We start from the raw sequence: 72,089 nt of genomic DNA, 5'->3' as shown, positions 1-72,089 counted from the left end.
CAGATCTGGACAGTGAATCCAAAAAGTCCCTGGAGGAGCCTCACTCAAATCTAGTTCATGTACTTGTTATGGTATCACCTCCCTGATGTTATAGTCTTCTTTGAGAACAAAGGACCAACTACATACATAAATTTGAATATATATGACAGAAATAAATTCAAGGTAAAAATGATGAGGAGAAGAGGGGCAGCAGCCACTGGTAGGAAATGGGGTCAGGGGCATGGAGGATACTAAGAAAAGTTTCATGTCAATGTCTGAGTTAAAAGTATTGAGGTAAACCCATGTAATGCTATGATGTAGAGGTGAGGTAGAAGTGCATGGGGACATCTAGGGCAAAGATGCAGAGATAAGAGATGAACTTTCAGGGGTGTGGATCAGTGAAAAGGCCATATTCCTTAGAGTGTGGAAAGGAGAAGCGTCTGGAAAGGTAGTTTGGGGCCAGGTTGTGAAGACTTTAAGAACTCAAGGGAGGGGCTTATACTTGATGCTAGAGGCAACAGAGAACCTTTAGAAACTATTGAGCAGAGGAGGAAGATAGACTAGCACTTGGGGGAAATCCTCTGGTAAATAGGTGGAGAATGGATCAGAGAGGGAGGGACTTGAAGCCTCCTAGTTTCGGATTAGGATGTTATTTTACATCATCACTAACCTCATAAATTTCCCATCTAGTTTCTCCTGTAATGATGATAAGGCAATTAAAGCCTTTGCAATAAGATTATAATAACCAAATAGCAGTAATAAAACAATATACTTATAATGCTGATAAAGCAAAGTTGTAAAAATGGCATGTTCCCCAAAACTAGCATAACTTTACCTTTAAAACAAAATATAAATAGTAGCAGAACAAATTGTAACATTAGAAAATGCACAGAAAAGAAGATATTTCAGAAGGAGGTACATATATACATACATCTCTCTGTCTCTCTCAAATCTCAGTCTCTGTCTTTGTCTCTGTGTCTCTGTCTTCCTGTGACACCCTCTGTTTCTGTCTCTTTCCTTTTCTCTCTATTTCTGCCTCTCATTACATAGCTCCAAATCAGCCATATACTAGATAATACAATTTCAGAGTTCATGAATATGGTGCATTTTGGGGTGATGTAAAGATCAAGGATATGTGCTCTCTGTGTGGCTGAGGTGTAGTGGAGAAGGAGGTCCTAGAAAATACGTTAGTTAAGGAAGTGGGAATTTACTATGTTTGAGGGAATATCAATGAAAGTTGGAAGTCTCTAGTATGGGGAAAGGATTTGGGAGAAAGAAAAGCCAGTGAACCAGGCACTGAATCATTGCGGAAAGAAGAAAAGGTGTCCTGGATGTGGACAGAATATCATTTATCTGAATCTTGATTGGGTAATAGATACAGATTGAGTGAATCTCAAAGGAGGAAATGTTACTGAGTAATGGTGATGGAGAACCTGGAAGTGGCATTGGGAAGCAAGTAATATACCAACTCCTTTCATCTCAGCCAGTGAATAAGAGGGAATGATCCCCCTTTAGAAAGGGAAATCAGGAAGGCTATGTCATCAGGAGAGAGCTAGATCTCAGGGGAGTCAGAAATTGGGAAAGGAAAGATTTTTGTTTTTCAGATATAGGGTAGTTATTTATTTCCTCCAGACAAAAAGAAATGCTCAAAATGAACCTCTCACAATATATCTAGACAAAGACTTAATACAGAAGACAGTAACATAATTATCATTATATTCTGTATAAGACTTTGAGACTTAAATATCTAAACATCTTTAGCAGCTAGCCTCTTCGTGTCTTCTTAACTCATTCTCTTGTGTGTATTTAAAAACTATTTGGTAAGTTTTTCTTTATCACTATTACTATCTGCCTCCCAATTCTCCATATCCTCCTCCCCATCAATTCTTTTAAAATTTTACTTCTAATTTATGGAATAAAAAAAGCATTTTCATATCAGTACAATAAAAAAGATGATTGTACACAAAACTGTAATTCTAACATGCACAACTGCTATTCCTTTCAAATATATAATAAAATTATCATGTAAATTTCTTTTTTTGTCTCTCCCACGACTCTGCCTAAGAGATGATTATCATTAGACACAAATATATATATATATATATATATATATATATATATATATATATATAAAATGATCATACATACATAATTCTTTCTCTGGATGCAGAGTGTCTTTCTTCATATTCCTTTATAGTTAATTTGAGTATTTATAATAGACAAAATAGCTTAATTGTCCAAAGTCATTCTTTTAAAAAATTTTTTATCTTATTTTCTCCAATTATATGCTAGTATAGTTTTCAGCATTCATCTTTTGTAAGCTTTTGAGTTCCTCATTTTTCTACTAGCCCTTCCTTCCCTCCCCCTTCCCATTGCATCAAGTGATTTTATATAAGTTGCACATATACAATCATGTTTAATATATTTCCATTTTAGTCATGTTGTGAAAAAGAATTAGAACTAAAGAGGGGAAAGAAAACTATGAAGGGGAAAGAAAAAAAACATAAATGAAATTTTAAGAAGTGAACACAGTATATTTTGTTCTGCATTCAAGCTCCATAGCTTTTCTCTGAATGTGGATGGCATCACAAGTCTTTTAGATTGTCCTTGGTCACTGAACCATTGAGAGGCACTGAGTGTAATATAGTTGATCACCTAAGAGCCAGCTAGGCTGGCACAGTGGATAGAGCCTTGACCTTGGAGTCAGGAAGGAGGAGCTTGAATTCAGTCTCAAATAGCTGTGTGACCTTGGGAAAGTTACCTAACCTGATTGCCTGGCATCCAGGGTCATCTCCAGTTATCCTGATTCATATCTAACCACTGGACCCAGATGGCTCTGGAGGAGAAAGTGAGGCTGGTGACTCTGCAAGCCCCCCCCCCCCGAAATCCAATCCATGTGCTTGTCTTGGCATCACCTTTCTGATGTCATGATCTTTAATAATGAAGGACAGAAGATGGCGACATGAAGGGATCGAGTCTTAGGAGCTCTCTGATAAAAACTCATAAACTAAGGACTCTAACTAAACTTTCTAGAGACAGAACCCACAAAGGGACCCAGTGAGGCAGTTCTCCTACTCAAGGTAACCTGGAAAAGAGCAGAAAGGCTCTGCTCCCCGGGTCAGAGGGGAGGCACGCCAGAGGGGTGGACCTCCAAAGCCAAAGAACTTCAGCCTCCTGGAGGCAGCCCCAGGGTGCTGGGAGCCCCAGCTCACAGCAGTGGGGGAGTCTCCTGAGCTGCACCCTGGGGAGCACCGGCAAAAAGTGGGGGAACAGCAGGGGACCTCTGCCAGAGCAGCACATGGAGCCCAGCCCTCAGGGCACACAGCAAGCAGCTTGGTCTTTCCACAGCCTAGACCCGGAAATAGAAGCAGGCAGAGCTGGTAAGCAGGAGCCCCCAGGGCATGAGCCCATTGAGCTGAGGGAGGGGAGTGAAGAGAGACTGCAGAGCTCTGTCCTCTGCCCCTGGAACAGGACTCTGGGGCTCTGACTATTTTCAGATCCTGATCCCAGTCTAGGCCCCCCCCCCCCCAATAGAACAGCAGTGCCCCCCCACCTCGGCCCTGTGGCAGAGGGGGGTGCTTATGTTCATTCACAGACCAGGAGGGAGGACAGAACCTCACACACTGAGACCCTTGTGGGAGTGTCCCAAAAGCTCAGGAAGCACCCCCCAAAACAGGCTTAGTCTGGGAAAATGAGCAAGCAGAGAAAAAAGTGGAACACCATTGAGAAATATTTTGCACCTGAGCCCAAGAAGGATCAAAATAGTCTGAAGATGAGGAAGCACAAGCTCCTGCATCTAAAGACTCCAAGAAAAACAGAAATTGGGCTCAGGCTATGATAGAGCTCAAAAAAGACTTTGAAAATGAAATGAGGGAGTTGGAAGAAAAACTGGGAAAAGAAAGGAGAGAGATGCAGGAAAAACATGAAAATGAAGTCAGCGGCTTAGTCAAGGAAATCCAAAAAAATGCTGAAGAAAATAGCATGCTAAAAAACAGCGTAGGTCAAATGGATAAAACAGTTCAAAAAGTTATTGAGGAGAAGAATGCTTTAAAAAGCAAAATTGGCCAGATGAAAAAAAAGAGACAAGAAAACTCTCTGAGGAGAACAAATCCTTCAGACAAAGAATAGAATTCAGGGAGATTGATGAATTTACCAGAAATCAGGAATCAATACTTCAAAACTAAAAAAATGAAAAATTAGAAGAAAATGTGAAACATCTCATTGAAAAAACAACTGAAATGGAAAACAGACTTAGGAAAGATAATTTGAAAATTATTGGAATACCTGAAAGTCATGATCAGGAAAAGAGCCTTGACATCATTTTCAAAGAATTACTACAGGAAAATTGCCCTGATATTCTAGAGGCAGAGAGCAAGATAAAAATGGAGAGAATCCACTGATCCCCCTGAGACAGAGATCCCAAAAAACCAACCCCCAGGAATGTTATAGCCAAGTTCCAGAACTCCCAAGTCAAAGAGAAAATATTACAAGCAGCCAGAAGGACACAGTTCAAATATCGTGGAGCTGCAGTCAGGATCACACAGGACTTAGCAGCAACTACATTGGAAGCTCATAGGGCTTGGAATAGAATATACTGGAAGGCAAAAGAGATTGGAATGCAGCCAAGAATGAACTACCCAGCAAGGCTGAATGTCATCTTCCAGGGAAAAAGATGGACTTTCAATGAACCAGGGGAATTTCAAAGGTTCCTTTTGGAATGGCCAGAGCTGAACAGAAGGTTTGATCTTCAGATACAGGACTCAGGTGAAGCATGGAGATTGGAGGAGAGGGGGGAAATATGAGGGACTTAATGAGGATGAACTGCATGTATAGAAAAATGATGCTGATAATATTCATATGAACCATCTCAGTTAATAGAGCAGGTGGAGGGAGCTTTTATAGTTGAAGCACAGGAGAAAGCTGAATTCGAAGATAAAATATGGTGTAAAAATGGAGTCAATAGGAAAAAAAAGGGAAATGTAATGGGAGAAAGAAAAAGGAGAGGGGGAATAGGCCAAGATATTTCACATAATAAGATTTTTTTTTATTACAATGAGCTATTGCAATGATATGGAAGGGTGGAGGCAAGGGGGAATGAGGGAACCTTTGCTCTCATCAAAGATGGCTAGGAGAGGAAACAGCAAATATACTCAATGGGGTATAGATAACTGGAGTAAGAAGGAGGGGGGAGCAGGGGGAAGGGGTGGGGATGTGAATAAAGGAGGAGAGGATGGATCATGGGGGGGGGGGGACAGTGGTCAGATATAACACATTTTCTTTTTTACTTCTTGTAAGGGGCTGGGATTGGATGGCCTGCCCAGGACCATAGGGCCAGGTGGATTCTAGGCCTAAGGGGTGGTATGGGGGCTCAGGGCTTCTTGGCCCCAGGATCAGGGATCTGTCTGCTGTGCCTCTCAGCGACCCTACAGCAGAGTCAGAGTGAAAGGAGAGAGAAAATATAGTACATGGTAGTGGAGAAATAAGAAAGGAGGGAGTTGCGATCAGCAATGGCAACGTTGGAAAAATATGGAAGTAACTTTTGTGATGGGCTTATCATAAAGAATGTGATCCACTCACGACAGAGTTGATGGTGTTGGAACAAAGACTGAGGCACATTTTTTGTTATTATTATTTGGGGGAGGGTGCAGGGCAAGTGGGGCTGGGTGGCCTGCCTGGGGCCACATAGCAGGGTGATCTTTGGGTGTCTGGGGCCGGATTTGGACCCAGGTGCTCCTGGCTCAAGGGCCAATGCTCTGTCTGCCACCCAGCCACCCCTACTATTATTACTATTTTATTTTATTTTGGGTCTTTTTTTTTTTCTTCTTTTTGGTTTTTGCAGGGCAGTGGGGATCGGGTGGCTTGCATGTCACATGGCTGGGTGATTATTGGGTTTACGAGACTGCATATGGACTCGGGTGCTCGTGGCTCCAGGGCTGGTGCTTCATCCATTGCGCCACCTGGCCATACCTACAATTATTACTATTATTTTTTTAATTTTAATTTTTTTTCTCTCCCCTTTACTTTTTCGCCCAAGCCAGTCTATCTATATTCATGGGGGGAGGGGTATTTTGTTTACTCGTAAACAAGTATATTTTATTAATGTAAAAAAAACATTTGTACAAAATGAGAATAAAAAATAAATTTAAAAAATATTAACAATGCATTAGTGAGGGGTGGCTAGGCGGCGCAGTGGATGAAGCACCGGCCCTGAAGTCAGGAATACCTGGGTTCAAATCCGGTCTCAGACACTTAATAATTACCTAGCTGTGTGGCCTTGGGCAAGCCACTTAACCCCATTTGCCTTGCAAAAACCTAAAAAAACCCAATGCATTAGTGAGAGGGGCAGCTACTTGGCACAGAGGATAGAACACTGACCTTGGAGTCAGAGGACCTGAGTTCAGATCCAGCTCAGATACTTAATAATTGCCTAGCTGTGTGACTTTGGACAAGTCACTTAACCCCATTGCCTTAAATAAATTTTTTTAAAAAAATCAATGCATTAGTGTTCCAGTGTCCCCATATTCCTTCTTACATTTATCATTTTCTTTTTCTGTCATATTATCCTACATGATGGGTATGAGGTAGTACCTCAGAGCTGTTTTAATTTGCATTTGTCTTAACAATCATGATTTAGAGTATTGGATATCTGTGATTTCTTTGTCTGAAAACTGCCTGCTCATATCCTTTGACCATTTGTCAACTAAGGAATGACTTATAATTGTATAAGTTTGACCAGTTCTCTATATATTTGAGAAATTAGACTTTTACCAGTGATACTTGCTATAAAATTATTTTCTTAGTTTTCTGCTTTCCTTCTAATTTTGGGTGTATTGGTTTTTTATACAAATGCTTTCTCATTTTATATAATCAAATTTACCTATTTTACATTTTTAATGTTCTCTATGTGTTATTTGATTCTAAATTCTTCCCCTCTCCATATATCTGACAAGTAAACTATTTCATGCTTTCCTAATTTGCTTCTGATAACATCCTTTATGTATAAGTCATGTACTCATTTTAACTTTATCTTGGTATACTGTGTGATATGTTGGTCTATACCTAGTTTCTGCCATATTGTTTCTAGTTTTCCTGGAATTTTTTGTCAAATAATAAATTTTCTGCCCCTGAAAAAAAAATGAAGGACAAACATTATCATCAGTTGATCACTTCACAATGTTGTTAATATGTACAATGTTCTCCTGCTTCTGCTCCCTTCACTCAGCATCAGTTCATGCAAGTTTCAAAGTCATTCTTTAAACCTTGCTGTTATTGCATTTAACATTCTCTTGGCTCTGCTCATTTCCCTCTTCATTATGTTGTGCTAGTCTTTTCATTTTTTAAAAAATCATCAAAATCATCATTTCTTATTATAATGTTTTTTGGGTTTTTTGGTCCATTGTTGTAGAGGATGACCATGAAATTGGAAGGAGTTGCCATGGCAAACACTGAGTTGCATTTGAGTGAGGGGGTGTCATGCTGTTATCAGTCTCACCATTTCAGTGGCCAGAGATGAGAGGCAATCAGCGTTTAGTGACCTGCCAAAGATCACACAGCCAATAAGTGTCAAATGTCTGAGATCATATTTAAACTCTAGAGCTGGTGCTCTTATCTTCGTAGCATCTCTTATAACACAGGAAAGGATAGAATTTAAGGCGAAAGCAAATTTGTTGCCACATGGAATAGGTAGCAATTTGAAGGAACCCAGTAAAATCAAAGGGATTATAAAACTTTGGGGTGAAACTGTGTGTGTGTGTGTGTGTGTGTGTGTGTGTGTGTGTGTGTGTGTTTAGGGAATTTGGAGATGCTAATGCTATATTAAGTTGCCAAAGATTTGCTTTAACGTAATAAAAATTCATTTAGAGGATTTAGGGAGAAAAATAAGAAGGAATAAAGGAGAATAGCATTCTCCGTTTTCCAGGACCACATTTCTGGGATCCCCCCCCCAAGAAAACCAGAGGTCAAACACCCAAAGACTTTGTTAATGGTAGAAAAGCTAATTGGAGGTGGGTGCCCACCCATTTCTGTAGTATGAGATTGCGAAGTGTCGGAAGAGCCGGAGAATCCGGGCCGCGTCAGCGAGCCGCCGCCAGCTCGGCCGCGAGCCCCCCCCGACTTCCCAACGCCCCGTCCCCCCCAGCCCCAGCCCCCCACTCCCAGCCCCGCTCGCCACCCCCCGCCACCGCCTTCCGCAGGCCGTTTCCACCGAGGAAAAGGAATCGTGTCGTATGTCCGCTGTCCAGAACCTCCACTCTTTCGACCCCTTTGCGGATGCAAGTAAGGGTGATGACCTGCTTCCTGCTGGGACTGAGGATTATATCCATATAAGAATTCAGCAGAGAAATGGCAGGAAGACCCTCACCACTGTCCAAGGGATCGCCGATGATTACGATAAAAAGAAACTGGTGAAGGCATTTAAGAAGAAATTTGCCTGCAATGGTACTGTCATCGAACACCCAGAATATGGAGAAGTGATTCAGCTGCAGGGTGACCAGCGCAAGAACATCTGCCAGTTCCTCGTCGAGATTGGACTGGCTAAGGAGGACCAGCTGAAGGTTCATGGGTTTTAAGTTTGTGTCTCAGGGAAGCCTTGTCATGACTAGAACAATTCCCTCCTGTCCCTCGTCACAAGATAGAAAACCTCCCGGCTTGTGTCATGTAACCGTTTAGGTCTGCTGTTTAACTTGGACTAGTGTAACTCCTTCATGTAATAAAGTGAAAAGAGCCACCCTGTCTAGAGTCTTGAAGTCCCTCATTTAAACGGACAGGGCGAACCTGGCAGGGCCTGACCTGAAACACAGACAAGCTCGTGTTGGAGCCCATGAAGAGGCCATTACCAAGGTGGGGAGTTAACGGCCCACTTACACCATCAAGATAAAGAGGTGGTCTTTGGGAGTAGAGGGAGGGATACCACCTTGCTGGGGAGGAGTTTCGTGGGGGGCCAATTTCTTTCTTACAGCACATCAAGGTCCGATGTTTTCTGACCAGACCTTTTTAGTAGTAGTGCCCTGCCTCTAGGGATATACAGGCAGAGAGGCCACCATTCCGTGAAGCCGACTTTACCTGAATTAAACTTTTTTTTAGGTAGGCAATAGGGTTAAGTGGCTTGCCCAAGGCCACACAGCTAGGTAATTATTAAGTGTCTGAGACCGGACTTGAACCCAGGTACTCCTGACTCCAGGGCGCCACCTAGCCGCCCCCTGAATTAAACTTTTGGCAAAGGAACAAATTTTCAGCTAATGTATCAAAACAGCCAATGTAGCAACTGTAAAGCTTGCAATTTACTAGTAACAGCTACATTGTCTTGTGAAGTAACATTAGTTTAGTTTTGTTGTTTTAAATGTTACGGGATGTATTTAAACTCTTATTTAAATAAAACGGTTTTCAGAAAAGAAAATTAAAGAACAAAAGAAAGAATTCAGAGAAATGGGAAGTGTAGGAAGAGAAAGAGGATGAAGTAGAACAATGAACATAATGATTACAGTAGCTCAAATACAAGCATTTAAAAAACCCAGTAAAATTGATGATACCAATAAAATTTTTTTCCCCTCCCATCTCCCATTTCAGCTGCTTTCCTCCATTGGATTATGAATTCCTCGAAGGCAGAACTTTATTCCCTAGGTTTAGCACAATGTCTGGTTAGTTGTCCTTTATTTTTGAAGAGTACCAATGACATCATGGGTGATGTTTTGCCTTGTTCATGGAATGACCCTTCTTGGTCCCAGGGAAGTGATGAATAAATGCTCTTCCCTCCTCTCTGTAGAAAGGTGGCAGGCTATGGAAATGAGGTGTGGAAGTGGCATGTGTTGTCAGATGAAGTCACTCTCTTGTTTGCTTTACTTAAATGTCTTTTTTTTTAGGTTTTTGCAAGGCAAATGGGGTTAAGTGGCATGCCCAAGGCCACACAGCTAGGTAATTAATAAGTGGCTGAGACCAGAATTGAACCCGGGTACTCCTGACTCCAGGGCCGGTGCTTTATCCACTGCGTCATCTAGCCGCCCCTTAAATGTCTTCCTTAAGAGGGAGGGTTCAATGGACAATGATGTGGGGTCAGGAAGGTGTTAAAGGTGACAAAAATGATTATTAATAATTAATGGTTTGGGGAGATACAGCATTCCCCCTCCCCTTTATAATGTCATTTTAAAATTCAATCTCTGAAGATTAAATTAACTTTCTCCTTAATTGTGGTCAAATTCATTCAGCCTTACAAGAAATTTAAAATAAGGGAGGGGAACGTGCCTATTGTGTTCTATACAGGCTTGGGTAGGGATACCCAATTCTTTGATTAGATTGTGACATAATCAAAGTTTGTTAGAATAATACATCCCTTCTTTGCAATATTTATTCTCTGATTAACTATTTAGAGTTTACTGTCACCCTCTGAAAAATCCACTTTTTCAAGGCCATATAAACTGTGAGCTGCCCACCATGATGGTCTTTGGCATTTGAGAGTTCCACTGACCTCTTTTATTAATAAAATGCTAGCATTGTTAAAAAAATGATGACTCAGAAAATTTTAAATGTTACACAGGGAAATCTGACTTTTCCAGACTTCAACACTTCATCTCTTAAATTACCTTTATTTCCCTCCCACCTCTCATTTCAGTTCTGTTTTCCCCTCCATTGACATCATGGGTGATGTTTTGACTTGTTCATGGATTAAATTTAAGTGAGGCAGAGTTGTATAAAGTCATCAACTTTCTTCCAGAGTCATTGAAATCCAGTGGCAAAAGTCAAGATGACAGGTGATGGCCCAGGATGCAATGGATGACCTTGGCACCTTCAAAGTGCTCCATTTGCTTCAGCCACCTTTATGGTGATCAGAGTAAAGTGTTCTCATTGACCCATTTGGTGGGGAGGGGCAAGTCTTGACATGCTTGAGGTAAACAAATTCCATGAAAAGTTTCAAGTCTTATGGCTTACCGGGCTTTACTGTAGTATATGCTTTTGGAGCCACAGGTGAGGGCTGGCTGACAGGTGGACACCAAAGATGGATGGACAGCCTTGAAAAGGGGCATACACCCTGTCTGGCTAGTATAGCATAATAAATGCTTGCTTCGGTGCTTTTAAAAGAAGTGATGGATTAAAAAAAATAAATTCTTTGACTCCTAATTTATTTCCTATGTACAAAGTGTACTCTTTTTATTAACCAAATTCTAGTCATGACACTCATCCCACCAAATCCTAATACCCAGGAAACTTCTTGACATCTTTCACTCATACTCAATACTGGGGTATAGACATGAGGACAAAAATTTAATTTCTACCTCCTTCTATTACTGAAAACAACCAGGTATCTCTATTTTTCTTTTTCCTATCTCTCTGTATTATCTAGTCAGTTTTCTCTCTTCCCCTCTTCTCAACTCAATTTAAAGGCTTTTGTTCTGAATCTGAAATTCTCAATTTTCTCAATAGGATTTTCATGACTTGCTTATAGATCCCATCCTAAATTAGCAGGGACAAAATAGCATAAGTATCAAAGGCAACATTGTTGCAATCCTGACCACAGAGCTTCCAGTATCTAAGTTTTTGACTTGCAGAAAGTTAAATTCTTATTCGATCTGCTTGACTCCCATTCATTTGAATAGTTTTAAATAGCTCATCAATGACTTTCAAACAGTTAACCCATCCCAAAGGAATAAAATACTTCATTGAAATGGTAAGCAAATAAAACTTGAAAGACAAAACACAGTTTAAAAAAAAAGAATGCTTTATTGAGAAAAACAGCAATGTAGAGAAAGTAAAATTATGAAACGAGAAATGGTATAGTAGCACCCCTTCTTGACTTAATTATATCAACATGGCAACTGGTTAAAGTTTTGAAAGTTCTACAGTGTAATCATTCTCTTTCTACAGTTGTGATTTTGATTGGCTTAACTGTGTCTGCATATGTGGATGAAGAAATAGTGAAAAGTTATAAAGATTTGTTTTCAACTCAATTTAATCCTATTGTCCAAAACTAATGTTTTTTTAGATTTTTCAGATTTTAATAGTTCAAATGAAAAAATATGGAAAGTGAATTTGCATGCCAGCCTTGTATGGGGGTCATGCTAGCTAGTAGTGTTCGCTGTTATCATTCCAGCTTTAGTGTTTGAGCTGGCAAAGCAAGCACTGTCCAAAACTATATGAGATTCTACCTAAATTAATCCTTTGGTTAATAAAAGCTTGTTACGATTGTATTTACAAATGTGTTTTGTATATATATACAAATATATACATCTATATGTCTTAATTTCATAATATCTTTTCAATAGGAATCAAGCTTATCAGATTGGTTCTTGTAATATCCTTAATAAAGTTTAGCAAATAATATAGTATATACAAGTGCACAATTAGTGATTTTGCTAATTATTTTCAGGTCATATTAACTTCCAATTCTCCATCATATAAACAACTCAGCTTATTTGGCATAAATGTTGGGCATCTTCCATCACTAGATAATATTTTTAAAAAAGACAAGAACCTTTTTTTTTTTACATTTTAATGGGTAAATTTTTTTTAAAACTTTTATTTTATTTATTTAGTCATAAAAATGGTACATGGTACATTTTAGACTACTAATACTTGCTATTTGTTAAAATTTAACAATCCTAAATATAGTGATCTAGTTGGGGTTGACAATTTTTTTTCCTACAGTTGAGCAAAATGTACCTCTTGAATACTGAATTCACCTTTCTCCATGAAGAGGTTGTTTTCCAGATAAAGTGTCATTTTAATCCAGAATAAAGTCATTTTGACCTCAAATATTTAAAGACAATAATCAGGTTTAGATGTAAAATCATTTTTCTGTAAACAAATCAGATTTGTCATACATTTGTCTTACATATTCAAAACAAGTGCAAAGCCAAGTATCTTCTTTAATTATCTCCCACGATAGTAATTTAACATTAAAAATAAGATTGTAGCTTTTTTTTCCTCTTTAGATAAAATGCAAGTAAAATAATAATATCCAAGTGTACTTTTATCTTTTGGATGTCCAGTCTCTAGGTATGTGAAAATCTGATACTGAAAATGAATCTGCACAAAAAACAAGTTTCTATTTAGATTCTTCCATGTCTTAAGAGTTTGGTTAATTGGATTTCTTCTACTATATTAAACATATACATACATACACACATATATGTATATACACATACAACATATGTGTGTTTATGCATGAGTGTCTCATTATACATCTTGTTCACATGATGCTCTCAAATGGCTCAGAGTCTCCTAAATCTCTAACGACTACAAAGGAGGAAAGGAAAAGAGGAAGGAAAAGAAGAATGGAGAGACATACTATTTCAAGCCAGACTTCATACTATGACTGGGCCTATATATAACAATACTTTTTAAGTCTTCAATCGACTGATTATTTTGGTACTATGCATAGATCATATGCAATGTAGATGTGACATATTTTCATGCAAGTCTTAATGCTCCATGTCTTTTAAATGCTGCGATACATAAAAGTGACACTATTAACATCATTTTGAATATTCCGTTTAGAAAGATAAGAACCAGATATTAAGTGCTACTTTTAAAGACTTTTCCCTGAGTTTTTGAGGAAGATTACATAAAGAGCACCCCAAATTTATTATAAATCAAAGTTTAGTCATCCAAGTCATCCCCTTTTGCTTGAGACAGCCTAAACCAAAAATTAGGTAACTATACTCTTTAAAATTATGCCTTTCAATTTTATTGTTAGGTTTGAATGTAAGAATGTTTTACTTAAATGAAGCCAAGAATTAGAATGAGAAACCAATTTATGAAGTTTTCAAACCTTTTTCTACCTACCAAAAACTAGCTATAGGCAAGGTCTCATCTTCACAGGTGGAACATTTTTTGGTGGGGGGAGAAGAGGAAAAAAGGTGAGAAAGTAGGGTTAAGCTGAAAGGGGAGGAAAACCTGGCATTTAAATTGTCAGCTCTAATACTGCAAATTTGGGTTGAGGAATGAAGCTGGTTTGAAATTGCAAAGAATAATCAAAACAAATGGATAATTCTCTTCTTTGTATCCATTATTATAACCATTATAAGGGAACATAAGAAAGCCACTTTGGTCTACTGATTTTATTAGAATATATTTAGTATTAGAATAGTCTGTATGTACAAAGCCTCAGGGAATAAATGTTAGACCACAGATATATAAGGGCTAGGACAGTTTTGATATAATCCTTTGGTAAATTCCCTATTTGTTTCTCTTTCCATGTTCCTTCTTTGAGGAATAATATATTCTGCCAGTTTCCCTTAAGGAAGTCCTATTCTTTTTTCAGGATCCTGTTCAAGATATTACCTACTTTGTAAACACATCCTACTGAACTTTTTCCTTACTTGAAATTTCATGGCACCATTATCACAGCAGTCTACATTTCTTAGCTAAATAGTACAGTGGATAGAGCACCAGCCCCTGAACTCAGGTGTGACTTCGGACACAACCCTAATTCCTTCAATCCAGGGCCATCGCCAGTTGTCCTGATGACTGAACTTTGATTCATAATATGGCTCCAGAGGAGAAAGTGAGGCTGTGACTTAACACAGCACCCCCTCACTCAAATCCAATTCTCGTGGTTGTCATACATAGCATCACCTCCCTGATGTAGTCTTCGAGAACCAAGGACAAAATCATCATATTCTGATTTAAAATTTTTCTAGTGTTTTTTATGTCATCTCAACTGGATTATGTTCTGCACAGTGCCTAGTCCAATTATGAACATATTTTAGGCACTTAATGGATGTCAAAAAGGATTTATTTATCCTAAGACTGTTTAGTTTAAAAACATTAGATTACTTATATATATGAAAACAGAATACTCTTGTTTAGTACACTTGCACAATATACAAGGAAAGATTCATTTATGAAATTATTATGTTACTCTACCAGCTGATTGATATAAAATAAAAACTTCACAGGTTTCACCTGTTGAAAATTTTGTAAAAAAAATTAAGCATAGACTGTGGAATAGAAACTAAGTAAAATTCAAAAGCAAAGGGATACTTAAGAAACCAACCAAATTAAAAAATCCCAATACACCAAAAAAAAAAAATTCCCAAATTACCAGATTGTGTTTCACCAAGTACAATCATTCACAAAAATTCCACTTAGATAAGTATGACTTGATTAAAAAAAAAAGGAATATTATGTTTAAAAATAAAACCTTTCTACTCAATTCAGTAATTATTAGGTACCTACTTTGTAAAAGGGCATTTGCTATATGCTATGCATACAGAATAACAACAGTTTGGCCTATTCTCCAGGATATTAGATGTAGAAAGTGATAAGGGTCAGGGAAGCATCCTATAGTACTATAAACACAAATAGAAACTGGAGCCATTAAACTGTATACAAGTGATCTGCATATTTTATGTGATATTATCTTTTTTATTGTATTTTTATTTGTCAAAAATGTCCCAATTACATTTTGATTTGATTCAGGGTAATCTTGGGAATTGGATGACAAGTCTGGGAGAGATTATCTTAAAAGAAAATAAAATTTAGTCAGATGGTATTTGTAAAAAGTTAATACTTTGTAGGTTCTGTATTTAAGTTCCACTTTAAAAGGCAGTTAAAGCTCCTGAATTTTCTAACCTGAGTCTATTGCTTGGATCTCAAGTTTTATAGAATCACAGAATTTTTGAGATCTGGTTCTAGCTCATACCAGAAAAATGCTCTTTAATATCCAAAATGAATGAGGCTGAATAGATCTAGGGTTCCTAACCTGGAGTCTGTGAATTGTTTTTAAAAAAAAATTTTAATAACTATTTCAATAAAATTGGTTTTCTCTGTAATCCTCTGAATTTTATTCTGTGCATGTAAAACATAGTTTTGAGAGGGGTCAGGTTTCACCAGACAATTAAATGGGGCTATGACATCAAACAGGTGAAAATCAGTGGCCAAACTAATTCCATTGATGTGAAAAGCAATCTTTTATGACTCAGGAAACTAGATGCTATATGGAAAGTTAAGATTGTCTAATAAACGAGAGCAAAAACATGAAAATTTTTTTTTTGGTTTTGGGTTAGTGACTTCCAGATAGGTAATCATTAAGTATCTGAATCTGGATTTGAACTCAGGTCCTCCTGATTCCAGGGCTGGCGCACTTTCCACTGTGCCACCTAGCTGCCTCCATGAAAACATTTTGAAAAGGAACTTTATACTGGTTTTACATTCACTAGGCCATTTAGCTTCTTTGTTAAGTATAAAATATTAAAATGGAAGGATAACATACTATCAAAAACAAAGTGAGAAGTCTAGGGTGAACAATTAATATGTTAGAAGAATAATTTTATTTCTTGAAATACACACCAGTTCACTTAGTGACTGTTTTAGTCATGGTAAAGACTACTTAACCTCTAAGTAAATGGCATTATATCTGAAAGTCTGTCTGATTTCTGTAACTCAAATCTGATAAACAAAACAGTAGCTGTTAATCCCTTTCTTAGATAGGAGGAATCTATTTTACTGATAGTTAAAGCTTCAAATGAGAAAAAGCTCACCAAGTATTTAGCCAATTTGTCCAGCTACTTCTACCTTATTAAAATATTGGCTGAGAATGGACTTTTTAGGAGGTGATACAAAGAACACATGAACAAGATTCATATCATAAGTATGGGGGGGGTAGTTCCTAGGCCCCTGAAAGATAAGACAGTATATTTATAAAGTCCTTAATCATAAGACTGAATTAATAAGTCTGGGTATGCTTACTTTCCATTCTACTTCTGTACTAGTATATAGTATCTTGTTAAAATTTCTTTAGTAAATAAGTAACTATAATTCTGATGATGACAATGATTATAAGTCTAGGAAAATCAATATGTATAAGTTTTTTTTTACTTGGTGGAAAGTGATATCTAGCATCAAATGAGTCAAGTGCTAAGAAAAACCCAGTAATTTTTCAATGCTTCTAACTTAACTACAAAGAAAAACACAAAATATATTAAAAGAAATTTTAAACTGAAGATAAAAGTTTAGATAAAGTGCTTCTCTAACCATATTTTCTAAAGTCTAATAAGAATCTATAATTTCAAAATATACCAATAGAGAAATGTTACAAATTCAAACAAATTCAAACCTCTGCAAACTACAAATGGCTTATTAAAAATGCCTAAAGCAGTTTTCAGCATTCATCTTTCCACTTGAACTTGAACATGAACTAAGAACTTGTATACTTGAAATAAAAGAATTTGCCTAAGTAAGGTTCATGGTAGTAGTATCTTGCCATTCCTCTCTCCTGAAAGTACACCTTAGAGAAGTGAAGATGATATTTGATATACAATATGGCAAATAAAAAATCAAAGCCTTTTAATTTGCTAAAATGAAGGACCTGCAATTTGAGTTCTGTGGGAATAATCAGTGGCATCATCTTAATTGAAAAGGAGTCAACTGAGGAGACCTAATTTATTTATGGTTGTACTATATAATAATGAGACTGACCATTTTTGTGGCATGTAGAAATCAGTCATATTATCTACAGAACCCTCATTCATTAATTATTATATAAAGCAAAACATGAAAACCAAAGATGTTTCCCTTAAAAAAAAACTTTCTAAGTTCAAATATCTGCACTTCTTCCATTCGTAACTTTCTGGGTCAGTCCAACCATGCTGACTGTTTAAATACCCTCAGTTTTCTCAATAACAAAATGGAAATGAAAAGTTTCAATTAAAGAATTTTAGAAAAGTAAATGCATACATCCTGAAGCAGCACAAATTTAACTATTTAGACAGGATGCAAAACAGTTCATGTAGTGCTTGACATAGGATCCCAGTTATTCTGGAAGAGAAATAGCCCATTGAAGTAAAAGTAAGCTTAGTCCAGGAGGTCAAATAACCGCCTTAGAGATGTGATGTTTTATCTGGTCACAGATAAAAGGATATTTAGCTTTACTTTGCAGGAAAACAATCCCTGCTCAAGTCCCTCACTGAGGCACATAGCCCCCCTGCCTGACAGTCTGAGGCAAGTAGCTTTTAGGTATTCCTTCATCAGCTGCTGCCTCTAAATTAATTGGTTCAAATCTCTGAATTTGTCCCTCGGTACTTGCAACAAAATGATCTGCTGCAGAAACATCTTCAAAATCTTTCATTTGTCCGGATCCAGAGGACTGTGATCTTTGATCTGTCTTCTGCTGCTGCTTAAGTCTAATAAAATCTTCTTCATTCACTGAAGAAACTTGCTTTGATCTTTCAAAATGTGATAGATCTGGACTGATTTCCTCTTGATTACAGTTTTGTTTGAAATATTGCTGCCGGGGTGATGCGCCATCGCCACTTCCTCCATTCTCTACAATCTGTAAGTCCTCTGGCCGTTCCTCTGAGTCCAACAAGGGCTGGGTGGACTCAGACCTTGAGAAGACCTGCACTGAGGGAACCTGGTGCCTGTAGCCACTGTGGACCACTGTAGAATACTGCACAGTGCTGGAAGTATTTTGTCCAGATTCACTTTCCTCGTTACTAGAAATGCTTGGCCTCGAAGATGACATGCATGAAGAGCCTCCAATACCACTACTGTGCCCCTCAGTAGTTATTTTTTCCTTTTTGAAGAGATCTAATGACTTTAGATCTTCTGGAAGAGTCTTTTTAACATTTGCTTCTATTTCCACAACACTGACATCACTGTCAGTGAAATTGCCTTCTGGGTACATCTGATCTTTGGGGTGCAAATTGTGCTGAGAAAGAGAGAAAACAGTGTATCTTTTATCATGTACATTCATGCTATTTTTTTCAGAAGTAAAATAATAAAACATGTATTGTACTGAAGGTAGATTCAAATAAAACAATCTAAGAGTTCATCTGAAAATTTTCCAACTTTCATCAGAAAGACAGAAAATTCACTAAATGCAAAGTAATCTAGATGAGTCTGGAGATGGCGAATTCATTTTGGTTTAGAAATATGAATCACTTTAAACACCCTGAAGCTAGAGCTATCCCGTTAATGTTTCTGTACCCCAGAACCTAGCATAGTTCAAATAGTGAGTGCTTAATAAATGTACATGGAATCAAGTAATTAACCCTAAAAGTTACATGAATTTTTCCCTCCATTTTACTTGTAGTTTTATTTTCTAAGACAAAAGTCCTACAAATATTAGAAAATAATTACAAGATTCTATCTGGACAGAAAACAAAAAGTCTGTGATAACAAAACCACACTATTAGTTGGATGGAAACCTTCGGGTACATACTGCAGAATAGGTATACATATGGAGACACATGTATATTTTTGTGCATATGGACATAAATATCTTCTAATCTGTTAAATGTTAACAGGGTAGTCAGATATGATTATAAAATTTATTCAAGAAAAGATTAATGCAAAATTATTTAGGCATCAATACAAAGGGGACTAAAAAACCCAACAATAAACCCCTAAGCCCAACAAAGTGTTTTAAATGTTGGAAAATAGTTCTTTTGCTTAACAACATGATAATAAAATATGCTATGATGGAAGTATCAACCTGAAGTCTATGAGAATTTTTTCAAATTGTATCAATTGTATCAATTTCTTTGCTTCTATTCATTTCTTTTAAGCTCAAGGTTCATACTTTGTGACTGTGTATTCCTATAAAATCTAGATAAATTTGTATCTTACCCTAGTTGGTGTGGGAGGTGACCACTGAGCAATATGACTCTTTGAAGGATCTGGAACATTAGGCCAAATATGTTTTTTAATCCTTGAAATGGGAGGAAAATGACACATTTAAAGAAATGTATTCATTTTTAAAAAGTTATTATTTTCAAAGCAGGAATGTTTAGCAAGTAGTCAACAAAACCCCTTAATTCTTCCCATTGCAACAAGTTTTAGTGTTATATACAGTTAAGAAACTTAGTTTATCCATAAGGAAACAACCAATGGCAAAGGTAAGTATGACAACTAATAAATTGCTCCTAAAGGCACTAAAGTTCATTCTATTAGGCAATTAATAATTTTTAAAAACTTTACAGTTCACAAAATGGTAGGAGATTTTAAAAATAGTATAGTTGCCTTTTCATAAAATACTCTTGGGTGGTAGTATGAAATAAAATTTTTTTAATTATATTTTATTTATCCAGGATTTTCAGATTTCATATTTTTAGAATTCCACATATTCTTTGAACCAAGAATATAAAGAAGTGTGTTTTAAAAAGCAAGTATTTGGGGCAGCTAGGTGGTGCAGTGGAGTTCAAATCTGATCTCAGTCACTTAAAAAAATGCCTAGCTGTGTGACCTTGGGCAAGTCATTAATCCCATTGCCTTAAATACATTTTAAAAAGAAGTGTTATTATATTGCTAGATGTATTTAGATTAAAATAAAACTTTTAAAGCTTAAGAAACCTATTTCTGTGCTTATCATGAATTAATTTTGAACAAGTTAGCGACTTTTAAAATATAAGAACAAAATGAACTATAAAAGTACTTACAGGTCTATTTTGTTAAAACAGAGCAATACTCCCAGAAGAGTAGTCAACAAAAATGCTAAGCATACAGGCACAACTATGGCTTCAATTTCTCCTTGAGCTAAGAAGAAAAAAAAAGTTAAGAGAAATGTAAAACTGGAAAGGTATTCTAGCTGTATGTGCACTCATTTAAGTGTGTCTTCCATAAAAGCACTCCAGTGATGCTCTATTGTTAAACCATAATCATTGATTAAAAGCCAGACACTATGCTAAGTACTGGAGGGATAGAGAAAGGAAGAAGATAGTCCCTGACATCCTGGAGACTCCCAGTCTAATGGAATAATATTGTGAAGCAAAGGTAATTGTGGGCTTTGGAAGGCTGTGCCAGTAGAGTGCAAATGCTGGTGAGAGTTCAAGTACAGGTTTGGTTACAGAATATCACCTGCAAGCCAGACACAGAGCAGCTCTTCACTAGGTTAGCCAATAGGCAATGAATCTCTGGGTTCTGGCAATTCACAATAAACAATATGAAACATCAAAAAATATATTAAAAAATGATCCTTTGTCCCTTGTGGACCCCCTTCCAAAATGCTGGGGTAGAGTGGTAGAATAGGAAAAGACTCCCTAGTGTTTAGAACATTGATAAACTTTAATTTGAATGTGGGCATTGATATAAAATCAGAAGATATGAAAAGACCCTCAGTTAAATGGGAGGATATTCAAGATTTTCCTCTGAGAAACAAAGGGGTTGGTGGAATGTGTTTGATTCTATTCTTAGGGTCCTGTGAAATATCATTTCAGTTTTTTCACCCTGAAGTATTCACAAGTATAAACAAATAAACAAACCAATGAAATAATAGTTTATAGAAATGATTGGTTAAAAAATATAATACTACTTTTAATTCTTTCCTACAATTTTAATTCTTTTCCTACAATTAAATACATAGATAGCTAAGAATATTTAATTACTCTGTATCTAGAGACATACTTTCAGCAATAAGCAGGGAGTCCACTTTTATCTTTTTTTTTTTTTTTTTTTAAATACCAATTCATGATCTCTTACCAAACTTTGGAGTAGTAAACGTGAATTCTGGCCCTTCTGTCTTCCCTTCATCTGTAGATGCTGCCATTCGTACCATGTACAATGTGTCGCTAGTCAGGGAGGAAAGTGTATATTCTGTGTGCGATGAGTTCACAAGCACAGCTGTAGAAAATAAATAAAAATGCTTAGCAACCAGATCTATTTTCCTCACTTGATCCAATAACAATCAAAAGGACTTTTATCACAAGAGAATAACTGTCATAATTTTATTATTTCTATTGCTGAAAAATGTTAGAACCATGAAAATGATGACAAAGCACATTTTACATCAAAAGACTAGCTGCTAGTCTTCTATGCTAAATGTCAATATTAAATAGACTGAGATAAGCATTTTAAAAGGTTAGACAAATTCATATCTAAATAGTTGATGCTTTTAGTTTCCTTCTTTACCTGTTTCATTTCCACTGTTAGTTCTGTAAAATATGGTATAATTTCTGATGAATCCATTCTGTTCATCCACAGGAAGGTGCTCCCACATTAAGACAGCTTCATTTTTCCCCACTTTTTTTGTTCGGACAGTAGGACCTCTAGAAGGACCTGCCACAGAAAATATTCATTTGATTAGAAAATCATAGAAATTGGTGAAAATATAATTTTAAAGTGACAAAATATTTCAAAATCATTCTTTAAAATAGTCAGATAAAGTGGTTTTGCGAATTCCTAGAGAGAATTCTGGAAAGATGGCAGAGTAAGTGAGAAAATTCCAAACTTTCCAGATTTCCACCACAAACAAGACAAAATAACAACTAAACGTAGATGGGAAAAACAAGAATTGGGGCAGACCAGTGGTCCTCCTAAGACAACCAGGACTATGATTCAGCCTAAGTAAAGTGTAAGTACCTCCAGGCTAATTCCTCTGAGGTAGCTAGTGTTAGGTGAGCTCTGGGGGCAGCTGGGTTGGGAGGTAACCTGGCTTCAGTCACAGGAATTTCGCCACCTGGATAGAGTGGGAGTTGGACTTCTGAGTGGGGGGTGGGGGGAATTGAGGGAACCACTGCTGCCAGGACATAGCCCAGATAGTGCAGAAACAGTGGGGCAGTGGTACTACTATCTGTGGGCACTTACAAGAGAACTGAGTTCTTAGTTTTGGTTCCAAGCCAGAGGAGAGACTACGGTTATAGTTACTGGAGGGTTTTTAGGGAGGGTGAGATAGGGAGACTAGCTGTGACTTCACGGGAGAAAGGAGTGCAGAGGTAGACCAGGACAAAGCTCAAAAAATAACTATAAGAAGCCCAGGACTAGAGATTATCTACAGAGGAAGATACTGAAGCAGGGGGGGAAGCCTCTCTTACTCCAAAGAGTAACTTTAACTGGTTAGCCACTCAAAAAGAGTTCAAAGAACTTAAAAAAGACCTTAAAAATCAAATAAGAGAGACTGAGGAAAAATTAAAAAAAAAAGCCAAGAAAACAAGAAAGTTATGAAAACAAAGTTAATCAATGGGAAAAAGAGATCCAGTATCTTAGGGAAGAAAAACAACTCCTTGAAAACTAGAATTGCATAAAAGGAAATCAACAAAGCCAAAAGAGACCAAGAAATAATAAACATAATAATCAGACTACCTGAAAGCTATGATCAAAAAAAAAAGAATCTTGATACAATACTATGAGAAATAATTAAAGAAAACTGTCTTGAAGAAGAGAAAGTAGAAATAGAAAAAAATCCACCAAGCATCAGCTGAAAGAGAACCTAGGAGGAAAACCTACAGGAATATTTTAATCAAATTCCAAATTCCCCAGGTTAAGGAGAAAATATTATGAACAACAAGAAAAAGAAACAAATTAAAATATAGTGGAGGCACAATTAAAATTACACAAGATCTAGCAGAGGCTACATCTTGGAATACTATATATTGAAGAGCTAAAGAACTGGGACTGTGGTAAAAAATAACATACCCAGCAAAATTAAGTATTATATCCCAAACAACAACAGCAAAATGGATATTCAATAAACTGCCAAACTTTCAGGATTTTGTTGCAAAAAGATTAGAACTTAAGATACAAGAGAAATATAGGGCACACAAAAGAATAATTATAAGAGATTCAATAAGAACAAATTATTTATTTTTTGTATGCAGAAAGATAAATTGTATAATTGTCATTAGTATAGTTGCCAGACTTTCAGGTTTTTGTTGAGAAAGACTAGAATTTAAGATCCAAGAGAAATATAAAGTAAACATCAAAGACTAATTACAAGGGACTCAATAAGGACAAATTGTTTACTTTTTTACATGAGGAAAGATAAACTAAATGTCTGTAATTCTCATTAGTTTGAAAGACTGGGGTAGAATTGAATCTGATGTGATTCTAAAAAGCAACATGGTATAGAAAAAAGTAAAAAAGATCATCTTTATAAATGAGGTGTGAGAGGAAGAACTGACAGTGAGGAATTAGATGAGAGAGAAGGGCTGGTAGTTCTGGAGCCCTACTCTCATTGGGAATGAGTTAAAGATGGAACAATCTATAGCTATACACATACATATCTAGAAGAATATAAAAGTCTTCTAAATTCAGGAATAAATAAGAGGATAAGGCTATAGAGAAGGAAGAGGAGAAGGGAGGAATTTTTAGAGGGAATCCACTCATATCATATCTGGGTTAAAGAAAGAACAACATATATACTTGGAATGGTATAAAAATCTAAATTTATAAAGAAATAAGGTGAGGGAATAGGATAAGATGGGGATAGAAAGGTGTAAAGATTATAAGAATGGGTTAAAGATGGAACAATATATAAATATATTTGAAAGGACATAGAAGTCTTCTAAATTCACAGAGAAATAAGAGGGCAAGTAGATAGGATGGGGAAGAGAGAATAAGAGAGGGATTCTTGGAGGAGTGTAGATTAAGGAATACGACAAGGTAATGGACAGAAGTAAAGCAGAAGAGTGAGGAGGTACAGAAATAGAGTGAGAAGGAAAAGGAAGGAGGAAAATAAACAAGTAATTATTGCTTAGAATGTGAATGTGATGAATTCACCCATAAAATGGAAAAAGAAATCAGTTTAGAATTTGAATTCAACAATATGTTGCTTTCAGGAAATGCTAAAAAAATGAAAGATAAGCACAAACATAAAATAAAGGTCAGAAATAGAATTATTTATGTAAAAAAAAGCAGGGATAATAATCATAATCTCAGACAAAGTTAAAGCCAAAACAGATTTAATCAAAACAAAAAACAGTGAAACTATACTATATGTCAATCATATTAATATTGTTCTGAGACTATTCAAAATAACTAAACAGTATAAAGTTGGAGTATTGCTGTGGTGTAGAATGAGTTGGTGAATTTAGAAAAATGCAACTTATGAAGGAAGATGCTATCCATTTTCAGAGAAACAAGACAAAAGGAAATTATTATAGTACGATCTGACATATATGTTTGAATGTATGTGTATGATTAGAGATATAAGTGTGTGCATGCACATATACATATATGCATCCACACATATATGCATACATATATTTTTAACGGCACTTAATTATAGCCTTCTGGGGGGATTGAGGGAAAATAACATAAAAAAGTACACAGCAAAGAGGAAAAGAAAACCTATAAAGAAGTAAAGATGGACAGCTTTGAACACAATGTGTAGTATTTATTATTTATAAGTATTTATTAAATATGTTTTCTTGAAATGGCAATTTATTGTTTTATATTGAATCTTCTCACATTCTGCACACAATAATGTTTTTTTTCTTTTCTTATTTTGTATTTAAATTTGAAACAAATTGAAAAACTAAAAAAAAAAGTGACTTTGAACTTACGAGCTTGTTTAAGATAGGCCTTTACAGACTGGGGACTTCCTGGACCGCCATCATACACTGGGGTAACTGTTATCAAATAACATGTATTGTTCCTTAACTTTCCTAAAATTAAGAATGACAAATTAAACACTGTTTTCCACAATGAAAGATTTCAAATAATTATGATCCTGGGCTATGAATGATGTAGTTTATGTGTAATGTATTATATATTTTATGACCATTCAACAGCCTAATTTTTTAAATAGAAATTTTGTAGCAATTGCTCTCTTCATAATTCCCACTGAATTGAAAGCCCAGGAATCTGAAAGTTTAACTTCTGTTTGCTTGTTCAGTGAAATACAAAACTTAAACCAATTTAATGAGTTACTTTTGTACAAAAGTTTGTATTATCAGACTATACTGAAAAGAATTTAACAACTGGTCTAAAACTGTGCCAAGTTTGACAATTAGTTTCACACATTGAGGATAAGGCAGCTGTTTAAATAGCAAGGTTTCCTGATATCTTGACATGTAACCAAATGAGGTTTCCTGAAAAGTAAGGCGGCAGAGAGAAGTCATCCCTTAACCCCTGGTATTACCCTGGGGCATAGATTAAGCCTCTCTGTTCCTAGCTCAGTGCAATTTTTCCAAATTTACCTTGAAATAAAAATGTCCAAAAACCATTCAATTTCAAAAATCTTAAATTTAAGATAATTATTTATCTATGCAGAAGAAATAACTGGCAATGGCAAACTGTTTTCCAGCAATTTAATTGTCATTTCAGCATAAAATATATATTTTCTTAATTTGACATCTTTTTTTCCTTACTTTTGTAAATCAACCAAGTTTGAAATACTAGATTTTTCTTCCAGGAGTTAGGAATATGAACTCTGAGTTCTCTTCTAGCTCTAAATCTATGTTTTTCTGTATTAAAATAGAGGCTTTCAATGCAAATCTAAAAGGCTACATTAATCTTTTTTTTTCCCCAGGCGTTTGCAAGGCAAACGGGGTTAAGCGGCTTGCCCAAGGCCACACGGCTAGGTAACTATTAAGTGTCTGAGACCAGATTTCAACCCAGGTACTCCTGACTCCAGGGCAGGTGCTTTATCCACTGCTACCTAGCCACCCCATCAATGATTTTTCTAACAAGAGTGCGTTTTTCACTTTCTTCTGGGTTCACTGATATATTCTAGAGGAACTGTTGTACTTAATTAGAAAAGTCAATATAAGCTGAATAATTTTTGTTTTCTTTTTAGAATTTTTATCATGAAAATAATTACTAAGAACTAACAAATGATCATAGATTTGAAGAGCTTAATTACCTTTCTTTTATATAGTGCTTTTTAAGTTTTTCAAAATGCCTTCCCATTTATTGGGTGTTTTAAGAAACATTTACAACTATTTCCTGGCTTTGTCATTAACTAGCTAGGTGACCTTGAGAAAATCACTTTTCTTCTCTGGGTCTCAGTTTCCTTGTCTATAAAAGAAGAGAGAATTGGCTTAATCAGTTCTTTCCTATCTGTAAGTTGCAAGGCAAAGGGGCTATGAATACATTAATACGCAAACATATCTTTCAGGGCTGCACATGGATTACTCTTTTTTAAAAAAAGAGTATGTAAATGTTACTGTAATGAAAAGAATTAAATTTAATTTAAAATAGCTTGTCATGTATTTTCTTAATCAACAAATATTAATAGTATAATTATGATCATGTGGGAGTTTATGACTTTTCTTTGGATGTTAAAAAGTGGTCTTAAAATTATCATATATATATCATATATGAAGATTATATACAGTTCCTTTGTTTCAAAATATTATTTAATTCCAAGTTGGGATGGCCAGTTGTATTATGATTTTACAAGTGAGGATATTAAGGCACAGTGATTTGCTTGATTTCTACAGTGGGCTGGTTGGAGAGTCACATAAGATCAGTCTCCCAATTTCTTATCTTGTGCTACTTTCTAGAGTCCAAATTTTTCTAATAAATAATGGGATATTCCTTCTACCCTCTCCACATATACTCATGCACACACTCATACATTCCCCCCCTATCTTGTGTCTGCATGAATCTAATTAATTATATTGTTTCAACTATTAATTGATCAATATCAGCCTGCAAGTACACAATACCTGGTGGCAATCGATAATACAATAGTAATGAAAGGTACTATTTAATCTACTAGATTTTTTTCTGTGTATTAGTTAATTCAGTAATTTTCTTCCCCATTATCTCAAGAAGGCCATATCTCAGAAACCTGGGCACTAGTTCATCTTGCTGCTCTCTTGCTGCTCTCTTGCTGCTATTTGTTTATGAAACACACAGGGTTATGCTAATAAAAGAATGTCAAAATGAAAATACTTCTTCTTAGTCTTGGTTACCTTCTAAGTAGGTTTGTTTCACAGTACTGTCCTCTTGTTGCCAATCAGGAGTGCATGGCATATTGTCAGATAATGCACACCACTCTAGTATATATTTATTTACAGGTTCATTTGGAGGTATCCACTTTACCCAAAGTGCATTATCTTTAGGAAATGCTGTAAGATTTGTGACAGGGTGACCTGCTAAAGAAGGAAACACATGTTTGAAGAAGACATTAATTGCTTGCTTTAAAGAATACAGCTGTTATTTGAGCTTTAGAATATTAAAAATAACTAAATAATTCTTTTTTTGCAATCTTCTTAACAAGAACGTTTCCCCATGCATAAAGTAGTGATGTAAAATAATAGCAAATTATCCTTATCTGTAAAACTACAAAATTATTACTTTCTCTATGAAATATTTAAATTTATAAAAATCTCTAAGTAATCTAAAAGAATAGAGATAAAAAGCTGCAAGTATATAAAGCAGAAAAGTGAAGATCTGACCCATTTTTTAATTTAGAGCAGTTTTAAAACAGACTCCTTGCTTGCTAATAGATATTTTTTAAAATGTGGTCAGAAAACTGAGGGATCACTTATGAGATTAGGTAGAAAAGGTCTTAGGGCATATTAGGGTTGCTATTCCACATCATGAAAGGGATAAAGTAGTTAGCTACTCTTAATACTATGAAGATGGCTCTAGGGTTATTAATGAAAGCTGGGAACAAGGCCTAATTCTGAATTAGTGTAGGAATTAGTTATGTAAGAATCTCTGGGGGTGGCTAGGTGACACACTGGGGTGGCTAGGTGGCACAGTGGGGGTGGCTAGGTGGCACAGTGGGGTGGCTAGGTGGCACAGTGGGGTGGCTAGGTGGCACAGTGGATAAAGCACCGGCCTTGGAGTCAGGAGTACCTGGGTTCAAATCCGGTCTCAGACACTTAGTAATTACCTAGCCGTGTGGCCTTGGGCAAGCCACTTAACCCCATTTGCCCTGGCAAAAACAAAACGAAAACAACCTAAAGAATCTCTGAATACAATGAATTGATTTTGTAGGACTATCTGAACTAAAATTTATTTTTTAGGTTTTTGCAAGGCAAATGGGGTTAAGTGGCTTGCCCAAGGCCACACGGCTAGGTAATTATTAAGTGTCTGAGGCCGGATTTGAACTCAGATACTCCTGACTCCAGGGCCGGTGCTCTTATCCACTGTGCCACCCAGCTGCCCTAAAATTTATTTTGATAAACAAGTATAACCCCATAAATAAATTTTGGTATGTAGCATATGTTTGAAGGAACCATGTTGCACAACATTTTAATTACTACTCTCACTGAAGTCAACAAATGGGTAAAATGTCCTTTCTTATACATCTTGCTGTTCAATCATTTCAATTTTGTCCTTTTCTTTCTGATCCCATCTAGGGTTTCTTAGCAAGGAGACTGGAGTGGTCTGCCAATTACTTCTCTAGTTTATTTTATAGATGAGGAAACTAAAATAAAATTGGGTTAAGTGACTTGCTCAAGGTCACACTGCTAGTAAATACTGAGGGCAAATGTGAACTCAGGTCTTCCTGACTCTGGGCCTGGATCTCTATCTACCGTGCCATCTGCCTGTCTAATCAACATCATAGGAAAGGAAAAAGCATGCTTTGGCTTTAGTTTGATTTTGAGATGTGTTTCAATTACTAAAATACTTTAATCAGGGAATCGAAAAGTAAAATCTAATTTTTATAAATTTGGTATCAATTAATTTAATTATCAATGAGACATACATCTAGGCATTAAAAAAAGTAAAATAATCTTAAAAAATGACAGACATCAAAACAATGCCTATGCTCTTTCAGAGATACAAACCTTTGAAGTCAGGGCGAGGAATTGTTAAAGTAGATGGATCAGAGTTATCAACTATATTACGAGCTTTCAGACTTACGACATAACGATCATTTGTGACATTCAGAGTCAATTTTGTATCATTAGTGCATACTGGGAAATCTGGTGTTTTGCCTCCACTTAGATTTACTTCATAATCTAAGATTCTTCCATTGGCTTCAGATCGAGGCAAAGTCTGTAAAGAAAGTACTTATAGTTTATTTCGTGAGGCACAGACAATACTTAACATATTCTTCACTTGCATTATTTCAACTATTCAATTATTCTACAACCAGGTCAAGTCTCTGTATGCTTTATTGTAACATCTTTCCTTAGCATAGAGTTGGATACACAGAGCGTTATATCATATATATTAGCTCATTTGAGCTTAACAACTAATTTGTAAAGTATGTAAAGCAAACATAATAATCACCATTTTACAGATGAAAAAACTGAGATTCAGAATAGTAAAGTAATTTCCCTACAATGGAAGATGCAGAACTTAAATCCAAGTCTTCTATTATCTAATACAGGCCTTGCTTCCTTATGTCACATTGCACAGCATAAGATACTTGAGCAGAACTAGGAAGGCCTAGCATATAAACAAAGAGCAGAAGAAGAGTCTAAGCTAGAATGGTTGGGGAAGGGAAATAAATGTACTTAAAACACTTTGAATTTTTCAACTACTGATGATAATTATTCTACAGCAGCAACAATAATAATCTATTTCCATGGTGCTCCAAGGTTTGTAAAGCACCTTACCATATATATATATATTCTATCATCCTTTGATCTTCACAGCACTCCTATTAAGTAGGTGATGTGTGTATATATATCTATATATATCTATATATATCTATATATCTGTATATATGTCTTGATTAGTATATATAATTAATCCCCTGAATTTCTACTGCATAGAGCTGGAACCAAGTACTGTCTTTTATATAATTATAACTATGAATAGTGTGAATTTATTACATATGACTATTTTAGGAGATTCACTATTTTTACTTATTGAGATCTAGCTGCACAATCAACTTGATTTGGTTATTGAAGTATTGAAAAGTTAGTCAATATGTGTGTATGTGCATGTGTGTATGTGATTGTGAGACAAATGAAAAACATGATTCTGTTTTCAGCACCCCTAATGACCAAATCAAGTTGACTATATAAGCCAATCCAGTTAAGTGATACAAATTTCAATTTTTGAGATAAATAACAGCATCCAAAATGCATGCTTATGAATGCACCCTAAAATATGTGATTATTAAATGATTGATGTGACCATTCATAGGATCATATTTAATAGGGAGGGTTATTATTTCTTCTAAAAAGCACAACTTTCTTTTGTAGAGTTAACTAGCTCACCTGGGATTATATGATTTTATACTTATATACATTCATTTATTTGTTATTCAGTCATTTCAGTTGTATGTGTGTATATCTTCATGACCCCATTTAAGGTGTTTTTGGCAAAGATACTAGAATGGCTGACTAAATAGCCTTATTCCCATTTTCACAGACGATGAAACTGAGGATGAGAGAGGTCAAGTCACTTGCCCAAAGTCACACAATTAGAAAGTAGTTGAGGCAGGATTTGAATTTAGATTTTCTTGATTTAAAGTCTAGCACTCTATTCATGATACCAAATTAAATATATGTATAATACACACAGATCAAGAAAGTCCTACTGCACCTCTATCCTGGCATGGCCAAGTGGAAAACTGGTTTCCTTGGTCATTAAATCAATGACAATGAGAACTAGTGTTTGACCACAAAAGGAAAAGACTTAAGGCAGGCCTTTAGTGTCCTCATGTATCTGAATGGATTAATTTGAAAGAACAATTTGATTTGGTTCATTTGACCTGAAAGTGAGGAGTTGTAGATATAAATTGAAGAAGCAAGTTTTGGTTGGATGTCAGAAAAATTCCTTAAAAAAAAGCTTTTTAAAAATGGAATGGTTTGCTTGGATAGATGTTTCCTATTGCTGGAGGTCTAGAAATAGAAGTTGGATAATTACCTGTCACTGTGGCATAGTAGTTGGAAGGTTGAACTTGAGTTCAAATCTTACCTCAGACACTTGGAGTGATCTGGGGAAGAGCTTCTGGGAATTCCTGCCTTCATTCTGCCATCTTGGCTCTGCCCCCCCAACACTTGGGAGTGATTCATAGTTAACTTAAAGAATTAGGCTAAAAATTTAGGACAAAAAATGTCCAGTATGAACATTATACATAAAAAAAAATAATCTAAAGAGGATATTTTACCTTCCATTTCAGGTGTACAAGTCTATATCCATGACTTTGAGAAGGATCGATTGTATACCAGAAATCTGGTCCATTTGATGGTTCTAAAAAAGGGGGGGAAGAGAAGAAATTTGTTTAAAGGGAAAGACAAAAAAAAAATAATCATCTAGAACTCTTTTTGCTTTGTTCTACTCTGTAGTTGTGCCTGTTTCAATCACATATAAAACTAGTACTCTCTAATTCTAATATTCTTTACTTGAGTATTCCATAAACAGACACTTCAGGGCTTTTGGATGAACCGATGGAATCTGGGTAAAAATGTTTATACTTCATTATATCAGTAGGTCACTGGTCTACAAATTATAACTTCTCCATATCTTAATACATGTGTAAATGATTGTAAAACTACTAAGGTAAAAAATAAATTAGCAACAAATTTTTTGTCAACTTTGCCTACTCTCTATTTTCATGTCACCTTTAAATGCAATGATAAAAGAACCCAAGTAAAAGAACTGCTTCCTGTTTTAAAAATGGACATGATTAAATGTATGAGCCCTCAAATTCCATATGATCATAAATGCTTCTCTCCATTGACCTGACAGGTAAACAATTTCTTGATCTTCTAATTGGCTTTTGGTTATCACCCTTTAGTCTAAACCCTGAATCCATTTTGACCTTAATTTGGTATAGGGTGTGAGATGTCGGCAGATTTCTGCCATGCTGTTTTCCAGTTTTCTCTGCAGTTTTTGTCAAACAGTAAGTTCTTATCCCAGAAGCTGGAGTCTTTGGGTTTATCAAACAGTAGATTATTTACTACTGTGAAACCTTCTTGGGAACCTAATCTATTTCACTGATCCACAACTCTATTTCTTAGCCAGTATCCAATAATTTTGGTAATTGATACTTTATAATATAGGTTTAGATCTGATACAACTAGGCCACCTTTATTTGTTATTTTTTTCATTAATTCCCTTGATATTGAATGAGATATCTTTTCTATTATTTCCTCCTGAATTATTGTTACTGTACAGAATTGCTATTGTTCTGGTAGTTTTATTTTGTAACCTGCTACATTACTGAAGTCATTAACTGTCTCAATTAGCTATTTCAACATAACTTTCAGATCTAATTAAGGGCTGAAGAGCAGGAATAATACAGGGAAGAATGATATAGATGAAATCAAATGTTAATCTGCATGTATTTTAGGCATTACCTTGTTTTTTAAAGTTAAATAAATTACTAATTTTAGCAATTCAGTGGCGATATTGACTGGTATCTCCAGTGGAAGAACAAAATAAAGAGTAAAATAGTTGGTTAAAAGCAAAATAGTAGGAGGAAGAAGAAACTCTCACTTGGTCCTACAAGTTAGTGCAAGAACTCTCCTTTTCTTCTTTCTGAAAAATCTCGTGCACATTTAGTCCTTGTATTTTCATCTTCTCACTCTTTTTCTAAGCCCACTGCAATTTAGCTTCAAATGTCTGTTGAAACTTCCCTCTATCCAAAATAATCTGTTATCTCTTAGTTGCAAATCTTTTCTAAAATCCTTCTTGACTCTTGTCCAACACCTGACACTGCTGATCACCATCTCTTCTCTCCTCTCTAGATTTTTGTGATAATGTCCTCTGGTGGTCTCCTCCTACCTGTCTTCCTTTTCTTTTCAGAGTTGGGCACCCCTGCTGCTCTCTATTGGGGAGTGAGGGAGGGAATGGAGAAGATGAGCTCTGTCCTAGGAGGGTTTCTGCAGCCTTACCTGTTCCTAACCTGGGGCTGGGCAGTGGTTTTTCAGCCCACATTCTCTTCCACAGCATCTACCACCAGCAGCAGGACTGAGAGGCAGGCACGAAGTTCTCTAGTCCAGCATTATATTATCTCTTTAGCAGAGGAGCCAATAATGAGCCCCAAGTATAGATCTACAAGCCAGATAGTATTTCTTCTTTAAGAGTGTGAAACTATGTTGGATGATGGTCTTAAGGATTCAAGTTCTTAGGTATTAATTCATAAGAATTTTACCTTGCTATAGATTTTTTTTTTTTTTTTTTTGTAGATTCAATTGCAATTGCTCTACATCTAGCATACAATATCTTTTGGGAGGGAAAGAGACCAATCTGCTTTTCTTCCTAGTCACAGAACCAGAAATCTAAAGTGGAATTTTTATGAAGCATCTTAAATATTTAGAAAATGAAGCTGATAATTTATACCAAGAATTTAAGTAGCTAAATTTGTGGGGAAAAAACTTTTTTTTACTTACTAGCTTCATATGTGACTCCACTTGCTTCTGCACTCCAATTACTCCACAATCCCACACCATTACTGTTCATACAACGAATTGAAAACACATATTCTGTAAAAGGTTTAAGATCCTGAACAGTAAATGAATCTCGCTTTGAAGCTGTGTCATCAGGAGGAATCTAAAAGGAAACAGTTATTTTAATAAAGAATTTTAAAATTATATATTATATAATTATATATAATATATATATTATATTATATAATATCAGAGTATTACAACAAAACAAATACAAAATGAGTCACCTCAAAAGAATGGAAAATTAATAATAAAGCACCTTACAGTTATATACTACAAAGTCAGAAGAAGTATTACTCTTTCTTTTTTACAGATGACAGAGTTGAGGTCAATAGTTTGTTCAAAAAAAAAAGTTTGTTCAAGATAACCCACCTACTAGATATCAGAAACAGAATCAAACCCAAAGTTTCTTCTAAGTAAAAATCAGAATAGCCTTCAGAATTTTATGTTCTGAGGGGTTATTTTGGTTTTTTTTTTGCAAGGCAATGGGGTAAAGTGGCCTTTAGCATTTTAAAGGAAATCTAATGATTTCAAATCCTCATTCTTTTTCTTTGCTGTCCAATTGGAAAAAAATAAAACATTCCAGTAGTAAAGTTTCAGAGTATACAGAGGGGAATAGAGGTTATGGTAAAGATTTTATCATTCTTTATTCATTTCTATTATTCTGTAGATATTTGGACATTAGGTATAAGAATAAACTGCTAGCTTTTGCTGTTTAATTAAATTTTCTATGAAATTTCTATGAAACTCTGAGGTCATCTCATCCAGGACCAGCATGTCACACATAAGGAAATGAAGGGTCAGATAAAAATGTCTTGTCCAAGGCAACCAAGAAGTGAATCCAGTTGTTTGAAGCCCAGCACTCAACCTTTTATCCAACAGGTCAATATTCTTTAAATATTATAAAGTTCTAATCTAATAAAATGCTATAATTTTTACACATTTTAATCAGAAAGATGGACTGTGACAGCTATGAGTTTGAGCCCTTCTTGGATCAATTAGTTATATAGTGTTTAAAAAAAACACCCCAACTCAAATCCCAAATCCTCTAAAAATTCTATTTCATAATCAAGTCACATAGTCTGCTATTTAAAGCAGTGATCTCACAAAACCATACTGTTTTCCAACTGTGGTGGTGGTGGGGGGAGAGAAAATTCTGTACCATTTGCTGCCAATATGATAAAAATAATCTGGAACCTCCTAAATTACTACTGATGGCTGGTCACATTATTTTTGGTCACAAAAGGTAAACCTAGGACTTTTTTTTCCTCACAGTTCTCTATCAATTCCTTCCACCACACTTGGATACACTGTTTTCCTTTGTTCTTCTATACTTATGGCTTCTCTCTATTCAAAAGGTTCCCTCTCCCCATACTACTTTTACTTTAAAGTATGCTTTGTTTGCTCCCCTTCGTGTGCCTTTTTCTGAATTTAAGATCCTGGGAGAAAACAAGAAGTGTTATTTTTAATCTTTAGCAGTCTGTGACACCTGAAAAAATGCATTTTTTAAGAATGTTTATGAATTCTGAGGGTAATGTGTCTTTAGAGGAGAGTTTTTTTAAACAACTTTCAAGTTACCTACCTCTGTCCAATTTGTAGTATCCCTGGCACGGTAACGAATGTTATACTTCAGTTCATCAAAAGGTTTATCAATAGGGTCAGCCCATGACACTTTTAAGATACTGGGTATTTCCTCAGAATTGCTAACTGATAAATTATGAGGAGGAAGGAGTTGCACTAAAAAACAAAAATAAAAACCCAGTAATCACTATTTTTTACTTTCATAAATTAAAACAATTGTCCGTTTATAGAACTTACTTTCTTCCATTCCATTTATTCTTACCATAGTAACAATAAGGATGATAATAATAATGATGATGATGATGATAACTAGCATTTATATTAGGTTTTAAGTTTACAAAGTGCTTTATGAATATTATCTCATTTTATCCTCATAACTGCTCTGAGATTTAGGTACTATTATCATCTTCATTCAACAGATGAAGCAAATGAGGAAGCAGAAGTGATATGACTTGCTCAGAGTCATAAGTGTCAATTGTCTAAGGTCAGACTTTGAACTAGGGTCTACCTGACACCAAGTCCAATGCTTTATTCACTTACTCCATTAAGCTACTTTTAACCACTGGCAAATGTTCAATGAGAAAGACTTCCAAAGACATATAATATTTAAGTTGGTTTACTTGTCATGATTTTTTCATAGGAAATTAAAAATCAGTTAATTTTTTCTTATTATTTAAGTTAATAATTACCAATACTGATGGGATCAAAATCGAGAGGCTCAGATGAAACATTCCCAAGGGCATTTGTAGCTACTACCCAGACAAGCATATTGACATAAAACACAACCATTTCAACAGTGCATGTGTTATTTACACCAGCTGGTGGAAAGCAATCTGGCCGTGACTGTGTTGCCCTAAACATAAAATACAGAAACGTTAATTAAAAGAAGGTTTTAAAGACAAAAGCATTTAAATACAACCCCCCCCTTGAAAGTGAAAACAATTGTAACAAACTAATCACTAAAAATCATAGCCAATAAAAAATTACCCCAACAAAAGTCCCTCCAAAATTAACTTTTATTCCTTGCATTTGGAAATGGGAATATATATGTATATATGTGTGTATATATACATGTATATATGTATGTATATATAATTTTCATTTTCAAAAGTTTTATTTTTGTAAATCTTACTCTATGTGTGCACAGATGCTTTTTCCACACTTTTCCCTTATGCTCATTTTTATAAAAAGTTTTTTATAAAAATTAAAGAGGATTTTTCTATATAATTACACTATTGTTTCCTCTAGTTCCTATTCTGAAATATGTCATACTAAATAAGACTTTCCTGAGCAAGGTCAAAACATATTAGGAGTAGAAAGGAATGTTGAAATTTGGGGCTGTCTGTAATGGAGAATATCATCTGTATCCAGAGAAAGAACTGTGGAGTTTGAACAAAGACCAAGGATTATTATCTTTAATTTAGGAAAAAAAACCCTGATATCTTATTGTCTGATCTTGCCATCTCTTTTACTTTATGTTTCTTCCTTAAGGATATGATTTCTCTCTCATCACATTCAGTTTGGATCAATGTATACCATGGAAACAATGTAAAGATTGGCAAATAGCCTTCTGTGGGGGGTGGGAGGAGGGAACTAAGATTAGGGGAAAAATTGTAAAACTCAAAATAAATAAAATTTAAAAAAAAGGATTGTTGAATTCATTTTGATCATTTTCTAAACCATGTTTTCTTTTTGGTTAAGTGGGAAAAAAATCTCTCTGCTGGTTGGGATTTATGGAAGAGGAGGGGAAAAGAATCAGTATTTTTTCAATTATGCCTTTCAAGTTATTTTATTTTATTTCTATCTCCCAATTACCTCCCCTGAGCTCTGGGAGTCTCCAATATACCTTATGTAAATTCCTTAAGTCTTCTTTTCCTGGAATCACAGGTATTAATACCCTAAATCAGAAATGTGGATGCATATGAAATTCTAACTATAAATTCAATGCCACTATCCATCCATAATGAAAGGTTTTTAATCTGGAGTCTGTGAACTCAAGAAAAAAATTTTTTTGATAAAAATATATTTTCAAATTAGTTTCCTTTAGGATTTTATGTATAGTATCTTATATATTAAAAACATTATTCTGGGGTGGCTAGGTGGCGCAGTGGATAGAGCACTGGCTCTGGAGTCAGGAGTACCTGAGTTCAAATCTGACCTCAGACACTTAATAATTACCTAGTTGTGTGGCCTTGGGCAAGTCACTTAACCCCACTGCCTTGCAAAAACCTAAAAAAACCAAAACCAAAAAACAAACAAAAACCCCAAAAAAACATTATTCTGAGAAGAGATAAAAGCTTCATTAGACAAAAAAAAAATGGTTTAGAACTCCTGAATGTGGTCTTGGAAATGTCATTTAAACTCTCTTGATCTCAGTTTCATACATGTAAAGTAAGAAAGTCACTTGAAGTCACTAAAGATCCCTTTCTAATAATGCTAAAATTGTATGTTTTTTCTCTTGTTAAAATTTGCCCTTCTCCCTTTGCTTTCTACAAAGAAAAAGATTTGATTCTACATCTTTTGTTTAACTGAAACAATTGCTCAAGCAGAGATTTGAAGAGATCTAGAATTGAATGAACTTTACCACTGAAAGTGTCACTTGTTCTTTAACAATAAGGGAGTGTGAATAGTAAATAGGATCCACTGCTTTTTCAAATTCTAGGTTGGATATCCTTGATGGTCTCTTCCTAGGAATCTCTAAATCTATGACCCATTTTATAAAATCTATTTAAAATGTCTTATTAGAAAAAATTAGGAAGAAATTAAATGAGTAAAAGTAACATGAGCTGAGCTTTTAACTAATTGAATTTTCCAAATAAATTAGAAAACAAGACTCCTTTTGAGCAGGGGAATCTGAAAATATGTCCTTTTAACTTTGCTTCCTAAAATGGAACCTCACCTCCCCATGAAAAAAAGTTATACTTAAGGAAGAAATGGGGGGAAAAAAACCTAAAAATTCAAGGATTAAAGTCTATTTAAATTTTTATTTTGACATTATTGTACCCTAACAAGAAAAAATAAAACCTTCTATTCAAAATTATTTTACAAAGCTAACATCCAAACCATTTCACAAAGCAACTTACCATTCTGACTTTAAAACATATGTGGTATCCAAATGTGTTTCCCTTCCCGGATCCCAATGACAGATCATTTTACCTAGACCATTCACGACACAACTCAAATTTTTTGGTTTATCTGGAAGCCCTACATAAAAAATAACATTTATTAAGGCAAATACTTCATTGAACATTGAATTATTTATTTTCATTTTCAACAAATGATTAAATTAGGAAAAGATATATGCAAAGAAAGGTTGTGGCAAATGTTATCAGTAAAGACAGGATTTATGTTTATAAAGTTAAACTGTTTTTAAATTTAAAAGCTCAAGATTTCTTCCCAGTGAGTCATGTTTCCTGTGAGCAAATATCTGTATTATAGTCATATTCTTAACTCTTCACTAAATCTTATTTTTTGATTTGAAACTTTCATTTCTAACTGAGGGTTGAAGAGCAGAAATAATACAGGCAAGAATGTTAAGGGTGAATGAAATCAACTTAAACTTCTTGTATTTTTTTTAAGTTGCCATAAATTGTTAATATTTAGCACTTTAGTGGCAATACTGACTTGTATCTCTAGTGGAGGATAAAATCAAATAGCAAAATGGTTAAGAGCAAGACAGCAAGAGGAAGAACAAATACTTTTAAGTGAGAAAATGTTAAAAGACTTTAGTAATCTACAAGTCTTATCACTAATTTCAGAGAAGATGAATTTGGTTGTTTTTATTTGAATGAACCTGAAAAGTACTTCAAACCCTTTTGGAAATTTATCTCTTCTAATGTTCATTTTATAGAAATTCATATGCATTAGAATTTTCCTGCTCAAGTTTCAGCAGGATGGATATTTTCTGTGGAAGTCTAACATATAGAATTAGTTTCTCATAATTTGACTCCTTTACCTTCATGATGTGAAACTATGGCTAATACTTTTTCATTTCCCCAGTGTCTTTGTGAAAGACAGTAAAGGATGCTGTGTAATTTGATGGTCCAGAAACAACATTATAACTGGAGTATTTAAGAAAGAATGAAGGTAAAACATGAGATTAAATTAGGATGAAGACATAAAAAAGAAGAAAAAAACTAAAATTCACATCTGGAATGATTTGAGATGTCAGAAACATGACTGTCCTGTGAGTCAGAGCAGGTGGTCTAACACCTGTGCTTCAGGTGAATATGAACACCTGTCTTTCTGGGGGAAAATGCATGCATGACCTATATTAAAATTTTCTCCATTACTTTTTACAATTTAGACTAAACAATCAAGAAAACAATATCTCAAGCCCAGATTTGTAGAGTTTGTCAGCTTACTGACATTGAACAATGAACAACTGTCCCTCAAACTGATCCAAGTGGACTCAGCAAATCCAGCAAATTGTCACTTATTAGTTATGGATCCTTAAGACACTTTCCCTTTGTGACCCTTTGTCTCGGCTACAAAATGAGGAGACTACACAATATGTCTTTAAAATCTCATACCTCAAGTTATGAAAACCTCTGTAAAGCAGCACAGCAATAACAGCTCATTTTGGCAGGGAGGTAACCCTGGATTCTCAAAGTTTATGATGGTGGAAGGCAAGCTTTACCAATCTAAAAAAGCTTTTGATATGGGTCCATCTATAGGCTGCATGGCCATCCTCTGAATATAGACTGCTACTCAGATTTTCATTACCCAGATGTATGACTTGACACTGGGCTTGTATCTTCCGCTTCCTGGAAGAATCTACTAGGACTGTACTTTACTGGCATAGCCTTAAAAAACTCAGTCATCTCTATATCATGAGGAGGAGGATGACTTAACTGGTTAGCATTCACCAAAAAAAGGAAAAAAATAGCATTAATAAAAATTAAAGTTAAAATTTAAAAGATATAGGGATACTCCTGAAGAGATCATAATTAAGGGTAAAAATCCCACATGTACAAAAATATTTACAACAACTCTGTTTGTAGTGGCAAAGAATTGGAAATCAAGGGGATGTCCAACAATTAGGGAATGGCTGAACAAATTGTGGTATATGTATGCGATAGAACATTATTTTCTATTAGAAATCAGGAGCGATGGGATTTCAGAGATGCCTGGAAAGACTTGCATGAATTGATGCTGAGTGAAGTGAGCAAAACCAGAAGAACACTGTACACTCCAATAACAACATGGGATGATGATCAACCTTGAGGGACTTGCTCATTCCATCAGTGCAACAGTCAGGGACAATTTTAGGGGATCTGTGTTGGAGAATACCATCTGTATCCAGAGAAAGAAATGTGGCATTTAAAAGAAGACCAAAGATTACTATCTTCAATCATAAAAAAAAAATAGTTGTCTTCTGTATTACATTATTTTGCTATTTCTAGTTTTCTTCCTTAAGGACATATTTTTTTCTCTCAACACATTCAATTTTGATATATGCATAACATGGAAACAAATGTAAAGACTTTCAGACTGCCTTCTGTTGGGGGGGAGGGGGGAAATTGTAAAATTCAAAACCTTGCAAAAAAAAAAAAGATTGTATAAACTGCTCCTGTATATAATTGAAACTGATAGAGGCGGCTAGGTGGCACAGTGGATAAAGCACCGGCCCTGGAGTCAAGAGTACCTGGGTTCAAATCCGGTCTCAAACACTTAATAATTACCTAGCTGTGTGGCCTTGGGCAAGCCACTTAACCCTGTTTGCCTTACAAAAATCTAAAAAAAAAAAAAGGATCTGCTACTGTATATAACTGAAAAACAAATAAAATATTTATATTTTAAAAAGATATATACTTACAGCCTACTCTGATTTGGATTCCATAAATAGTGTGTACAATCTGTTCATGTAGTAAAATGTTGCACGTCAGTAGACTATCCAATGAAGATACATCTTTGAATGTAACACTGGCAGCCGTTCTGTTTATGATAGTGTATTGTTCTTTAGGAACATTGGTATTTTTTATTTTCCAGAAAATGTTACTAGAATTTAAGTGAGGATCAGTCGAACACTTTTCACCTAAAACACAGATTGCTGTGAAAGTCGTATTATATGATATAACTGGAGATTCTGGGATGATGTGACCACATGGTTTTATGATTTCACCTTAAAAGGAAACAAAATAAAATATATTATGAATTAAACATGTTTTGTAGAAAATGATCATTTTTTTTCAGTTTTTAGAAAACCTATCTACTTGTTTGAAATAGGAGAGATTCAATAATGATGACTTGCTTTGTTCATTAGATACAAGATAATCCTGTAATGAATATTCTTTGTTTTACTGTCCTTAGCACCTTGTCCTCATTTTTCCCTCTCTGGGAGAGACCCTCTGTTATTTGTTTCATGAAATGATTATTGAATTATGCCAAACAACTTTTTAATTATCCTTTCCCTCACAAAGTTCCTGCCTATACTCATTCTCCTTTCCCTAGGTCTTGCAGAGGATCTCTGCTCAACAGTAGTGAAAAACTGTAGTGGTAACCACGGTTTTGGTTAGATGAGGCAAATGCTACACTGATCTTAACCTAAAGAGAAGGGCCCCTTTTCTGAGGATTCTACCTTTCCTTTTTTGTAGCAAGAATGTTCAATAGTCCCAAGGGAGTTGTGAGATTGCTCTGGGCTGGGCTGCTCCTAAGACACCTTGCCTGTCCACATTTTCCCTGGCAACTGTAAGAGAAGGGGCTGCATCTATCAATCAACAAGTAACAACCTAGAATGTGTCAGGCACACTGTGCTAAGCAATTTCCATTACCTTTTGGAGGCATATAATTATTAGACTTTGCTCCCAACCACTACTGCTACTCAATACATTCCTTATAAAGTAGCTTTTGTTTCTTAAGTTTTCCTATCATAAGTTTAAGGTACATTAAAGTTGAAAACTTTTGTCTCCCTTAGGAGACTCATATGAGGCATTTGGACTGAAAAAGAAATTTCCTGCTGCAGTACCTATCTTAACTCCTTTTAATTATTCCTTTTATCAAAAATGTTAAAAAAATGTTAAAATGACTGGAAAAGGTGATGGGTCAGTCACAATAAAAAAAAAAGGATGAGACAACTACATAATCTGTGTGGTAAAAGAGTAACCTCAGATATTCAAAGAATAAGAAAAAGTTCTTTAGTGAACAGGACAGGTCTTTTGTGGAAGATCTGTGGGAAAACATAGATTAAAAACTGCATGGGATGAAACATCCTTGAGGAGCTAGGAGTTGAAAACTGCAAAGTGGAGGTGAACATGGATGAAATAATGTATTTGTCAAAATTTGTTAAATACACTATTAACATGCCAAAGTCCTAGATAAAAAGAACATTATTTGGCAAGTTTTTAGCACAGTACCTGGCTCAGAGTGTGAGTTCTATAAATGCTAACCATTATTATGTGAGCAGGAACAGGATCCAATGGAGAGAGTACAGGACTAAGAGGAATTCAAGTCCCACCTCAGATACCTACTAGCTGTGAGATCCTAGACCTCTGTTTGACCCAGTTTCACTTATAAAATAGGGACAATATTAGCCCAACCTCACAGGGTTGTTGTGTAGATTAAGTGAGGTAACATTTGTAATGGTCCTTAGCCCAGTTACATATTAATCAGTATTATAATTCTTCTAGATGACATCCACTTTTAAGGAAAAGTCAATTCTGGAAGAAGAGTGCCCCCAGTTCCTCAGCAACTCATTGCCCTTAGAATATATGAATGACTTTTTGGGGATGTTCAAATGGATTCAACTTTTTTCTTCACTTACCAGCCATCTACCCAGTCTATGGAAAATATCTTTTTTTAGTGTCCCTTGTGGTTCTTGTTACTGTCTTATCCCTAGCTCTCTTACATTTCTACCAGAGTTAGGCTATCTCCCCTCCCTTGTTGTGGCTCTCCATTAGTTGTGAACTAACACATCCCTTCCCCCCCATCTGAGCCCCTTTTTCCTGTGATGCCTTCACTGCTCTTGCCCTGCTTAGGCAGCTATATAACTTCAAGAGACTTTTTTTTCCCCCTTTTTTAATCAGCCCTGCCATTGTTTCCTTGAAGGTTCACTTTTCAAGGGCCAGAGAGTACATTTGCATCTCATGATTAGCACAAAACTTCTATCATCATGGCTGAGTAATTAGTTATCAAGTCATGTTAATAGGGACTGGAGGAACTCTCTCATGGTGAATGGTTCCAGCAGCAAATGTAAGTCACAGATTTAGAGCTGAAATTCTTTATAAAAAAATGCTATCAAGAAATGATAGAAGCTTAAAAGTCAGAGAACTACAAAAACACAAATGTCTGGGAACTATTTGGTATAAGGACAGTAGCTATCCAGGCAATCGTTATAGACAATACAACTATTGTTCATGATGACCTTAAGTGATTAAGATATTAAACTATGATTTAGGAAGGGATAGATAATGCATAATTATGTATAATTTTACATTATATATGTATATTTTATAAATATTTCCACTGAAATTATTACAATTTTTAAAAATTTTGTCATCTAAAGGGAAAAGTTTTAGTTATTTGAAAATTCATTCATACAGAATACATTATTTAAATAAACTCTTTTTCCTGATGTCATTTTTAAGTTAACTTTTTTTCCCTTGAGTATCTCTTCCCTTTTTTGTCTTCTTCCCCATTCTTATTATGCTAGAATATCTGAGACCTCAAGCTAAGAACCCTTCTACCATTAGCAAGCACTCCCTTTGGGCCTGCCAATCTGTTAGCCCCAACTCCTTGGATATATTAACTAAAGATATTTCTAGGGGAGGTATATTACTATCACAATGATACCAAAAGTAACAATTAGAGGCTCTTAAACCACAGAAAAAGTTGTATTTTTTATTTTCTAACTCCTTCCTTTCTTTTGCTCCTAAACATTGTTCCTTTCCACTTCTTCCATTTTTTCATCTTTCCTTCTTCTTTTTTTAGGATTACCACAGCTATTGAGTGTTTTTAGGTTTATGGAGATGGTTGATCCCCTCTCTGCAGGGCTCATATGACTCCTGATAGAAAAATATTCTTGTTGTATTCCACAACATTTTGCTACATAGAGATATAAGAATAAGATGAGATCTCTTCTACCGATAATTAAATAATGATTAAATTTCAGATAACTGCCCAGTAAGACATTTGGACAATGATAGTTTTAATATAACAGACTGTCAAAGAATTCCCTTTCTATGGGCAACTGTCTACTAATAATGGTCTTTGATAACCATTTTATTAATAATAAACTCAAGTACTACCTACTATGTGAAGTGTTTTTTAACTGATGGGGTCCTTTTCTTCCTGAGATTATATTTTAAATTTACTTCTTATTCTTGGCAATATTATCTTCTTTTGGGCAGGCACTATTTTATTTGTCAATGTAACCCCAGTATCTAGTAGAGTACTTTGCACATAACATATACTTAATTCTGAAAATAAAATTATATCAAGTGCCATTGCTATAGCCATAACAGCATTAGTACATTAATTATACATAGCTTTTATATTATGATTTACCTCCTACTGAATCAATGATGAGGAAAATAAACAAAGTTTGTACCATCCAAGTCCACAGAGTCAACATCTTGCATAGATTCCTGTAAGAAACATGCAAATAATATTTTAAAATTTTACTACTATAAGCAATCATAGTAATTTTAAAAACAAATTTTAGAATTATAAAATTCTATTTTTCTGCTGATAACATGCCTAAAAAGAAAAAAACCTCAACAAAATTAAAAATGTAAAGCAGAGCTTTAAGTCTTACAGAATCTGTCCTTCAAGTTGTGGCTATCTCAAATATTCAGGCCACTGAGTGGCCCAAGTGAATAGAGCACTGGGGCTGGAGTCTGGAAGACCTGAATTCAAATGCAACCTCTGACACTTACTAGCAGTGTGACTTTGGGCAAATCATTTAAACTCTATTTGCCTCAATTTCCTCAACTGTAAAATGAGGACAATAATAATAATAATAACAATATCTACCTCTCAGGGCTGTTGAGAGAATAAAATAAGATAATATTTGTAAAGCATTTAGTACAGAGCCTAGTACATAGGTAGATACAGTACATAATAGGTGCTATATAAAGTCAAGCTATTATTGCTGCTATTATCATTGTTTTTGTTCTGGATTTGCAGAATGAAAACTCTAAGGTTAAGGGAACACAGGGAAAATCAAAGTATACATACATATTTAAACATTCTATAACTTAAAAGGCAGTATAGGTTTACCATGTTACAACAAACTAAACACTGTAGTCCTTGACTACCACATGTATGTACACACCATTAAATTAATAGTTTAATTGTTGCCTTTTAAGTAGACCATAAAACATATTTAATTGTAAACTAAACTTACATAAAAAAGAAGGCAGTGATTATTTAGTTAAAGATGACATATAGATTCTACACTGTATCTGATGAAATGTGTCAATGAAGATTTGCAGGTCTCTTGTGCAAATAAAAAATAACATTTCAGAAAAATACTGTCCATCCTCAAAGAAAGAACTGATGAAGTCTGAATATAAATTGAAGCATATTTTTAAACTTTATCTTTCTTTGTGTTTTTTGACCTATATTTTCTTTTACAACATGACTAATATGGAATAAGTTTTGCATGACTGCATATATATGTATATAACTGTATTAATTCATATCAAATTGCTTGCCTTCTCCATGAAGGGGGTAGGGCAAGGAGGGAGGGAAAGAATTTGGAACTCAAAATTTTGAAGGCAAATGTTGAAAACTGTTTTTACATGTAATTGAGGAAAAACAAAATACTAAAAAATATATATTTCAGTGCTACAGAACTATTTCAATTATTCAATGAAAAAATTATTAACAAGTAAAATGACTTTATAATGATGCATTTTATGTCAAATGACTATTTCTATAGCCTAGGCATATAGCTTCTTTTATGGGTAATAACTATGTTTAATAAAAAAATAATCTTATTGCAAAAAAAAAAGCTAATTTTCAGTTCTCTACCTTTCTCTTTTGATATTTGTTCCAACTGCGGATTCATTTACTCTCTGTATTTCAACCAATCACCTCAACTTTCTCTTTTCTCAACCCTTACAAACTGTATTCTAATCACTATTTGACTAAAATTGCTCTCTCAAAAGTTATCAATGAATCATTGATAAATTCAAGAACCTTCATTTCAGATCTCCCCCTTCCTTTCTGCAGTTTCTGACACTGCTGAGCACTCTCTTCTCCTGATAAGGTCTTCTCCTTGGGTTTCCTAACTCTTTATTTTCTGGATTCATTTTACTTGTCTTAGCTTCTTCTCCTCAGTCTTCTTTTGCTGGATCATCATCTGTATCTCATCCTCTAACTGTGGGTGTACCTCAAGGTTTTGTCCTGGGTCTTCTCTATGTAACTTCATCAGCTCCTTAAAGGTTCAGTAACCAAATCTATGTATCTCATTTTAGCATCTTCTGAGTTCTAGCTCTGGAAATCTTGTAGCTCTGTCAAACTCACTATGTCCAAAAGAGAAGATTTCTTCCAAAATCTATTCTTCCCTCTTCCCAATTTCCTTATTTCTTACAAGGGAAAAACCCTATCTTCCTTTAAAGTTCAATTCAAATGTTATCTCTGATATGAGAACTTTCTTGATTCTTACTGGTATTTAGTATCCACTCTTTAAATTTATCTTCAGATTTTGAGAGCAGGGACTCTTGTTTTTGTCTTTGTGGTTTTAGTCCTTACAACATAGACTATATATGCCTTAAGGGAAGGCATTTAACAAATGCTGATGGGTGGATTAATAAAATCTTTTTATTATGATGACTCCAAAATCTGCTTCTTGCCTTATCCAAGAAAGGTTCTATATATACCCTCTCTAGTCAGTGATAAGGGATTCCCACAACAAATGCCCTTCTAGTTTTTCCTTGGCTTTTCTGATATTAAAGAGCATCATCATTTTTGCTTATTATAGGAGACATTTTTAGAATCAAGAGAAGTTTTTATGTACAAACTGTCCAATTAAAATAGACAAGACATAATAATGGAAAATGAGGTGTTAAAGATTCGATTCCAGTCCAGAATTTTCTAAATATGTGTTCCACTCTAGATTTTTTGGTTAAATTTTGTCCATGTGCATTTCTCTTCCTTATTCTGTTTTTTAAAGGATTTTTTGAAGCCCTGGATAATACTTGGTTAAGACAAGTAGAGAGAATACTAACAATGTCAGTAATTTCTAACTATGGAATTTCTGAAAGATAATTACCTAAAATAATTGCTCAGATGTGACCAGTTAATTTCCAATTTTCTTTTAGAATCAGATTTTAAAAATACAAAGTGTCGGTAGACATTAGCTTCATTCATAGGCTTTACCTAACCAACATATCTGTTTTTGTATATTCAATATATTTAAGTTAATCAAAGAGTATTTCACATACTGTGAGGAAGGGGGAGGTAGGGTGGTTCAAGTGTTAGACCTGGAGTCAGGAAGACTCATTCTTCTGAGTTTAGATCTAACCTCAAACACTTACTATGCAACTCTTTGCAAGTCACTCAACCTTGTTGGTCTATGTTTCCTCATCTATAAAGTGAGCTGGAGAAAGAAATGGTAAATCACTTTAACATCTTTGCCAAGGAAACCCCTAAGACAGTCACAAAGAGTGACTGAAACAATTGAACAATAACTGTAAGAAAAACAGCTAGTTCTTCAAGAATTATCAAGGGTTACCATTTCTTTTCTTTTTTAAAAATTTTATTTACTTAAGGCAAAGGGGCTAAGTGACTTGCCCAAGGTCACAGAGTTAAGCAATTAATAAGTGTCTGAGGCTAGATTTGAACTCAGGTCCTCCTGACTCCAGGGCCAACCCACTGTGCCACCTAGCTGCCCCAGCACCATTTATTTTTTTATTTTTTTATTTTCTGCAAGGCAATGGGGTTAAGTGGCTTGCGCAAGGCCACACAGCTAGGTAATTATTAAGTGTCTGAGGCTGGATTTGAACTCAGTTACTCTTGACTCCAAGGCCAGTGTTTGATCCACTGCACCACCTAGCCACCCCCATTTATTTTCAAGATGTAAACAGAACCCAGAAAGGTAAGAGCCTTGCCAAAGTTTTCATGGTTAGTTAGCAGCAGTGGCAGGGCTAGAAGTATTTCTTGACGTCCAGTCTAGTGCTCTTTTATATCTAGCTAAGTGGAAACATTTATTCAGTATTTATCATTGCAAATATTTTAAGATAAACATAAAGCATAAATTCAAGATCAGGATATTAAATGCAAAATTGTAGTTCTGCATAAGAATGTTGTTTCTAAAATGGCTTTAATAGTGTTTCTTAGAATCATAGATTCAGAAAGGGAAGGGACCTTGGAGACTAACCCTACTCCCCTACTCCCTCATGGTATAGATAAGGAAACCAAGGCTCATAAAAGTTAGGTATCCAGTATGTGACCCTGTCCCATAAAAATCTATGTTACCTCTAAGAAACGTGAATCAGTATAACTTAGTACTAACAATGAGAAAGATACAAAAAAACTTAGTTGAGCTGGGGGAAAAAAATCCCAGAAATGTGTGTTTTCTCACTTTTCTGCTAGTACAGTCAGTCAACAAGCACTAATAGACACCTCCAATATCCAAGGCACTGTACTAATTGCCAGGCATACAAAGAAAGGTTAAAAACAATCCCTGCTGTCAAGAAGCTAAAAATGTAATGAGAACATGTAAAAACTTCTGTACAAACAAAATATAAACAAGATAAATTTGAGATGAACAGCAGAAGGAAGGCTAAGTAGTATTAAATAGTATTAAGAGGGCCTGGGAAAAGCTTCTTGCAGTTGACAGGTCTTGAAAACAGGCAAGTAAACTAGGAGGCAGAAAACAGCAAGGAGAGCTTTGGGGCTAGCCAGTGAAAAGGGTAGACTAGGGACATAGAGTATATTTTGTAAAGAAAAGCACAAGGCCAATGTCAACAGGTTACAAAGTACAAGGTAGGAGGTAAATTGTGAAAAGACTAGAAAGGTAGGAAGGGGCTAAGTCATGAAAACATAACATTTTATATTTGATCCTAGAGTCAATAGGGAGTCACTGATTGAAAGGGGAAAGGTATGTGTGTCATGGTCAGACTTAGGCTTTTGGAAGATCAATTTGACAGCTGGATGAAAACCAGATAAGTGCTTCCAGATAAGAGACATTTAAACTAGTACATCCACAGCCAATCAACAGATTTCTGCAACAGGCTAGTGTGAGATGATAAGTATCTGCACCCAGTGTGGAGTCGGCATCAGAGGAGAGAAATGTATGTGAAAGATCATATCCACATATAAATAATTAATGTGTGTGTATAAATATTAAGCAAAGTTTTAAGGATCCACAAAGTTCCTTTTGTGATGAAGTTATATCAAATTCTATATATTCTATTCCCTCCAAATTCTCAAATTCTATAATTCTTTAGTATCAAAAATCTACACATTTTTTTTAAAAAAATGACTTATCTTCCTGAGTTGTTGCTTTTACCACAACTCCTGATCTCCCTTTATTTGCTTAGAACCCTGTTGCAGAGGTTGCAGGGAGAGGGGAGGGAAGGTGGTCAAGAATTAAGATTTGAAAGATAGTTTAGGTTGGGGAATACTGCTATATAGCTCGTTTTCCCTTTGTCAATTCTAACACTTCATTTGGGATAAATTCAGAATTATCCCAAAAGGAATCGTAAGTTTTAAAATGAACTCTGGGTTTTAATTCAATGATCAAGCAGTCTGTGAGTTTTCCAGTTTCCAATTTTCCAGAAGTATTATAGAACATCTCATATACTGATCTTAGTCAATAAGTTTCTCATAGATAGAGCATCGAGTTGTCAGCCACAACATACTATCTAAAACCCCCAAATCCTCTCTGGAAGACTTAGCCTGATCTAATAACGAGCCACTACAAAAGAGGGGCGTTTAAAAGGCCCGATGCCACTCAATACGATTCTGCGACTGAATTCCATTTCTATCCCGTAAAGGAACGGGCAGGATCCAAGAGGAAGACTACGGAAAACACGCGACCCTTACTTTCAGATCCCAGTATTTCTCGGATTAAAAAGGTGATCTCCAAAATAAAGGCCAGTTTTCGGAGTGTCACGTGGAGGCTAAAGCAGAAAAGCCTCTCCTAACAGACTCGATGGGCACGGCGGCCTTCCCGAGTCGGGCCTCGCACCACGGCGGGGCGGTGGGCGAGGCTGGCTGGGGCGGACGCGCGGCTCCCGGGCGTGAAGGGGGCGGCAGCGCGGCCGCGCCAGGCCGGGGCCGGAGGGGCGGAGCGGGGCCGGGCCGGGCCGGGCCCCTGACCCGGGGACGCGGCCGCGTGGGGCTGGGGCCGGCCCGGGCTTCTGGGAGGGAAGGGCCGGGGGGTTTGCGGCCAGGCCAGGCCGAGCCTTTCCCAGCCCCGGGCCCCTCCGGTTCGGGTCTCCCCGCCCCCGGTGCGATCCCCACCCCGACCCCAGGCTCCCGCCACCCCGGGCCCCCCGCCGTACCTGGCCCCCCGGGGCCTCGTCCTCGCCGGCGGGCCCCGGGCTTCGCGGCCTCCCAGCTCCCCGCGGCGGGCAGACGGGCCCGTTTTCAGCCCAGGCCCGCCGAACGGCCCCTCCTCGGCTCGCCGCAGCCCCCAGCTCTAGGCCCGGAGCTGCGGGCCCTCCGATTGGCCCGGCGCGACCGGACGGACGCGAGCATTGGCCCGGAGGCCGAGGGGCGGGGCGCCGGGGGCGGCGATTCCCGGAACGCGGCTGCGGGAGTCCCGGATCCCCGCGGCGCGCCCGCCCGGAGTGACGGCCCGGCCCGCCCCGCCTGCGGGCCCGGGAGAGCGGAGCGTTCCATTCCGGGCGGACAGCGGGGGGGGGGAGCGTGGAGGAAGCTCGGCATTCCCGGCGCGCCGCCCCCCGCCCGCTCCTCTTGGCCTTGCCTTTCCGTGTGCTCGCCCGGGAGCAAAGCGGGACTCGGGCGGGAGCGGGGGGGGGGGGGGGGGGGCTGACCTTGACCAGCCCCTCCACAGCCTGGCTAAGGAAGCCAAGGTCAAGGTCCTCCCGAGCCTCGGACCTCCAAGAATCTCCCAACCATCGAAACCGATTCGGGCGGCCCGTGGCTGGGCGCTGGAGCCCGGCGCCGGGTCCAAGCCCCGAGCACTAGGGAGCATCGGCGGCAAAAGTGTGCTTCTGGAACGTGAAGGTGTCAGCACTAAAGGGCCAAAAGCGAGATCTGACCCGGGTCTTCCCTCCTGGCAGAAGAAGACGAAGATGGGTGTCACCTAAGGAAAGCGCCCACTTTTTCTATGGCTAGGGTGCATGCTAAGGTGCCAGTGGAGTGTAGAGAGGAGTTCAGGAGCCGGTTAAGGTCCGAAAGGTTCATCGAAAATTCAAGAGTGTTTTTATTCTCTATCTTCTTAGCTTATCCAAGCGCAAACTTTCACTAGCCCTCTACTGCCTAACAGATAAAACGAAAACCCCTGCCTAGGCACTCAACAACTTCAGTGATTTCCCCCTCACTTGCTTTTTCTACCCGATCTCATGATTTTCCCCTGAATATTTCTTCCATTCTTGCCAAACTGGACACCTCTCAGTCTCATACTCTACTTCTTTTTAGGTTTTTATTTTTTGCGAGGCAATGGGCTTGCCCAAGGCGTATTTGAACCCAGGTCCTCCTGACTCCAGGGCCGGTAACCTAAAGCACCCCTTTCCTTGACTTCTTCAACCAAATCAGCATCCGCTTCTTTATAATCAGTTTAATACAGCAGCTCACCAGACACTACTGGGTGATTGCAAAACCTTTTGCCATTCTTTTCTCTGTAAATGCTCTCCTGCTTGTCCTGGGTTCATTTCTCATTCTCCCCACATGGGATCAAGACTCTCCAGTCTCATACTCTTCTACTTGCTCCCACCTCTCACCTTTCAAAGCCCAATTCAGCTGTCACTTCCATCAACTCTTCCATGTTTCCTTGGGTGAAAGTGATTTCTGCCTTCTCACATTTTTTTTTTTTTGAGAAGTTTGCCTGAATTATTCTTTTGGACTTCTCATTTGTAGACTAGTTCCTAACTATACTAGATTATAGTTTAGGCAGTTACAAGACAAAATGTGTTGATTGTAAAAAAAAGACATAAATTCAATTTGATCATTTCAAATGACTCGAAGATTCCATAGAGGCCTTGGAGGCATTCCTCTAGAGCTTTAAACATTTTAGGAATATAAACACTGCCTAAACCCTGGGTTAAATATTTGTCAACTGAGTTTATGAAATCCTATCCTCTTTATGTGGAAATGAGCTCTGTAATGTCATTATTTTCCAATTAAATATGCTAGAGATTCCCTTCTTTACAGGGGAGCAGGACAATGGAATACACAAGCAGTCAATTAAAAGGATTTCTGAGGTTCAGAATTCCTTGACATACTAGTGACTCTAGGTGAACTTGGAGATGCCTACAGAGATAGACCAGCCTTGACTGACTCAAGAACATCCTTGAACAGCACTGAAGACTCAGAATTTTGCAAACATTTTACTCCCTGGTTTACTGTATTTACAGATGTCTTCTATCTTGACCACTCTCACACCCCTGGAAACTATATTATTTTATATTCTTTTCTCTCCTCTTTGAGTAGTTGAAGAACTTTTTCTCCCTCTCTGTTCCCTTCTCTCCCCCATAAGCCTGCTCTCAGACTACATGCATTTAATTGGTGTACTGAACTCTTTTTCATTTCAGGTCTTTTTATGGATCTGGGGATCATTTGTAATCACTTGTTATGGCAGTTTTTTCATCAGTTGAACTTTTATTAGAAATTATAACCCATTATAGTTTTAAAATAACTTTCCATTTTTGCCATCAGTAGCTTATTTGAATGGCTTAAGTCGAAGTTGTTATAATTACATACTGTTTTCTTCTTTATCCTTTCTAATAAACTGTGTGTTATTTTGACCTATGTTCTAACAAATCAGTGGCCTAGCTATGCAGTGATTCAGGAATGACACCAACATTAGGAACCAGTTTTTTTTTTCTGTATGTTAAGATACATTCTTCTTCTTTTAGATTTTTCAAGGCAATGGGGTTAAGTGGCTTGCCCAAGGCCACACAGCTAGGTAATTATTAAGTGTCTGAGACTGGATTTGAATCCAGGTACTCCTGACTCCAGGGCCGGTGCTTTATCCACTGCGCCACCTAGCTGCCCCATTAAGATACATTCAACAACTTCTTTTTGTTGTTTTTTTTTGCAAGGCAATGGGGTTAAGTGACTTGTCCAAGGTCATATAGCTAGGTAATTATTAAATGTCTGGAATCATATTTGAACTCAGACTTAACAATGTCTGGTATCTTCTGATGCTATTTTAAAGTGATTTTTTTTAAATTCTGAATTTAATATGGACCAAAGGAAATTATTTTTTTCACAAAGTAGAACAAAAAAGAGGATATGTGAAAATGTGAATCTCTCATATAGTTTGCAATTTAAAAGCTATGCAGAATAAATTCAACTTGTTACTTTTAAGACTTTTCTACTTATATGTGTTTCCTTCTGAACTTTCTTCTATTCTTTTCTGTGCACTTAAAAATTGCTTCAGTGACTCTCTTTCTTTTTCTTCTTCTTTTTTTTTTGGCTCTCCTCAAATCCTCTGACCGTAAATTAAAAAAAAAAAAGAAAAGAAAAACACAGTCCTGGTAACAAATGAACATTGTCAAGCAAAACAAATCCATACAAGGACTATATCCAAAAATATGTGTTTCATCCTTCACCTTGAATCCATCACTTCTTTATCAGCATGCTTTATCTTTAGTCATTTAGAGACAACCTCCTAATCCTCTTCTTGAAGAAAGTATTCAATCTAAATAGGCATGTGTCTTCTGAGTGGTTTGCAAGTTTTTGTTCTCTTGTTTCTAATATTGAATATGTATTTCCTTTTTCTTCCTCTATCCTTCCCAAGAGCACCCTATCTTATTTTTTTAAAAAATTATTTAAGGCAATAAGGTAAAGTGATTTGCTCAAGGTCACACAGGCAATTATTAAGTGTCTGAGGTCACATTTGAATTCAGGTCCTCCTGACCCCAGGGATGGTGCTATATATCCACTTTGAAGAGCACCTTATCTTAATGTCACCAAGTATCAATGTATATTTTAAATTTGTTTGGAAGATCTTCCCAAGTTCTTATAATTTCTTTACCTCTTCATCCTTTACAAGAGTTGCTAACAGAGAAGTGATAATTCTTTTCATAGGGGTCATACTGCTTACACTCATCATGAGTCTTGCACAAAGAAATATCAAAGTATGTCCTGAAATTATGTTTACTGTCATTCTGGAGTATACAGTGAAAATAACTTTCTTTATTTGCCTCCACAAAGAAAATTTGTCTTTCATTTAGCTGCATTTTCCTTTTGTTGCCAGATTTCATTTTTAGCAATAATAGTAATAGTTTTATATTACTTCATTCAGTCACCTGCTTACTAGTTTGTTGCCCAATAATCTCAGTTATAGTAGTGTGTTAACAGTCTAAGACTGAAAGTCTTTGGACCTTCTGTCCCCTTTTCTGCTTTTTTTGCTATTATTTCAAAGACTTAAGCCCCTACAGCCAACTAACTGGTGATGAGAACCTCTGTACTTAGCTGGGCTGGTCTTTGGACTGTAAATATAGTCTGTCATGGGTATCATACTTGAAGCCTGTCAAGTTTGGTAGAACTTGGTAGAAGTCACTGTCCTTTGCCTTTGAGAAGAACTCTGTGTCATCTATATGATACAATGAGGTATTGGAATAAGATTTTTGTGGAGTATGTTGATTTCTACTTTTTCCCCTTAATTCCTTGCTATTTTTTAAGTAGCAATTGTATCTCAGTTCAATTTGAGGAAGTTAGATTTGTTAATTGAAGCCTAATTCAGAAAGTAAGAAAAGAGATTAAAATTTCCCTAATAGTCCTAGTGAAATCTAGTAAGAGAACTGAAATTACCTTCTAGGTAGGAATTGTAAGCATTAAAAGTGGATCCAATCATCTCCAGGAAAGTAAAGGAGATGAGAAAGTATCCTTAAAGCAAAAGGGGAAATCAATGACTTAGAGGTTCAGATAAGGAGAGAAAATTGTTGGTGGACAAAGAACCCTTTGATCAAGAGACTTCATCCAGAATAATCTGGGATGAGAGAAAAAGGAATTCAGTTCAATTCACAAGAATTTTTTCAAAAGTAAAATGCTTTTAAAGATGCATGCCACTTAAAACTGTGAAGGAGCAAATAAGACTGGGAGATTTCAGAGGTCTCTGAAATCACCTTACTTTATAGTTATGTATTTATCCTTGATTTGTATTTATAATATTTTGTATTTGTATTTCCTTCAATAAATTTTTCTGTCATGATCTAATTAAGAATTTCTAGCCCTTTGTGAAGCCTCCTTGAATTATTCTATTTCTTGCAATAGGATAAAAAGGTGTGTGTGTGTGTGTGTGTGTGTGTGTGTGTGTGTGTGTGTGTGTATGTATGTGTGATATGGGGAATTGAAACTTGATGAAAGATGCTTCAAACTGGGAAAAAAAAGGATCCTGAGCAATGAGAATAAGGTAAAACTGAGCTTTAGTTTTTCTCCAAACATCCCCATATTTAATGAGTTTTTATATATTTGCATTAACTTTATATTTATGCTCATGTATTTATTTTTTTTTTTTGGTTATCTCTTCCATTAGAATAAAATTTCACTGTGAGTGGGAATTGTTTCACTCTGCAACATCTTGCACAATACCTACACATGGTAGATTTTTACTAAATCATTATTGTTTCAAGATTGATTGCCAGATGGATCAACTAAAGAAGGGCAGGGTCCTGTCTTTTTTTTCAGTTTTTTTGCAAGGCAATGGGGTTAAGTGACTTGTCCAAGGCCACACAGCTAGGTAATTATGAGGTGTCTGAGGCTGCATTTGAACTCAGGTACTCCTGATTCCAGGGCTGGTACTCTATCCACTGTGCTACCTAGCCTCCCCAGGGTCCTGTCTTAGCTAAACTTTGTCCAGTATTCTGCCCATTTTAGAATTATAAAAAACATTTCCCAAATTGAATTGAATCATTCCACTCTTCATCATCTATAAAGCACATTAAAATACTGAAAGCTATTGAAGGGTTCTATTCTACAAAACCCAACAATCTATAAGACTAATATAGAGTTAACTGTAGTGATTTGGTCCTAAGAAAACCTCTTAATTTCTGTTAATGGCTTATGGAAACTAGTTTTCTTTCTGGGTGGCTGCTTCATATGTGTGTAATGATGATAGTAATAGTTTCATCATTTTCAATATGAGTTCCACTCAGCAGGAAGTGACTTTGATCATCTTAACCTCTTTGTCAAACCAGTTTCCTTTGAATACTAGGAATGATCTTGTTATAACTGAATTTGCATATCTGAGAGCAGGAAATAATTTTCTCAACTGCAATAAACCAGAACAGAGTTATGAATGGTCTATTAAGACTAAGGCATTTCTTAGAAACTAGTTAGTAGATATTTTTCATAACTTCACAGATATATGTTGTATATACACGAGAATTGAAATAGGACAAGTATTTTTTTTTTATTTGTCAGAGGTAATTTCCAGGAGTTAAGAAGAATAAGTACTGATTATTTGCTTCTGGCTTCAAAGAATGTCCATATGGCCCTAATAAAGAACAAGAGCATAGGATAACATTTTCTTATCGTCAAGCATAGCAATATTTAACTCCAGGTAGGGGGACTAAAACCTAGTAGTGGAGAAACCATGAGGAGTAGGTGATACCTCACTCGCACACATAAGATGGATGGGAAAGCAATTTACTTGGAATCACGCCTTTGGAATGTCATAATAAATTGACTTCAGAGCTCTTACCTAACTAGTCCTATCTAAAATAGCATTTAGGTAAGAGAAATAATTATTTCTACTATATCAATAACCAATTATTAAATTAGGATTGAGTTTTTTTCCCCTCTTTCTATTTCCTCATTCAGGGACCAGACCTTAAAGGTCATTCAATCACTCTTTGAGGAACATGGTGGATAGATAGGAGCACCCAAATCTTCAGGGTGCTTGCTCCTTGATCTTAAGAAGGACCCTACCGGACTAGAAGACCTTGCTTCTATTTAAAGTGTAAGCAGAACCCAATGTAGGAGAGTTTTTGCCCCAAGGAAATGGGTCCCTTTCCTTGGAGAGAAACCAACCAATGATGGAGATGGATCTTTTTGCCCAGATTACTGGAAGCAGCTGAGTCTCAAGATCATGTCAGGTTCTTAGCAAAAAAACCAAACAAACAAACCAAAAACCAAAAACAAACAACTAAAGACTTTTAGCCCACCTCTTCACTCATGCTCACTCTCTCAATTGTGTTCTCCATTTAGGGTTGATTTTCATCCACCAGGGGAACTTCTTTTCCAAAGTATTTAAACATTCAGGGAATCTTCATGGTTTTGTCTTTGTTTACTGAGAAAGATGACTGACCATAATTTATTATCAACTAGCATAATTAATAAATTGATTATTAATTACGCAGAAACTCTGTCTCTTAGGCTTTTCATTTGTCTGATAGAGAAGTTGGGACCAGTCTAATACTTGTTTATTTTTTGATGGAGAAAGGGCCTTCATGGAGAAAGGACCTTCATGGAGAAAGCATTCTTAAGTCAGGGGCAGTTAGGTGGCACAGTGGATAGAGTACTGACTTTATAGTCAGGAGGATGGGAATTTGAATCTGTCTTCAGACACTTGACACTTACTAGCTTGTGACCTTGAGCAAGTCACTTCACCCTGATTGCCTCTAATCCAGAGTCATCTCCAGTTGTTCTGATTCATATCTGACCACTGGATCCAGATAGCTCTGGAGGAAAAAGTGAGACCCATGACTTAGTGCAACAGCTCTTCACTCAAATCCAATTCATGTACTTGTCATGACATCACCTCCCTGGTGTCATGTTCTTCTTTGAGAATGAAGGACAAATATCATTCTTTAGTCATTATGTGGTTCCTGAGGACACTCAAGATTGTGGCATCTAAATGATGAAAACTCTTTATTAAAAAAAAAAAACTTAGATATTTCTTGATTTTATTTTGTGAGTTGATAGGCTAATATGGTGGTCTCCTCTATATGTATAATACTCATTTGGTCAACCAGTGATTTAATAGCACCCCTCCTGAAAAGATGTCAGAGATTATGCATGACCAGAATCCCTCTGAACTATAAATTTTGAAGACCGAGTTCAGGTTTAAGAAGTCATTTTGTCAGTTCCTTGAGAACAGGCACTATTTTATCTACATAAAAGGGGAACATTTGGTTCCTGCTCCCTCCATCCCGAGTTCAAATGATTTAGTCATAGGATATAATCATAAATGGGAACAGAGACTGGACCTATGATTTCATTGATAGAGGCTACTTCTAGGTGAGGAAACTTTCTCTAATAATGCAATTTAGCACCTTTTCTGAAACAGTTTTAGAATTGCCTAAGAGTACTGAGAATTAGGTGATTTCCTCAGAATCATCTCATAGGCAGTATGTATCAGAAATGGGAATAGCACAAAGGTCTTCATGGCTTTGAGCTCTCTATCTACTACCCTAGGCTGTCTCTCATAATCACAATCAACAAGATATAAATCTATTAATAAGGTATTAACCCCTAGTAGGCCCTTTGCAAAGTATAAACAGCTTTCTCTGGGTTAGAAAGGAATAACACTATTGGAAGAAACATGCATGATAGAATGACTCTTAAAAGACCTCAAATTATAGAATTTGAGAGTTGGAAAGGATTACCAGCCTTCTAGTCCACCTTATAAGCAAAAGGAATCCCCCTTCTAGCATTCCTAATAGCAATTGTGTTTACCTCCCACAGAGGTGGGAGGGAACCTACTGTCTCTCTAGGTGCCTTTTCCATTCTGAAACAGCTTTAATCATTAAGAAGTTTTTTCTGATATCAAGCATAAGTTGACCTCTTTGAAACATTCACCTACACTCCTACTTCTTTCCTCTAGGACCAAATAGAATGTTCACATCTAATCCTTCTTATAATGAGGTCTCTACTAATCAAACTACCAAAAAACTATTTTTCAGAGCTGGAAAAAATAGTAACAAAATTCATTTGGAGCAATAAAAGATCAAGAATATCAAGGTAATTGATGAAAAAAATGTAAACAAAGTGACTTAACTGTACCAGATCTAAAAACTATATTATAAAGTTTCAGTCATCAAAATATCAAAATAAGAGTAATGGACCAGTGGATTAGGTCAGCTTCAAAAGAAACAGTAGTAAATGACAAAACTGCTGGAAAAACAGGAAAACAGGATGATAAAAACTAGGCATAGATCCACATATCACACCCTATAACAAAATGAGGTCAAAATGGGTACAAGATTAAGACATAAAGGGTATACCATGGACCAATTAAAGAGATCAAGAAATATTCTATCTGTGAGCTCTAGGGAAAAGGGAGAAATTTCTGAATAAATAAGAAATAGAGAACATTATAAGTTGCAAAATGGATGATTTTGATAATATTAAATTAAAAAGGTTTTGCACTACTCTTCATGTACTTGAAGACCATTATGATGTGTCCTCAGAATTTTCTTTTCTCCAGACTAAACACATCTAGATCCTTTAACTGATCCTCATTTGACATAACTCAAGGTCTTTTCCTGTCCTGGTTACTCCCTTCAGGACACTTTCCTGAAGGACAGTATCCTTCTTAAACTGTTGTTCTCAGAACTGAACATAATAATACATATGAGATTTTAAAAGGGCAGAGTACAGTGGGATTATCATTTCCCCCTTCCCAGAAACCATGTTCCTCTTAATGCAGCCCAAGATCAGATTAATTTTTTTTTTGACTTCCACATTACACTGTTGACTCATATTGAACTTGTGGTCCATTTAAACCCTTAGAGCCTTTACAGAAAACTATGGTATAAACATATCACTCCCATCTCATATTTGAGAAATTGCTTTCTTGTATCTAAAGTGCAAGACTTTATATTTATTCCAAATGAATTTAAAATTGTTAGATTTAGCTCATTGCATTTGCATTTCAAGATTCTTTTGGATACTGAATCTATCAACCAATATATTAGGTATCCTGCCCAGCCTTATATTATCAGCAACTTTACTGGGTATATTATCTCTACCTTTTTCTAAGTCATTGCTAAAAATCTTAAATGACACATATCCAAGTACAGTTCTTTGGGCTTTTTCTCTAGAGACTTCCTGACATGTTGACATTGAATAATTTCCAAAGTACTTTTTGAAACTTACGTGAACTGATGCTGAGTGAAGTGAACATAACCAGGAGAACCTTGTACATGGTAACAGCAACATTGTGAGATGATCAACTAGGACAGACAATACTTCTCAGCAATGCAATGATCTAAAACAATTCTAAAGGACTCATTAGAGAAAATACTATCCACTTCTGGAGAAAACTGTGGAATCTGAATGCAGATGGAAGCAAACTTCATTGAAAATTTTTTTTCTTATGGTTTTTCCCCTTTTTTCTGATTCTTCTTTTGCAATATGATTAATGTGGAAATATAATTAATATGATTATGCATGGATAACCCATATGAGGTTGCTTGCTGTCTAAGGGAGAGGCAGGAAAGGGAAGGGGGTGGGAAGTAAAATTTGGAACTGAAAACCTTATAAAAGTGATGTTGAAGACTATATGTGTAATGGGGGGGAGGCAGGAAAATTATTAAGTAGGGGAGGGAGGAAAATTACTCTTTGAATTTGGTCATTTAACCAGGTCTGAATCCATCTGAGTCTAGTAAGTTTGCTGATAAGAGAGTCAGAGGTGGGGGAAGAACCTAATTCTTCACTTCTTTGGGAGGAAGGACTTTTTTTCTCCACCCCCACACCTTTCCCATCCCAACAACCATTGTATTTAACCATAGTATTTAATACTTAGCAATACTCGGTCTAGCAGCTGGAGAATCAATTCAAGGGAGTCTGAGGCACATTTGAGGATCAGAGGCAGATATGTTATAGACTGACATGAATCAAAAGAGTATACCATTTAAAGAAGCGTCAAGCAAGCAGAGAAGGGAATTGGCTTAAAACTTGTGAGAGTCGGGCCCTTGGAATGTAGCTGAGCAGCTTGCCCATTAGAAACAGTGAACCTAGAGAGCTTTTGTGAAGACTGCAGGAAAGAAAGGACTTCCAGGCCTATAAATACTAGTTACATATTTTGTCTACAATCAGAGCTGGACTCTGTGAGAGAGCCATATTGGTTTGGCATTGCAGGTGGGACTTGAAATTCAATTAAATCTAGCAGCTTTTTAAGGGTGAATTAAATGTTTGACCAAATATATAGCCTGATAATGAAATTATAATTATCAAATGAGCTCTTGGCAGAAAAATGCTTCCCTACCTCTGTCCACAATGGATGCCCCATTATTGTTATACTCTAGGTATATGCCTATTCTTACCACTGAATTACATTTGTGGGAAAGTAGCCTTAGGCTTTTGGAGGGTAGTTTTGTAGGTTTGGCTGTTTTTACTTTGCCATTTTAGTAAATGCCTTTGGAAAGAGCCAAGGGGGGACCTTTTGGCTGATTGGGGCACATGAGATGACATTTTAGTAGTGGGGACACATAGGATATTCCTTGAATTTAAGGGAATAGTCATATTTCTGGGCACTCAGTCTACAAATCTCTGAATGCTTTGTTTGGGAAGCTGTTGCACTTACTTTTTTAGGGTGTTAATATTATAATGAAATAAAATTTAAGATATGGTTAGTTTAATATGTTTGATACTCTTCATATAGTTCTTTTGCTGATTGGTAATAAGGTACATATGTTAAATGATTCATATTAATGAACATAATATTAGTTGAAAAGCACGGTAGATCTATTTGAATGGTAGTCAAAAGGCTTATTTTACTATCTATGTGATTTTGGAAAAATCACTTCTCTTCTTTGGGACACAGATTTCTCATCAGCATGAAGAACCTGGAGTTGCCCTTGCACAAGAACCTAAGAAAAGATTTCTTTTTTTCCTCCATTATTTAGATCTGTCTAACTAAAAGAACTGATTAAACAATGTGATTTTAATTATTAAGACCTTCCATCTGAACTTCTTTATTTCTCTTATTCTTCCCCAGAAAACCCTTCTACATCATCACTTCTCTCCTCCTTCTGAGAGATAGCTTTTCTTTCCAAAGTTTACCCATCTTCTTATGTCTCCAGTGTCATCTCCCCAACTCCCATCAATCATTTCCTTCCTTTGCTTTATTTTTATTCTTCTGAGTTCTACTTCATGCTTAAAATTCTTCTCTTGATTCTGCCATACCCTTAAGCTACTGGATTATATTTTTCTTTCCTTAATTGTGAAATTCTTGGAAAGACTTTTCTACAGTTGTTGAATCTACTTTCCCACCACCCACTTATGTCTTTACTCCTGGCCATCTGGCTTCTGAGATTACTCACTCATCCTTTTCTCTAAAGTTACCAAAGCTGTTTTTGGTTAACTTTCCAGAAGCATCTGATTGTCTTCGCTCTGTCTTCATTGCCTTTAACTTTGAGAAAAATTGTTATTATACGATTATTATATTATATTAAAATTATATTATACTATTCTTTGCTAATTATTGAATTGAAATCCAGCTTTTCTCTTTTTTCATTTCCTCAATTAAAACTGATTTCTTGTTACAGTCAGTCACTGAAGGATGTGACTAATTGATGAAGTTACTCCCAGCCTTTAATCTTGGGTAGGACCCTGGCCATTTTGGAGATCTAACTTCTCTTTAGAATATAAACAGAATCCAGTCTAGGTGAGTCCTCATTCTGGGGAAAGGAGTCCCTATCCCTGTTTCTCTCCATTAGAGTTTAGGGTAACACAGAGAGGTCTGGTTGAATATGGATTACCCTGTCCAGGTTGCTGGAGGTGACTGAATCTCATGATTAAGTCACATTCTCAGAATGAGGAGCTGAAGACTTCTTATCCTACCTCCTCATTAAATATCCAACAATCAGGGTTGATTTTTTAGTTGTCAGGGACATTCCCTTTTAGAAAGGAATTTAAAGCTCTCCATTGAGGGTCTTCAGTTATCAAGAAAAATTACTGACCATCCATTTATTCATTGCTGACTAATTAATAGATGATTCACTCATTCATAATAACCTCTCTATAGTTTTTGACACTATAGACCTTTTGGACACTCTTTTCTCTCTTGGCTTCTGTAACATGTTCTTCCAACCTGCCAAATCATTCGTTTTCAGTCTCCTATGTAAGATCATAATCTGTCTCTCCCCTACTAAGCATGGATGTCCCAAGTCTCTATCTCTTGTTCTCTTTTCATTCTACATTCTTTTTCTTGATTAACTCATCTACTTTCAAAATTTCAGGGATGACACCAGTGCTATTGATCTCCAGATCTGTTGGACAAATTAATCTCTATCATTTCAGCTCTTAGACATTCTCTTAGTGTCACCTACTACAAAAATCATTGAACATCTGGGGATGCAGGGAAAGGCAAAAGACAAACCCTGCTTTCAGAGAACTTACAATCTAATGGGAGAAGACAACCTGCAAGCAAATATGTGCAAAGCAAGATATATGAAGGATAAATAGCTATATAAAGGATAAATAAAATATTTGTCCTTCATTTTCAAAGAAGATCATGACATCAGGGAGGTGACACCATGACAAGCACATGAATTGGATTTGAATGAGGGAATGCTGTGCTAAATCTTCAGCCTGACTTTCCTCCTCCAGTTATTTGGTTCCAGTGGTCAGATCTGAATCAGGATGACTGAAGATGGCTCTGAATTCAAGGCAATCAGAGTTAAGTGATTTGCCTAGGTCACACAGAAAGAGTCAAGTGTCTGAGGCAGGATTTGAACTCTCATCCTCCTGTCAGCGCTCTATCCACTGTACCACCTAGCTGCCCTAGTATAAATAGGAAATAATTAACTGAAAGAAGGTACTGGAATTAAGAGGGGGTTGGGAGAGGTTTTCAGTAGAAAAGGGGGAGTGAAGTGAGAGCAAGGGAGGGAGAGTGTTTGTGGCATGGGCAGTTAGAGAAAATGCCTAGATCTGAGAGAATGACTTTTCTTGTTCATAGTACAGCATGGAGGACAATGTTACAGGATCAAAGAGCATGTGTCAGAGAGGAAGGTGTGAGAAGAATGGAAAATTAGGAGGGGGCTAGGTTATGAGTAATTTTGAATGCCAGACAGAGCAATTTGTATTTGCTCTTGGAAGTTACAGGAAGGCCCTAGAGTTTAATCATTTTGGGGTAACATAATTAGACCTATGTTTTAGAAAATCATTAATAGCTGAATGGAAGATGAATTGGAGTAGGGAGAGTCTTTAGGCAGGTGGATCTACCAGCAGGCTATTGCAATAGCCCAGGTGTGAGGTGATGAGCATCTGCACCAGAATGGGGTCCAGGTCAGAGAAGAGAAAGGTCTATCTGTGTATTAGAGAAATATTGATGGGAGATAGTCTTTTTCTTTTTCTTTTAAGTTTTTGCAAGGCAATGGGGTTGAGTGGCTTGCCCAAGGCCACACAGCTAGGAAATTATTAAGTGTCTGAGGCTGGATTTGAACCCAGGTACTCCTGACTCCAAGGCCGGTGCTTTATCCACTGTACCACCTAGCTGCCCCGCAAATAGATTTTAAAAATAAATATGCACAATGATATAACATATTCTCAACTCTTCTTCCACCAGGTCCTCCCCCACTGTCAGGGCTCTTGTCTTCTCTTCTTCTTCTTCTTCTTCTTTTTTGTTTTGCTTTCCTTTTTGCAAGGTAATCGGGTTAAGTGACTTGCCCAAGGTCACACAGCTATATAATTACTAAGTGTCTGAGGCTGGATTTGAACCCAGGTACTCCTGACTCCAAGGCCGGTGCTTTATCCACTGTACCACCTAGCTGCCCCGCAAATAGATTTTAAAAATAAATATGCACAATGATATAACATATTCTCAACTCTTCTTCCACCAGGTCCTCCCCCACTGTCAGGGCTCTTGTCTTCTCTTCTTCTTCTTCTTTTTTGTTTTGCTTTCCTTTTTGCAAGGTAATCGGGTTAAGTGACTTGCCCAAGGTCACACAGCTATATAATTACTAAGTGTCTGAGGTCGGACTTGAACTCAGGTACTCCTGACTCCAGGGCTGGTGCTCTATCCACTGCACCACCTAGCTGCCCCTTAGAGAAATACTGAGAAGGTAAAATTACTAGGAGTTGGCAACAGTTTTAAAATGAGTTGATTGGGGGGAGAAAGCAAAGACTCCAAGAAGACTCCTACGATTTGAACCTAAGGGACTGGAAGGATGGTGTTGCCCTCTGCAGTAACAAGGAAGGCATTGGTGTGTGTGTGTGTGTGTGGGGGGTAGATAATGAGTCCTGTTTTGGCACAATGACTTTAAGAATATCTATTTTACATCCAGCATGAGATTTCTGATAGGCAATTGCATATGTAAGACTGGAGGTCATTGTCAATTAGGACCACAAAAGTAGATTAAAAAAACCCCCCATCAGAATAGAGATGGTAATTAATTCCATAGGAACCAATGACATCATTGAATAGAATTAATTGTCCTTTGTTCTTGAAGAAGACTATGACATCAGGAAAGAGATGTCATTATTTGCACATGATCAAATAAAGAGAGGGAGCATTGGGCAAAAACTCCCTTCTCATTATCCATTGTGATTCCAGTGACCTGACACTGTAAGATCAGGATATTTGGAGATCAATGGGAGATCTTGACCTATTAGAGTCAGCTTTTTACCATATCACTGAACTCTTTGGCAGTATGGTATTGGCAAACTTTCAACAGTACTGTAAAGTTAACCTGTCACTCTACTAGGGGAGAGGGAGAAGAGAAGAGGGGTCCAGGAGAGCACCCAAGGGACACTTAGGTTGGAGGCATGATTTGGCTAAGAATCCAGCAAAGGAGTGGCCAGAAAAATAGGAAAAAGCAAGGAGAGGGTGTCCTGAAACCAAGGGAGAGTAGAGTATCAAGGAAGAGAGTGATCAACAGTGTCAATGGTCACAGAGAGGTCAAGGACAATAAAGTTTGGGAAAAGGCCATTGAATTTGGCAACTAAGATCATTAGTAACTTTGGGGAGAGTAGTTTTATAGATCAGAAGACAGATCTTAAGAAGTTAAGGAGAGAGTTAGAGAAGGGAAAGTGAAGAGGAGATATTGCAGAGGAGATAGAGGATGATAGTTAGCAGGGACAGAATAATCAAGTGAGGGGTTTTACCCCCAGGATAGGAAAGACACAGGCAAGTCTGTAATCAATAGGAAATAATTGTTAGCAGTTCCCCAAAAAGATTTGTTCTTGGTTATTATATCCCCTCCACTGATTGGTCTACTGGTTTAAATTATCCAAATTGCTTCCCATCAGTTAATCATATACTGTCCTGTTTTGGAGCCTTATCACAAAAGTTATACAGTTTTCCACTTAAAAGAACTTGATTGTTTTTCTTCCCACCCCCAACCTGCCCTCTTCTTCATGGATGGGGTTTTAAAAATCAAGTTGCAGATTTTTTTTTTTACTAGATTAAAATCATTTTCATCTGTTCTTTAAAATCATCTGATAACATATTGGTAATGCCTCTGGTGTCCACTGAAACTTGCTCTGGTTATGCAGAGAATTATAGGACTTATAGCAGGAAGGTGCCTTAGAAATCATTAAGTTCAATATCTGTAATTTATGCATCAGGTTGTTGAATCTCAGAGAGGTAGAGAGTTTTTGCACAAATATGAATGTATTGGAATATTATTGTGCCACATGAAACAAGAAAGACTTGTGTAAACTGAGGCAGAATAAAGTGAGCAGAAACAAGAGAACAATTTACAGGCTTCAGAGGACTTGTGACAAAGATTGTCTCCTGTCTCTCAGCAAAGAAGGGTCAGACTAGAAGTAAGGAATGATCATACTTTTTTTTTTAGGTTTTTGCAAGGCAATGGGGTTAAGTGGCTTGCCCAAGGCCACACAGCTAGGTAATTATTAAGTGTCTGAGGCTGGATTTGAATTCAGGTCCTCCTGACTCCAGGGCTAGTGCTATATCCACTATACCACCTAGCCACCCCAATCATACATTTTTAATATCAAGTTGTTTTGCTTAATTATGCCTAGTTGTTGGAGCAGCTATGTAACTTGGTAAATAGAGTACCAGATCTGGAGTCAGGAAGACCTGAGTTCAAATCCAGCCTCAAACATTTACTATCTGTGTGACACTGGGCAAGTTACTTAACTGTTTTGCCTCAGTTTCCTCAACTGAAAAATAAGCTGGAGAAGGAAAGTGCAAACCATTTCAGTGTCTTTGCCAAGAAAATCCAAACTGAATCATGAAAAGACATGATGGAATAAAAACTCAGTTGTTACAAGGGTCAGTTCTGTCTAGGGTGATGGTAGGAGTGAACAGTAGTGGTAGTGGAGTCATTGGGAATTGAAAGTGATGTTAAAAAAAGTCAAAAGCATCACTAAAACATTAGTTTTTAAAAAAGTCACAGAATAATAACTAGTTATGGCAGGAGCACCATCAATATGGGGTTCCTTCCTTGTAGACTGAATTAATTTTCCTCTAAAAGTCAGGGAAGTTGTTACAGAGAGCTAAGGGCTCAAGCTATTGAGTTGTCTTCCTGATGACTTAGACTGTAAAAAGACTAATCCATGAGGTGTCAATGCCTTTCAGATTTGGGAAACATACTACTGCAATGTAAGTCAACCCAAAATTCTAATCCATCACAATCTCCTGTCTAGATAGACTTCTGTATGGGAAATGTCAGGGAGATGCTGTGTTGCTGTACAAGTGCTGTATCTTTGCTGAGTAGCCTTTCCATGCTATTATATATATATGTGCATATGTATGTCTATATTTGTTGTGTTTGTTTATATATAAGTATGTATATAACTTTGGTCAAGTATTAGATATTCTAGGAGTTTCTTACTTGGTTGTAACCCTGAGCCAAACTCCTAGATTAGCCAGAATTGGGCCTGACCCATAATAGTTACTGAGTGAGGATCCAAGTTCAGATTGCTTAATTCACAATCCAGTTCTGTTTCTATTACCCCCCCATCCAGCCTCATATTTGATTGGATAGGAGCATATATAATCAGTATGGGGGAAGGACAGTCATGGCTGCTGCCTTCACTAACCTTATCATTTCTCTATATTCTGCTATAAGCATGCTATCTTAGGGAAGAGTGGGGATGCTGTAGGGATGTAGAAGTAATAGTAAAGGGTAGTGTCATTTTGTTGTGCTTCAGTCATATCTGACTTTTTCACCAAACTTGGAGTTTTCTTGCAAACTCCAAATTGTTTACTCTTTCCTTCTCTAGCTCATTTTATAGATGAGGAAACCCCAAACAAATAGGATTAAGTGGCTTGCCAGGTTCATATATATACCTGAGGCTAGATTTGAACTCAGGTTCTTCTGACTCCACGTCCAGTATTCTATCTACTTCAACACCTAGCAGTTGTTGTAGTAGTAGTAGGGTGGGGAAGGAGGAGGAAGAAGAAGGAGAAGGAGGAAGGGGAGGATAAGGGGGAGGAGGAGGAGGAGGAGGAGGAGGAGGAGGAAGAGGTGGTTTTATGAAAGCAATATAGCTTCTATACATACTCTACCACTCTCCTCACTCTCCTCATTGTTAGCTCCCCCCCCATACTAGATTCACTCCTTATCATGAGGTAATATATACATATATAGAGAAAAAAGATGGAGAAAAATGTATTCAGCAATGTGGGAGCTCAGAGGTGGCAGAAAATCCTATATCATACTCTCGTAAAGCATTCCTACAGAGCCTGAAGAAATACAGACTGCTTCTGTGGGTTATGTTTTATTTTTTTTAGGGTTGGCATACCTGTGGATCCTACTTCTTTAGTGGTTTATAGAAAAATAGAAGAGTTAGGACATGTAGTGCAGATTAACAGATAGACATTGAGCCAAGCAAACTATTTACTACTGTCAGAGTTGGGTGCCAAACTTCTACTTATACATTTCTTACATAAGATAATGCCTCAGCATTAGAGACAGCTTCTTGAAACTTATTAAAGAATATCATCTGATTGTATTAATAGGTTTTATGACATTCTTTAATAAAAGCTGCCCCACAAAAAGAGGTCGTTATTAATTTGTACTTTGTGCCTGCAGATGGTTTTCCATTTTGCATAATAGCCCCTGATTGAAGTTTTCAGTGATAGTGTTGTATGGTCAGAGTGAAAGTTATAGAGATATAACTAATTAGAAGTACAACCAAGCAAGCAGCACAAAGCAAAGCCCTTAAGTACATTTTGTAGTGCATGATGTGAAAATAATATATGAAACAATTAAGAGAATTCAAATGATCAAGAGGAGAAATTAATTGCAATAAGTGGCTCTTAAGTAGGAGTTATTAACAAAGCAGAGTTGGCAATTTTCTATTTTAAATAATTATTCTGCTTTGATGCTGAAAGAGTACAGTTTTTGCACATTCTAAATTTTAGTTCCCTGGGGCCATCCCTTTATCTCCCCCTCCCATCCCCCATTTACCCTACCTTAGTTGTACTCTTCAATTATCCACTGGGAGTGATATCTAAATAGAGGGTGTCTGTGCTTGCTGGGGAGGGGAATGCTATTATGCAACAAATACCTAACTAGTGCCTTTCACATACATTTACTATTTTAAAAGATCTATGATTTCGTTGGTGTGATCATTCCTTTGATCAACACAGGTCATTTACCCCTTCATGCTTCCTCCTGCTGTGTATTTCTTGTTGTTAAGTTCCCATTGTAGAACAATTCAATGCACCAGTAGTCTCTCATTCCTAGACAACACTGAATTGTTCATCTAAGGTTTCTCATTTGCACTGCCAGGCTAGGTCCTATTTTCTGTTATGTCCCTAATAATGTCTTTCACATCACTTTTTGCATACAAGTTGTTGGCAGCATATTACCCTAGGAAGACACCCCCCCCAAGACAAAAAGAGGCAATCAGAGAAACTGATAGATTTTTCCTATATAGTTTAGTACACAAATCTAGTTATTTTGAAGCTAGTTAGATGTTACAATAAAATAATTTTTTAAAATGTATTTGCCAATTTTTCTTTGATCCTTAGGGGTATTTTATATTCCAAATCTGTTTGTATTGTTGGTTTACATAGTCCCTGGGAGAGTTAAAGAAAAAAATACTGTGATGAAAGGATTTACACTTTTTGCCTTAGTTTTAGGGTCATTTATGGGCTTCTTCAGAGTCAAATTGCCTGCCAAATATAATTTGCATGAATTCATCTCCAGGAAGATGAATGTAAGACCTTAAACAGTGTTTCCTCTTCCCCTACCACATGCTTTCGAGCTACTCTGTCAAACATCCATGTGAACTGACAGCCTGGATTCCTTAAGGATTTCACTTGTCTCATTTTAGGGTTCTGGGATACCCAAGGGGGACAGGAAGAGGCTTTCTAGAACTGTATAGGTCAGGTATTCCCATGATTGTGCTCCCTCCATGACTATCATTTTATATCATTTTATGGGTCAAAGTTAATTAGCCTTTTTAAAGTAGTTGAATGGTAAAAAAAGATGGAACATTATCTTACCACACTCCCTATCCTAACAAAAATACAAACAACCAGAGGCACTCTCTCTTTCACAAAAACACATAGAGTCCAGGAGAAAGTGGGCTGTAACACAGAATGCATGTAGTAATTTACAGCTCTTGCAAATCCTTTTCTTCCTTTTGAGGGACCCTCATGACTTTCCCTTTAGAAATGATGTATTTTTCTTCTCAGTTCTGTCCAGTAACTCTGAGGGTCTTTCATCCCAGATTAACTCTTGTGAAGGCAAAGTAGGTCATTTGCCTCAATTCTTGCCTAGCTGATTGGGCTAGGCCTCAGAAGAACTGAGACCTGGGAAGGACCTTGGTTTAAGAAGGTCATCCAAGGCCATTATCAATTGTCTTGACCTGTATCTTGCCATCTGGAGAAAAGAATGAGGCTGATGACTTGATACACAACTCTGCCTCATTGAAATCCAATTTACTTGCAAGTCATCACCCTCTTGATGTCATTGGTCCTCTTTGAGAATGAAGGATGAACAACAAACAACAACAACAATCACCTGTTAAATGAAGACTATAAATTTCAGAACAAATATTTCAAAAAGAGGAATTTACATCAATGAAATGACAGGAAACAAACAGAATTGGAAGCAGAGGGAGATAGATTATTTTTCTCTCTAAAAAGACTTCCTTGTTCCTATCAAAGCCAATACTATTTTTCAAGGATTACAGGATCATAAGCCCAGCATTATCCTCAATTCTCTCACCTCACATATTCAGTCATTTGCCCAGATCTTGCTGTTTTTTCATTCATGATGTCTTTCACATTAGATTCCTCTTTAACTCATAGAGCTACTACCTTTTTTCAGGCCCTCCACACTTCTAACCTACAGTGTTGCTATAGCCTCTTAATTGATTTTCCTGCTTCAGTCATTCTGCACTGTTGCCCAAGAAATTTTTCTTAAGTGCAATCATGGCCATGTGACTCCTCTACTGAACTAACTCATTGATTTCCTACTACCTTTTAGATCAAATATAAATTCCTCTGTTTAGCTTTTAAAGGCCTTTACAACCTGGTTCTCAACTAATCTTTGCAAAGTCATTGGATATCATTTCCCTTCTTCTCACAGCCGAATTGGCCTTTTCTTTGTC

At 36.5% G+C, this 72,089-nt stretch overlaps 1 protein-coding gene and 1 pseudogene across 5 annotated transcripts; one reads left to right on the top strand and one right to left on the bottom strand.

Moving 5' to 3' along the window:
• The first annotated feature begins 8,106 nt into the window (after positions 1 to 8,106).
• LOC141500284 (eukaryotic translation initiation factor 1 pseudogene) lies at positions 8,107 to 8,709 on the top strand (annotated as a pseudogene).
• A 4,106-nt stretch (positions 8,710 to 12,815) lies between these two features.
• On the bottom strand, positions 12,816 to 51,082 carry IL6ST (interleukin 6 cytokine family signal transducer). 5 transcript variants are annotated; one of them, XM_074206838.1, is made up of 16 exons: positions 50,978 to 51,082; positions 45,027 to 45,106; positions 41,341 to 41,646; positions 38,606 to 38,726; positions 36,212 to 36,375; positions 35,524 to 35,678; positions 33,885 to 34,044; positions 31,658 to 31,740; positions 29,376 to 29,586; positions 27,546 to 27,725; positions 25,188 to 25,289; positions 21,817 to 21,963; positions 21,388 to 21,528; positions 20,349 to 20,445; positions 19,540 to 19,621; positions 12,816 to 18,619 (listed from the first exon to the last, which is right to left on the bottom strand). In XM_074206838.1, the coding sequence occupies exons 2-16, from the start codon at positions 45,091 to 45,093 to the stop codon at positions 17,873 to 17,875; spliced, it is 2,763 nt and encodes a 920-aa protein (XP_074062939.1). In that variant the 5' UTR covers positions 45,094 to 45,106; positions 50,978 to 51,082; the 3' UTR covers positions 12,816 to 17,872. The 5 variants fall into 5 exon arrangements, with proteins under 5 accessions (XP_074062939.1, XP_074062937.1, XP_074062938.1 ...); XM_074206836.1 differs by having other exon boundaries at positions 27,546 to 27,728; positions 50,978 to 51,081; XM_074206837.1 differs by lacking the exon at positions 50,978 to 51,082 and adding an exon at positions 50,517 to 50,649 and having other exon boundaries at positions 27,546 to 27,728.
• Positions 51,083 to 72,089: the final 21,007 nt, after the last annotated feature.

Source organism: Macrotis lagotis, chromosome X (genome assembly GCF_037893015.1).
Source record: "Macrotis lagotis isolate mMagLag1 chromosome X, bilby.v1.9.chrom.fasta, whole genome shotgun sequence".
NCBI lineage: Eukaryota > Metazoa > Chordata > Mammalia > Peramelemorphia > Peramelidae > Macrotis > Macrotis lagotis.
This window is presented reverse-complemented; position numbering and strand designations above follow the sequence as displayed.

Bases quoted from the DNA above. Each gene is read 5' to 3' on its own strand.
- IL6ST (XM_074206836.1), bottom strand. From the start codon at position 45,093: ATGTTGACTCTGTGGACTTGGATGGTACAAACTTTGTTTATTTTCCTC. The intron at 38,727-41,340 runs GTAAGTATATAT...TTTTTTATGTAG, and splicing joins AATCCAAATCAGAGTAGGCT to GGCTTCCAGATAAACCAAAA. The intron at 21,529-21,816 runs GTAAAGAAGGAA...TATTTTCTACAG, and splicing joins TAACAGTGGAAATGAAACAG to CTGTGCTTGTGAACTCATCG.